The sequence below is a fragment of the Ochotona curzoniae genome, unplaced genomic scaffold, assembly GCF_017591425.1.
Source record: "Ochotona curzoniae isolate NIBS_2020 unplaced genomic scaffold, NIBS_Ocur_1.0 scaffold_3208, whole genome shotgun sequence".
NCBI lineage: Eukaryota > Metazoa > Chordata > Mammalia > Lagomorpha > Ochotonidae > Ochotona > Ochotona curzoniae.
This window is the reverse complement of record NW_024467106.1, coordinates 23,171,631-23,238,620: the sequence shown is the minus strand read 5'-3', so window position 1 is coordinate 23,238,620 and position 66,990 is coordinate 23,171,631. Positions and strand designations below refer to the sequence as shown.

The 66,990-nt window shown below is 40.0% G+C and overlaps 2 protein-coding genes across 4 annotated transcripts in view; both read left to right on the top strand.

Annotated features, from left to right (window-relative positions):
• The first annotated feature begins 8,270 nt into the window (after nucleotides 1-8,270).
• On the top strand, nucleotides 8,271-44,868 carry FKTN (fukutin). 3 transcript variants are annotated; one of them, XM_041004690.1, is made up of 11 exons: nucleotides 8,271-8,303; nucleotides 11,542-11,639; nucleotides 13,127-13,313; nucleotides 18,766-18,825; nucleotides 19,957-20,160; nucleotides 22,009-22,286; nucleotides 24,067-24,199; nucleotides 28,467-28,596; nucleotides 30,726-30,859; nucleotides 32,750-32,877; nucleotides 43,232-44,868. In XM_041004690.1, the coding sequence occupies exons 3-11, from the start codon at nucleotides 13,209-13,211 to the stop codon at nucleotides 43,443-43,445; spliced, it is 1,386 nt and encodes a 461-aa protein (XP_040860624.1). In that variant the 5' UTR covers nucleotides 8,271-8,303; nucleotides 11,542-11,639; nucleotides 13,127-13,208; the 3' UTR covers nucleotides 43,446-44,868. The 3 variants fall into 3 exon arrangements, with proteins under 3 accessions (XP_040860624.1, XP_040860623.1, XP_040860625.1); XM_041004689.1 differs by lacking the exon at nucleotides 8,271-8,303 and adding an exon at nucleotides 10,733-11,446; XM_041004691.1 differs by lacking the exons at nucleotides 8,271-8,303; nucleotides 43,232-44,868 and adding exons at nucleotides 10,734-11,446; nucleotides 35,406-35,663.
• A 21,929-nt stretch (nucleotides 44,869-66,797) lies between these two features.
• The window catches only part of TAL2 (TAL bHLH transcription factor 2), a 459-nt gene continuing 266 nt past the window's right edge, over nucleotides 66,798-66,990 (top strand). Inside the window, exon 1 of the mRNA XM_040963732.1 lies at nucleotides 66,798-66,990. This exon is cut by the window's right edge and continues 266 nt beyond it. Within this exon, the coding sequence (XP_040819666.1) occupies nucleotides 66,833-66,990 (158 nt within the window). The 5' untranslated portion in view covers nucleotides 66,798-66,832.

Sequence of the window (66,990 nt, the reverse complement as noted above, 5' to 3'; positions counted from 1 at the left end):
ATATATTTTTAGTAAGATATGTAACACCCTAAAATTGCTTTGAAAACAATTACATATCTTTGACTTTATTGGCACATGAGTTTTTCAAACAACTCTTCAGAATTTTTTTTTCTTGTATTATTACATTCATTTGCTTTTTAAATTGACACAGACATCTTTCTCAAACTTGAGGAAAATGTGTTAAACAAGAGTCAAACCTGAGGTTACTGAGCAGAACATATCTATTCTTGAAAAGTTGGCTGCAGTTTGTAACTCTAGTGCTTTGAGCCAAACTGGAAGTTGCAGTTACAGTATTTAAGAATTCCTTAATAATTTGTAAGAGGTTTGTAACTTCCTAAATTTTTAAAGCTTCTCTCTTTTTTTTTTTTTTACTTTCTTTCACTCTCATTTATATTTTTATGCTATGACATCGTTCTCCTAAGAAATGATCATTGCTGCTTGAGTTGCTTTCTACCTAAAGGCCTATGTAATGGTGGTTAGTTTCTTTTCTATTGAAATTTACTGCTTTCTGATAGGATATTTTGTTCTACTGATAAAACAAACCTGAATGAGGAGGTTTTTTTTGAAGTGTTTTTTTTTTTTTCAAAGTGGAGGAGACGCATATCTGCATTGCTGCCTACTGATGCACTAATGATTTTAAAGGTTTAGAACTTAAACTTTAGAGAATGAGTGTGTCAGTAAATAATCTTTTGATTGCCTTGACAAATAAATTTTTGGTTTTGTTTCTCATATGTTTTGGAAGATATTTTTGGATATTCTTTCTCTATTTAGAGGGGCTACTCCAGGAACTGAGAAAACAGGAATTTGTAATTCCTTTTTATAGACTGACACCTGAAAGCAGTAATTTAGTACTCAAGTTGCTTTTATGTGATTAGCTACGCAGTATATTTTAGCAACAATGACCCAGGAAAAGCCAAATGTTCTTGTATACAGTTTTTTACTGTTGTGTCTTATATAATTATCTCTTCTCATTAATTCAGTGCCTTTTTCCTCTAAGCATAATCTTGCTCCATGCTCCACGCAGTGTCAGCTAGGAAGTAGAGAGCATTCTGTTGTAGTGGTCAGGGCCTTCTTTTGCAGGAGCATGGGGGAAAAAGAAACATTGATCAGGGGCTAGAGGACTGTACATGATTCCTTCCTGTGCTCATGCCATCATTTGAGACTCAGCAAATAATTTTTCCTAATGTTCACTTGGAAAATATATTAAATTTCTCTTGGAGAGGTTTCATTTCTCAAACGTTTTGTGATAAAATATACAGCAAATCAAAATCCATGTAATACCTGTTATTAAATTGTACCATTATCTCTTTAAAATAAGAACCTGAGAGTTTCCTATTACTATATTTCTTAAAGTTCTCTAACATCAAAAACTTGACTTTTTTTAAATGTTTAAGTTTATTAAGTTGAACTGGAGAAGGTTTGTCATCCTCATTGTCAAACTAAAACATAATCAAATGTGGTGCCTATTTAGAGTCAGAATAAGGTAACTATTTTTTGATCATAATTAAGTCTCATTGACATTTGAATTAAGAATTGAGCATTCATGCTCAATTTAGTACATTCTGAAGAGCTACTACACACATTTAAACCTTCTTTATTGCTTTATAAAGTTTTTGTTTTGACAGGTCACACATGATTGCTTTCCATAAAGGAAATGCATGAGAGGTTGACTGGATGGATGTAAACATAGGTGTAAAAATTGTTCCACAAAAGCATTATTACATTTCTCTTTTAGCAGTTGAATTTCAGACCAGTTTTATTAAACTGGATATAGAAATGGAAGAACTGCCTTAAGCACTTTAGAAAAAAGATTTTTTTTTACAATTCATTTTGACTCTTTCAGCAGGCCATATCATTAACTTTCGGTAAATATGTACAACCAAGAATTTATTAACTATTCCACATAGAAATTTAATATTCAGCAGTTTGAATGTTCCAGGTATACCTAAACAAATTTAAAGTATCAACACTTGCTTTTTTGTACATGGTTTTAGTTGGTAAGATCTGTACCACATTCACCAGCTGAATGGCTACTGTATCACTAGACTTTAGTCTGCTCCATACAAGTAATTTTCAAACACAAAGAAATGAAAACAATAATCAACCCTCCATGGCATGTAATAGACATACTGGCTTTGTTTTACTCAATTATGAGGCATATGTATAATTTGGATTCTTTGTGACTTATTGCAGGTGGTCTAAATAATAAAAGTAACTAAATCATTTAATTAGACTAATCTGGTCTATTTCATGACTTACTTAGGATTATTAATTTTTATCCCTGTACTTTTTCCATAAAATTCATTTTTAATATATTTTTGTTTCTTTTAGAAATATTGGGAACAAATTAGGAAAGGTAAGATTTTTTAAATGATCACTTTAAAAAGTATTACTCTTTAAAGGAATCAGTATTGACTTGTTGCTGTAAAATGCAGTTCCAAGGTAAAAATATAAATCATATTTCCAGAGTATCACAATTCTCTTTAAAACTTTGATTTCCTAGATCAATGTCCATTCATTGGCTAATTGATACAACAAACACATAGTGTGGGATAGCAGTCAAAATTTGGGTATTTTGTATTAGCATATCCAAAAATTACAAAGTTTGATTTAACATATGTGTAGATTTGCTGCTTTTGAATGGTGAGACATTTTACACCTTAAAATGTTTTCCAAAGTAGACATGTAGAAGGGCCATTTATCAAATCATCTGCATTAATATGGTTCACTTTTGTGTCACCACAGTAATATATCTAGAAAATTTTCTTCCTTAGTTTTTCTTTATACTTTGGATATATCTTTTAGGGAAGTATTTGATCAGTCTAAATTTATTCAGTAGCCAAGCAACCCTAAAGTTATTAGTTATTTTTAACCAAAATAAAATTCCACAATGCTTGCACTAGAGTATTACACAAGATCATGAATGTTTTCTTAACGATCACAGCAAGATTACCTCATGTTCAGTATAATTTCACTTTACTTTTCTGTAAGTGCAGTTTTCTGTAATTGTATGATCGTAGTACGTCACATATGATAGCTTTGCTACCTGCCATATTTGAACAACCTAAGTACTTTAAGTATTCTGATTAATTGGAATGTAAGTGGGTTACATTTGGTATATCTTGTGTTCACGGAAGATACTGTTGGACATGCCCTATAAGCGTTAATTATAAACAAACACCAGAAATTGCCATAGTCTTTTCTCTTCAGCCTCCCAGTCTATTAAAATTGAGTGTTCATTATTTCTGGGTCAATGTAAGATAGACATTCATTTCACAGTTATTTAGCCTGTGTTAGTTCACTATGTTTCTTTGATGGATACCCATGCACTGTGAGTTGGTCCTTGGGGAAGAAGTGCAAGATTTTAGTGTGTAAGGGAAGAAGGCAAGGGAATGTTTTTATGTTGGCTTAATAAGTTTCATTTAAAAGAGGTAAAAGCGTAAGAAAAAGGCATTTTAATCAACATTAAAACTTTTTTTTGAGAGCATAAGAAAAATGCATAATTTTTTACCTTTCAAATATCTTGAGGTACCAAAGCAGTGAGTCCAATTTACCTTTCAAGGGAGACTCTTTAAAATCAAATTTATTACTATTCATACTATAAAATATGTATTAGCTAAAGTTTTGGATTAATTTATAATAAAAGCCACGTGTTAAAATCTGGATGTGACATAAAAATATTTGGGCTTCATTTCTTTTGAAGTAGTTAGAATTATTCACCATCTAATGCATCCATATATATCATATATCATCTTTGGGACTCTGTTGCCTTACTTCTCAAAAAATTGTATCTTGCTCAGCCCTACCTCACAGGGGTGTTGTGAGGAGTAAAATGGAGTACATAAAATTGCTTTAATGACAATGTTATATAAGGTGTTTTGTTTAGATAATAATGGATTTAAGTGTTTGGATACTTGTGTATGTCATTTACTTCAAGAAAGCATGTCCTTAAAGTAATATCACCAGTGATTTTGAAAAATAAAACCTCCAATTTTAAAAATCCTTTTAGTATATACATTTAGTTTGTACATAAGTTGTAGCCATTTTGTATTTTTCTCATCAAGCCTGTCACCGTTTCAAGACTTTCTAGAACTTTAAAAATTCTCCTACCACATTAATGTGTCAATGTGAAATAGGAACATACATATTTAGATGATGTAGGCTACATTTCCACCCAGGAATTCACACTTACTTGTTTAGGGCCGCTCAGTACCACATAATAAAAATGAATTTAGTTTAAATGAGTCTTTCCAAACAACCAAATGATACAGCAGTATGTTGTCAATTCATAAACAAAATAAGGTACCCAGTGAAGATTGGACAACTTTGTTTCAGTCATTTAAAGACATAAAATGAAGCATTTGAAAACTTGGCTATCTCTCCTGATACGTTTTTAAATGAGTTTATTGAATGGTTTACATGTTAATCTAAGATTGAGTATGTCTATTAGCTAGACATGGTTTTGCTATGCAGTTATGATAATAAAAATTCTAAGTCCTCAGGTTTAACCTTTAAGTATAGATGAAAACCATTAATGAACAATGTATAATGTACTAAGTGCTACAGAAAAGTGTTTTTATAAGCACACTGCCTCATTTTCACTGGAAACAAGGTAAAAAGCCTTTTAAATGGCTTGTATGTTTAGGGTATTCGTAGTGAGTAAACTGTATGTTGAAAAGATTGTTTGTTCTGCATGGAATATATCAGTTTTTGCAAAATGTCCCAGCTTTTGCAAAAATACCTGGAAAATATCATCTGAAAATTAAACTTTTCCTGCTGTCTTTTGCTTCAGTGCTTGCTTTTGTCAACTTTTATGTAGACATCTATAATATTTGTTGGAGATGCAAAAAAAAAGCCCCTTTGTTCTGAAAGCTTACATTATAGAGCAGTACAATGGAATTTAAAAATATATATTTCATTGTATTGGAAAGGCAGATTTACAGAGAAAGAGATACAGAGAGATCTTCCACCCACTGGTTCACTCCCCAGGTGGCTGCAGCCAATCTAAAGTAATAGACTCAAGTAGTTTAGCAAAAGAATGAGCCCCAGAATTTTCAAGACTGAAAGCTATTATTTCTATGTGGTGGCCTAGATAGATTAGGTGCACATGCACTGTCCCATACATGTTACAAATATGTAAACGGTTACTGGAGTTAGCTTTCTCAGTGAGAGCCTTTTATGTGGTATACCTGGATAAAATCTGACATCTGACCATAGGAAGTCACAGGCACTCTGCTTTTCCTGTCCAAGAATTACCTATTAAACTTAATTTTGCATGCATGGTATTAATAGTATGTTTATGTCTCCTTTACACAAAGTCACCATAATGGGATGCTTGGACTATGGTCTGTCCATATGTCTGCATAGATGTTAAGGTCTGATGTAAATGCAGGAGTATTCATGATATAATATAGAAGGAAAAGTCCTCAATATATATAGCATATTATAGGATGTGTCCATATACTTATCCCTAAAGGGGGACTGGGATTTGATTCCCAGAACTTGCTGTCCCTCCCCATGGGAGAAGAAATTAAAGGAGCTAAAAGATCATGCCTGCTTGAAGGCCACATTCTGCTACTGATTTCTACGCCACATGGCTAGATAACCAGGATTCCAGAATTCCCTACCCAGTTAGCTGAAGCTTGCCTCCAGGACACAGCAGGCCTCTCCCAGGTTCGTTATGGAAGAAGCCTGTATCCTAGGTGTACACACTCCTGTGGACGGCAGCCTGTACATCTGTGGATGTAGCCTGGATGTGCACACTGAAGCCAGAAGTAAAAGGAGAGCCAGAGGCTATTGGAAGGACCGGCAATCTGATTTCTAAGAATTATATATTCCTAGGTTTCTTTGTTGCTTGAGATATTTGTTGAGGTAGAAAATTTTATATTTGCTGGTTAACTCTTAAGTGTTTTTAGACACTGAAAACATTTCAAGGTTGGCTTCCATTGTGTTCTTGCATAAATTCCATTAATACATTAGTGGGCCAGAATCTCTGTCTGTGTGCCTTTTTAAAACACTGTTTTAAAGTTTGTAAGGTTAAGAGAGGGATACATCTGCTGATTCACTTTCTGAGCACATGGAGAAGCTGCAGCTGCCGCAGGCCAATGCCAGGAGCCACAGGACTCAGTCTGGATCTCCATCTAGGATGGCAGGGATTCAGATATTTGAGCCATCACCTGCAGTTGCTTGGGGTGTGAATTAACAGGAAGCTGGAATCAGGAACATATCCAGCACTTGAATTCGGATGCTCAAAAAAAGGGGAAAAAATGGCTGTGTGTGTCCAAGAAGCATCTTAACCATGGTGCCAAACACCCTGACACTTGATTTTTTTTTTTTTTTTAGAAGATTTTAACAGAAGATGGAAAGGTCTTCCTTCTGCTGATTCACTCCCCTAATGACTGCAATGGCTGGAGCTGAGCCAATCCAAAGCCAGGAGACTCTTCCCAGCTCTCCCACATGGGTATAGGGACCCATCAGGGCCATCCTCTGCTGCTCTCCCAGGTAGTAGGCAGGCAGCTGGATTGGAAGTGGAGCAGCCAGGACACAAACTGTTGCCCACATGGGATGTCAGCACCACAAATGGAGAGTTAGTTTCATGTGTCACTGTGCCAGATCCTGACACTTGATTTTCAAAAAAGGGATGTTTATTTTGCAATAGCAACCTTTTACCCATTCTTATACTCCACTGAAGGAATTTCAACTAGGGAGGTTAAAGTATGCTAAAGGCTCATGGCTGACCAGTTACACCTGAAAAATGGCCCTGTCACCCTCTGAGAAGAATGTGAACCTCAAGTGGGCTGTTTAGTGTGACCCTTGTCTATACCAGTGGCAGTCGCTGTCACAGAATTTATTAGATAAGCCAATGAAATGAGTATGCAACATTGTCAAGAAATTTCAGAGATGAAGAGTTGCAACAAGTTTTGACCATAGAGTTGTGTGTAAGATAGTTGTGTGTAAATGACAGGAGGAAAGTGCCATCCCACTAATCACACTCAAAGCTCCAGGCCTCTGAATTCAGAATTCTTTTATTGTCAAGTTCTTGGTCCATTTCACAAGCAAAGAAACTAGAAATTAAAGATGATACATTGTATTTTGATTATATAAGAAAAGTGCTATGACTTTATGAATCAGTTAATTCATATTTTAAAAGAATTTAAATCAAGAGATTGACCAGTGTTACCTGCTTTGCCCCCTTTTAGATTTATGCAGAGCTTTTATTGTGTACCTGGATTGTTACTTCAAGCAACCTTATGTTGTGCCCTTTCTGTGCAATTTGCAAACAGAAAAACAGAGCACTATTATAATAAACACTCCCTGCTTATTAGCTAGAGTGTTTGGTTGAAAATCCTGCCATTTGGGGCCACCTCGTTTCAGAACTTTTAAATTCAACCTACATGTTCTGCAATATGCCTGAGTTTTTAAAAATCCACTAATATCCTTAACATTATTAACATTACCATGCTACCAGCTTGTAATGACAATTCACACTAAGACCACAATGAAGTAAGCTTGGAAGTATACAGAAAAATTTCTGGGAGGGAAAACTAGAATATATTAAGAACGACAAGCTCTAAAAATTTACTCCTTTCCTTGCATTTTTAAAAAAGAAGCTTAGGAAACAAACAGAAGGGGGGGCTGTCTTCAGTCCCTTCCTTCACCTCCAATTTGTCACTTAAACTTTGTTGTTACAGAATAACATTCTTTATAGAAATAACTTGGAAATGCAGTTATTTCTGTGGCGCTTTGGTATTTAAAAGTCTGTCAAAGCTGATCACCGTCTTAATTCCTTGGATACACTGCTCAAGAACAGGGCCGGAACTGCACCTGTCTTAAACCCAGGCAGCCCATCCACTGGACGGCGTTAAGCGCCCCTCCACTTAAGTTTCTGTGTTTGCAGCAATGTCCTCCATCCGCACCAAAATTGTTTGGAATCTCTCTATGCATACCACATGCACCAAAAAGTTACTGGGTGTTTACACCAAGGTCACATTTAACTGGCTTTCTATGTATCTGGCAAACTCGCACTGCAATCGGTGTTCCGTGAGTTCATGTTCATTCCGGGTTTTCCTAAACTCTCACATTGGCCCGGTGCTCTGCGGCATCAACTACGTGAGGTAGGGCGGCTTCTAAGCGGCTGGATCCCACGGGGAGAGAAGCGGCAGCACCCAAACCGCGCAGCGAGGGCTCCCCAGGAACCCGGGACCAGAACTTCGCGACACCGCGCCTCCGCGCTTGACGGCTCCTTTTGCAGCGGTTGCTGTGAGTGCCGGAAAGCAGCACTGAGGCCGCCGCTGTTGAGTAAGGTAGGTGTGGAGCTTGGGCTCGGTCCCCGGGCTTGATCTCCGGTTTGGTGCCCGGGCACTGTCCCTGGGCTCGGTCCCCGGCTTGGTCCCTGGGCTCGGTTCCGGGCTCGGCCCCCAGGGGACAGGTGCCTGCTTCAGACCCGCTGCGTTGGTGGTGCGGGCGTCCGGAGGTTCCGAGGCTGGCCACGAGCTGAGCGTCCGGGGGCGATACTCCTTACTGAGTCAGTCCAAGAGCATCTGGTGGCCAGTCCTTCCCACTCTCCCGCTAGGTCCAGTCCGCCTGCTGGGACAGGTTCCGTTCTGGAGGACAGTCGAGACGCTGTGGGAGCCGACTTGGCGCAGTGACATGGGGACGGACCCGTGCCAGCCGTGTCGAAATTAGCCAGCGAAGTCGTGGGACCAGCGTATGCCAGAGTAGAGAAAACTGCCAGGCTCTGGTGCGTGCGTGGCTGGAGGAGAGGCCAGGAAGACCTGGACATGGCGGGGGGCTAACACTGGGCTTCAGCCCAGGTGGCGCTGGGAAGGAGGGTGGAATTCTTCCCTGGGCAGTGGGAACTCCCAAAGTCATGATGGAGGAGTAATTAAGCAGCTCTCTGCGCTCTTCTGATGCCTCCTTCTCTACCAGTTTCAGCTTTCAGTTCATCTGGAGTATACACAGGAGGACGCACCTTGTATGTGCAGTGAGAGGTTGGTCATTGCCACCCATCATGGCTTTGGTGTCTACCCTTTGCCTGCGTTAGTAACAGAGACGTTGAGAAAGGCTGCGAGCCCGCAGACTTGAATAGCTCCAACATCTTCGCTATCATCCCCTGTGGCACACGATTCTGGCTCTCGGCTTTCTCGGATGCGAAGAAGATCTAGATGTTGTCTCACAATACTTTCTGCTTTTGAGCGCAGCAGGTTTTCCAATACCTAAAAATCAACCTCTGGGCTAATAGAGAGTGAGTGACAGGGCAATGCATTCAGCACTGAGGGAAGAAGGGAGCACCTGTAGGAGAGGACCCGCCTGTGCTGAAGTCTGAGGATGCGTACAAAACAAATCTATACTGTCCTCAGTGTGGGTGAATATTGCTGGTTTTCATGGTTTTAGGAGATAAGAATCATGACTTCTTCGTTTATCTTTGTTTAATATGCTTTATTTGTAAATCACATCACTGTTGCCATCATTTCTGTCTGGTTTGTTGACCTTATGAAATGTATCCTAGTAGTCGCGTTATGTAGATTTTGCCTCTAAGATTTCATTTGGATTGCTTTGAAATGTCAAGACTTTTGGGGGCAGCAGTATAGCATAGCAGGTAAAGCTGCTGCCTAATTGTGGCATCCCATATGGGTGCCATTTGGTGTGCCCGCTTCTCCACTGCTGATTGGCTCCTTGCACATGGTTTGGAAAAAGCAACAGAGGGTGGCCCAGGTGTTTGGGTCTCAGCCACCTACTTGGGAAGCCAAGATGACGATCCTGGCGCCTGGCTCCACCTGACCCAGCCTGGAAGTTGCAGTCTATTCGGTGCAAAATAATGAATGAAAACCTCTTTCTCTTTGTCTCTCCCTCTTTTTCAGTAACTCTCAAAATAAACATAATTTTTTTTAAAAGAAATTGAGACTTTTGATTTTAAGATGTCAGAGTAAAAGTGTTTTTGCCTTTTTATGTAATACTGAAGCAGCAAAGAAATGAGAGCCAGATATAATTACATCTTTGCTGAGGCTGGAAGACTTTTAAGCCTTAAATGAAATATTTGAGAAATGGTTGCCAGCTGTAACCTGGAAGAGGCTGGAGCAGGATTTTGAGAGAGATCTCAGAGTTGGCAAAGCAAAGAGAGGTGGGCTTATTTCTGGTGGGCTCAGGTTGCATGGGAAAGCAGAGGGTTCTTTCTTGGATTGTTAGGCACCGTGAACTAGCAAGAAAGGAAGAAGGAATGAGGAAGCGCATGAATGCAGCACCTCTGTCGGAAGTTCCCTGAGGCCCAGAGGAGGAAAGATTGTGAGTGGCTCTTTGCTATCTAACTCTGAGATCTGGGAGAAATGATGGTTTTTCTTGCTGATGCTCTTACTCTCAAACTTTCTCGCACTTGAATGTCACAGAGTACCTGCTGCTGCTTTTTCTTTGTCTATTTCTTTTTGAAGATTGATTTATTTTTACTGAAAAGACATATCAGAGAGGAAAGACACAGAGAAAGATCCTCCAGCCACAGGTTCGATCCCAAATGGCTGCAGCAGCCAGAGCTGAGCCAATCTGAAGCCAGGAGGCTCCTTTAGGTCTCCCATGTGGGTGCAGGATCCGAAGGACTTGGGCTGTCCTCTGCTGCCTTCCAGGCCACAAACGGAGCTGAATGGGAAGTGGAACAGCTGGGACTAAAACCAGTGCCCTTATGGGACGGCAGTGCTTGCAGGTGAAGCATTAGCCTGTTGAGCCATAGTGCCAGACCCCATAGCCTTGCTTTTTTTTCCACAGTCTTCCTGCAAGTAACTGATCCCTGGAGGAGCTCAAATCATGAAAGATAAATAGTAATGAAAAGGAAAATGAAAGCATTTACACACAAATCTCCAAGAAGAAGGAAAAGCAACAGGGAAAACAAAGAAACAGAGAAAGAACCCATGAGAAAATTAATGAGCTAACGATTATAGTGAAAATTATTTCCCTAAAATTAAAAAGGTGGATGGTCAAGATCTAGGTGGAAGTAGTAATTATTTTTCCCATTTTTATTATTATTTTGTGATATAGTTAGATATGCTCTGGGATTTCCCATACCCCCTTCTCACATGCCCTCCCCCCACTGATTTCGCTGTATTATTACAATACTATAGTTCTTCACAAAGAGTATATGCTGAGTCATAACCTGGAAGAGCTCAGGAGAGAACAGAAAGTGAAGGATATGATGACAGGTTTTTGAAAGTTGAACAGAGTGAATTGGGAATGAAAGGAGATAATTGTGTTTTTGGAAATCAAGAATTCAGTGTTGCAACAAAAAAAATTCAAATATGTGATTTTAAGAAAACATTCCTCAAAAAAGAAAACTTTTCACAAAGAAAAAAAATCTTTATTCTACAGATTAACAGGACATGCAAAGATCAAAGAGAACCTGATACAGCAGTATATCTGTCACCATCCTTACATAACCTGGTTTAACAAAAACTGAATTTCAAAGGTCAGGAGTATGTCCATCCTTTGCTTATTCTAAAAAGATCAAGTTATATATAGGTTGTTACAATTGAGGAATTCTGTATTATTTGTCATTTCTAGACAATGGTGTAAATCCTGTATGTCATCATGGGAGATAAAATGTGACCTCAAAACCCACTTGTCAACTAGCAACTAACTGAATGGTGCCAGAACTCAAGGTAGGTGATAACTTACAGGTTTTTTTTGATAAGCAGGAAGGTGATGAGTATCCAGGAGAGGAAGAGAAATGATACAATAAAAAAATTGACAGTGAATCTTATATGACTAAACTCAAAATAACAGATTTGTAGTTAGAATAGAATAGAACCATAACAAAGTGGAAATAGTAAAAATTAATAGCGAAAGGGGGCATACGTTTGCCGAGTGGTATATGACTGGAAGATAAAAGACATAAAGCTTAATTGTCAAGTAAAGAAGAATTATTATATTTGAATGAATACAAGATTTGAATGAAGTTCCAAGTGTAATTAATAAAAATACTTTGGAAAGCAGTTATGTAGAACTAGATTAAATTTCTTATGCTAAAGAAGTAATAGAGAGAAGAACTCAGATAAAAGAATAAAAAGTTTCATCATGACATTATTTACACGTATAAAACACTGAAAATGTATATGGGGTATTTATAAAAACTGATCACATCCTAGATCATATATATATAAAATCTCAAAAATAGCATGAGCCATAATTGTTTTTAAATTTTTGTTTGTCTCTTTGCTTATTACTGAAAGGCAGAGTGATGGAGAGATCCTCCATTTATTGATACATCCCTCAAAATGCCAGGGCTGGACCAGGCAGAACACAGGAATCCAGAACTCAGTCTGAATTTCTCATGTGAGCGGCGGGGACCCCATTGCTATAACCGTTACTGCTGCCTCCCCAGCTTAGGAATCCACAAGGAGTCGCAGGCAAAAATGGAGCCTGGACTTGAACTTGGTGCTCTGATGTGGGGCATAGGCTTCCAGCTGACAGCTTCATCCCTGCACCGTCCACCTGGGTTAGACCATGTCTTCTGATCATGTTTTCAGTGTTTAGAAGTGAGTCTCTGGGCCTGCATAATGGCTCAAATGGCTAGTCCTCTGCCTGCAAGTACCAGGGTTGCATCTGGGTGCTGGTTTGTTTCCTGGCTACTCCGCTTCCAGTCCAGCTCCTTGCTTGTAGCCTGGGAGATTAACAGAGGATGGCCCAAGACCTTTGACCCTGCACCTGCGTGGGAGATCTGGAAGAGGCTCCTGATTCGAACTGCCTCATCTCAGGGCTTAGCAGCTATCTGGGGAGTGAACCAGTACATGGAAGATTTTTCTATTTCTCTTTCTGTCTAAATATACCTTTCTAATGAAAATACATAAGAAAAATAAATAAATATGAAAGAAGAAGAAATTATTCTTAGTATGGTCGGCACCTTGATTTATTGTCAGAAGTATGAATTCAGAGGTCATTCAGGTTTTCAGTTGCTTGTAACGAATGTCATGATGATCATTTTTGTTCTTTCTTCTTTGGTCTCTTACCTGATTATCCAAATTTATGAGATCAGACAATGGTCTGTAGAACCTTAGGTAGCTTTTTTTTTGTTCTATTGCTGTTACTAGAGGTAAAACACTTAAAATAGGAGGTTGGCTTTTTTTTAGAAATACCTTCTCATTCACAGAGAACAGGAATATCTTCCCCTCCACAAAGATGAAAACAACTGGATTGCTTTCGAAATTCAACCAAGTGCACCACACACACTGATGAGTAGAATCAATAAGAACGTGATCTTGGCCCTTTTGACTTTGGCAAGTTCTGCCTTCCTGCTGTTTCAGTTGTACTACTACAAACACTATTTGTCGACAAAGGTAATTTCCAGCCCTCGTGTCATTCAAGACTTCATCTTAGATGTATACATTATTAACTCATTCCTTTGCAGTGCTTAAAATTAACTAACTTTTCGAATCTTTGGAAAGGTTTCTAAGTGATCTGTTTGAGAAACGAGAGTAATTTAAAATAGCAGCTTGTTCTTGATGATTTAAAGAGACCCTTGAGATTACATATTGGAGCAAAGGATGAAAAAAAAAATGGTTTTCTCTCTTATTCCAACCCATTGCTAGTAGCCGGAGGACTACAGAGATTTCCAGGCTCTTCCGGGGAGAGGGCTCTGCTGTCTATCATTGATAGGGATGGTTGCTATCCTGCAGTTAAGGGACATACTTCTGCCTGTTTTTAGGGCTTTACTACAAGAATTCCTTTGGCTGTAGCTGGTCAGACAAGCTCAGAAGATCTGTGATGCCTTTAATGAGGTCTGAAAAATCCCGTTCTCCAATAGCAGCGAAATGAAGAGCAAAAACATTGTATCTATTGGATTTGCTGAATTTTCATAGATGTGTCAAGTTTTCACATTCCAGAACAGTCCTCTAGATCTTTGAAATACAAACTCATGTATTTGGTGCTTTGTGGGCCTTATAAGCTCCAGCTTTAAGGACAGGTGCTCCTGGAGTTAATGATGAACTTGTGCTCTGAAAAACACGTTGCAAGTTGAAAATGCTTTTAATATACCTGACTGACTGAACATCTTACCTTAGCAACACAGACAGCTGTTGAATATCAGTTTTTACCTTCATGATAGCATGGCTCATCAGGAGCTACCCATCATCTCAAGAGAGTATCCATATTACATATCGTTAGCCCAGGCAACAGTTCAAAATGGTGTTTCTTCTGAAAGCATATCATTATTGCACCATCACGAAGTCAAAAAATTGTAAATTCAGCCTTTGGGGGCTTTTTGTAATTGGCTTGCAACTCATACTACAAAGGGAAGATCAAGTCTCTAGGACCCTGTAGGGAATTTTAATTGTTTCTTTTTTCCCTTAACCTAACTGAATATTGTGATAATAATTTCAGTTACTCATTTCATGTGTATTTATTGATCACTCTTTTGGTGCTGTGTGCTTAGTAGCAATTCAGAGGCAAATGGAAGAAAAGTGTTCACAGTTTGATAGACAGGCAATTGCAACAACTTTTGAGTTTTGCAGCTAGATAATCCTGACTTCAAATCTTCATTCAGTTATTTGGTTTTCAGCAAGTCATGTAATGTTTTTAAGCCTTTATTCAGGGCCTGGTGCGATAGCATAATGGTTAAAGTCCTTGCCTTGAACACGCCAGAATCCCACATGGGCACCGGTTCTAATCCCAGTGGCCCTGCTTCCCATCAAGCTCCCTGCTTGTGGCCTGGGAAAGCAGTTGAGAACAGCCCAAAGCCTTGGGACCTATACCTGTGTGGGACATCTGGAAGAAGCTCCTGGCTCCTGGCTTCGGATTGGCTCAGCCATTGTGGTCACTTGGGGAGTGAACCATCAGACGAAAGATCTTCCTCTCTCTCTCTCTCCTCCTTTCTGTATTTCTGCCTTTCCAATTAAATAAATAAATAAATAAAGTGGCACATTTATTTTTTAAAAAGCCTTTATTTAAACATGGCTGGTAGCAGTTTTACCCTTTGGGATGTTTGTGAAGCATCTAATACTGACCGGTACATGGTACATGCTCAGCATATGATAGCTATCAATAGGTTGTGTTTTTTTGGGTTTTTTTTTTTTTTTTTTTTTGGTAAGATATTGGAGCAATTACATTTTTTAAAGGATTTATTTATTTTCATTGGAAAGTCAGATTTACAGAGAGAAGAAAATACAGAGAGAAAGATCTTCCATCCACTGGTTCACTCCCCAAATGGCTGCAATGGCTGGAGCAGAGACAATCTGAAGCCAGGAGCCAGGAGCTTCTTCTGAATCTCCCACATAGGTACAGGGTCCATGGCTTTGGCCCACCCCCTACTACTTTGCCAGGCTATAAGCAGGGAGCTTGATGGGAAGTGGAGCAACTGGGACACAAACCAGTGCCCATAAGGGAACACGGTGCTTGCAAAGTGAGGCTTTAGCTGTTGAGCCATCATGCTGGGCCCACCATCAGACCTACCAGTCTTTTTGCCATCTGATTTTGTCCATCTTCTCATATATTCATATCCTTTAGTTTTCATTTCAGATTTCCCATAGAGAATATTTAAGAATAGCCATGAGCAATTATCAATCACTGACACTTTAAATATATAGCCTTTCTTTTAACTATGTTCAGTAACTCATCGGTCAAATGTTTGTTGAAAGTTCAAATACCACGCACAATATTAAATCATGAAACACAGTAAGGAATAAAGTTCAATTCTTGCTGTCTAGGAAATCACACATTGGTGAAGTTCAGGATCACAAGGGGTGATAGGTTAAGAAACAGAGATGATATACAGGTAACATGTTACATCTTATAAACGCATGGTAAAACTATGCTGCCTCCTGTGCTACTTAAACCTTAACAGCACTTCTGCCCCCTAGTGTTCAGCCTTTGTATTCCTGTTCTTTTTCTTCGGAGCCGATCAGATTATTATCTATATAGCATAACTATGCTGTAAATGCACACTTGCTAGGATCTTAGAATACCTAGTTCTGGGTATTCTCTGATTGCTTTTCCAGATCCTCTCTACTATTCTGCACCCAGGAGGCTGACCCGTATGGACTGCATTCACTGAACTCCCTTATACTTTGGTTTCCAGTTGGGTTCTGTCAGTGGAAAGTATTAGCTAAATATTGGACAGGAGGAAAAAAGAGAAGTCAGATTATGTATTCTCTTGGTTCTCTGTGAATAGGCTCATCGGCTGATCATGACTGCATTGCTCCTGCTCCCCTGCATCTCCGGAATGGATTAGCCATTACAAAAAAAAAAAAAAATGCCTTGTATTTCATTAAAAAAAAAAAAAAAAAAAAAGACCACTAAGATTGTGTGATCTTTAGGCCCTGTAAAATTGAGTCTTCCAATGTCTGTTTCTCTGACCCTTCAAGCTTGTGTAGATGCAAAGTCTTCAGGAAATATAAACTGCTGAATGATATACTTAAGAAGGTTATTATTGAATATTTCATAGCTAGAATAAGAGTTTGAGGTTCTCTTGTGCGCTGAGAAGGAGTTCTTCAGGTGAACTGGAAAGATGAGAAGTCCATTACTGATCAAATAGATAGCCACTTCAGATGCAAATGAGCTCTTGGGATGTCTAAGAGAGCAGAACAGTATGTAGAAACCAAAGGAAGCACAGATGTCTAGGCAGGAATGCACCCGGGGGTTTCGGGCTCATTGTAAAGATGTGTGTAGCTGTAGGAGGAGCGAGGCAGGCAGAAAAAGACCAGTTCCATGTTGCTGAGGTCCTTAAAAGCCATAATAAAGATTGCTTTGATTCTAAGTGAAATTGGGAACCATAGGAAAGTATTGAATTGATACATAACATGACCTGAATTTTTAAAATAAGTATTCTGGATGCTTTATTAAGAACAGATAATGGAGGGGTTGGCATATGGCACTGCGGATTAAGCTGCAGCACTGGCACCCCATTAAGATGCTGGTTTAAGGCCTGGCTGCTCTGTTTCTGATCCAGCTCACTGCTAATAAGCAGCGGACCCAAGTGTGTGGACTCCTGCACCGACAGGGGGGGCTTGAAAGAAGCTCCTCCTCCTGACCCAGCTCTGGCTGTTGTGGCCATTTAGGAAGTGAAACAGCACATGGAAAATCCTCACTTTTTCTGCCTTCCTTCTCTATCTCTTACTCTACCTTTCAAATTAAAAAAAAAAAAAAGACCATAGTGTTATGATCAGGACAGAGAGGATGAAGAATCAGGAGTTAATGCCAGTAGGAATGTGATTTCTTTTGGGAAGAGTGAGATTATTCTGAATTTAAGTAATGGTGGTAGTTGTATAGCTCTGTTAGTGTACTGAAGTTATGGAATTGCTGTGTCAATCAGTGGATTCTTCAACGACCTCATCGTCCTTGGAGTGGCGAGATTGGCAGCAATTCATAACTGGTGAACTATCAAAACCACTTGAGCAAGACCCTCGGAGCATGCCCCACATCAGGGACCAGGGGTGGGGGAGAGACTGGGGGGGGCTTGTCCCTTAATATTCCCCTTTACCCCAGATGCATGAAAAAAACAATATGGAAATAATATTCTTACCCACTTTCCTGTAGCCCTTGAACCTTTTTAACTATGTAATGATTATCAAAACTATAATAAAAAAGGGAAAAAATATGAAATTCTAGACTTTAGAAGGGTAACTTCTGTGATCTGTTAAATATATCCAGTGTAGGTATACAGATCATCTGCTATGTCCATTGGAAGTTTACATGTCCCATACTCAGCAAGTTTAACAACTCAGAAGCTTATTCTTATATAGCAATGTGAAGATGTTGTGAGTAAATGGCTGCATGATACTTTGTAGCATCTTCTCAGGCTTGTAGGGTTACGGAGCTACCTTTCTGAGGTTTGTTTTTTTGTTTTGTTTTTTTCCTTCCCAGCTGTCTTTCTTACTTAAATGTTACACAGTGCTTATGAGGAAAGCCCAATTCTGGCGGTGCCTTAATTGCTCCTTCCTTTCCTAATTCTTCTTTCCCCCATTCCTTCTCCTTTCAGTCTTAAGCATTTACTGATGGTCAAGCACTCTGCTGGCCTGGGTGATACAAAAATGGATTGGACTTTGTCCCTTCCCTTGAGTATACAGTTTAGTTGGAAGGTGATCTCATTTTCAGGAGGTTGAAGGCTAATTCAGTGCTGCTCTGTTGCTCTTCCACGTCCTCCCATCTGTGGTCTGAAGATAAGGAATGCTTCAAAGCTAGAAAAACAAAAGTATTTTCTGAGTGTCAGTCTTGTTATCTCTGGGCCATCAGACACATTCTCCTATTTGTTTCAGAATGTCTTTGGGTATTTCAATGAAAACTGCCATTTTTCTTTATTCTGATTCTCTAGAACTTAATTTAAAAAAAATTTAAGAAAATAGCTCAACATTTGCAATTACTGTGTATAACACGGTAAGTAGAGCCACTGGAGCAGTCAGTAAAGCAGAAATAATGGCATGTCAGATTGTATCTGACACTTTGGAGCTGTTCAATAGATGTTATATTTTTCTCATCACTCGGCCAACGATAAGTAATAATTCTGTGTGTGGAGTAAGTTAGGAATAGAGAAGTGAACGCATGAACCCTAGCTCAGAGAAATGGCAAGGAGTTTGCTGTTTGTTGATGGAGATTAATTGACTCAGAGATGTTGGCCATAAATGCGGTTCTATTTAATAGCCTGAATAACTTAGTGAAGGCTGTGAATGCTTTCCTTTTTTGGGTTGTTGCATTAATAAGATTGTTGAATTATTACTTTATAATTTTATGGTAATTTGAATAATTTTTGATGGTTATGAGCTAATTATTTCCTAAAATAAGTCTTTACCATTTTCCTAGAATGGAGCTGGTTTATCAAAGTCCAAAGGAAGCAAAACTGGATTTGATAGCTCCCAATGGGTATGTATAATAAGTAAGAAATCAAATTATAGTTTTCTCTTAGTTTGTTGTTTGTATTCCATAATGAATGTTTGAAAAGGCAACAGGAGCAGTGTCTGCCTTGAGGGGAAGGAAAAGTACATAGTGGCAGGGAAGAGAAAGGTTCTGTGTCAAATGTTTATGGATTTTGTTTTATCTGTATTATTGTTACTTATTTTTTTAAAAAAATTATTTATTTTTATTGGAAATTTTTATTAAAATTGAGTTGATAGCCTAATGGCTAAATCCTTGCCTTGCATGCACCGGGATCCTGAATGGACACCAGTTCATATCCTAGCTGCTCCACTTGCCATCCAGCTCCTTGTTTGTGGCCTGGGAAAGTAGTCGAGGATGTCCCAAAGCCTTGGGACCCTGCACCCACATGGGAAATCTAGAAGAGGCTCCTGGTTCCTGGCTTCGGATCAGCTCAGCTCCAGCTGTTGCAGCCACTTGGGGAGTGAACTAGCGGACAGAAGATCTTTCTGTCTCTCCTCTCTGAATTTGCCTTTCCAATAAATACACTTTTTAAAAAATGAATTGTTAATGGAAAAGACAAAATAGCGTATTTTGGTCCAAATCTTTTGCTGAGAAAGGCCATTAGGAAGCATTACAGACATGAAGGAAAGGAGCACACAGCATGTATTTTTTTGGCTTTGAGAGACTGACGTTACAGTTTTTAAGGCTGGCAGATCAGATACTTCCTCTTTCTTTACTTGAAAAGTTGTAGGTAATACCAAGAGGGTAACTAGTAAGCCCAGAATTTTATCTCAGATGCTACTTGCTTTATAAAGATTTCTTTTTCTTTTAATGTTCAATTGATTGGTATCTTACTGATAATAGATTGTATATGTTTATGTTATGGTTTTTGTATTCTATAATACATTTATATCTATATAATAAACTGGTACTTTCTGTTTGGTATCATAGATATTAATCTTTCATGTATACTTCTTGAAAGCAGGGACTTCACATGTTATTGTTTGATTTAGTGCAATAACCTTGACATCTATTGGGTACATGCTGTATATTCTTGTAAAACTTATGAATAGAAATTTAACAAAAATAGATTTTTGTATTTAGTGGAATTAAGAGAATTCTTTCTCTCTCAAACAGCGTGCTGTTAAAAAATTTGTTAAGTTAACATCCAGTCAAAATGTCCCGGTTTTCCTTATTGACCCTTTCATTCTGGAATTGATTACTAAAAACATTGAACATGTGAAAAATTCCTCCCACGGCTCCACTTCAGAATGCAAGTTTTTCTGTGTTCCCAGAGACTTCACTGCGTTTGCACTGCAGTATCACCTATGGAAGAATGAGGTAAGGTCTTTTCCCCTCGGTAATGGGTATATGTCTTACCACAAATAGTATGAGATTAAAGCATCAGAATTATGTTCAAAGCAGAAACATGAGAGAAGGGAATGGTAACATTTATCTAGAACTTCTCAGCATCTTCTGGTAAGCTGCTGTACAGAACCATACTCACATGTTTCCTAGTTGTAAAGCAGGCTAACAAGTGGGTGGTTGTTTACGGTCTTGCACTGTTGTATACAGACAGGCAGAGATTTGGTGACACATCTTCAGCGTGTGCCATACAAGGTATTCAGGCGCACAGTATCTCCAGTTTGTAGTGCCATTTTTCCCGTTTTCTAGATGTGTAGAGTATTGCCTTGCTCCTTGGATAGATTGCTTGTTTTCACTTGTATTTCCATCCTGCTTAATGATTGTTAGAAAGCCAATCACGAATCCAAAACAAAATGAAGCACAAACTAAAACCTCTTCTACACATGGCAAAAATGTGCTTTATTCACTATTTTTATTACCTGTAACGTCTTCATTTCACTCTTGTTCATTCCTAGAAATTGTACAAGTAGGAAGACTAGCATAAGATTGAAAGAAATGTCAGAGTTGTGGAAATTATACATTCCCATTCATGTTGTAAGATGTTTTTGATACCATTTAACCATCTTTAACACTGGTTGTTGAGACTAAGACCAACATTTGTATAATAGCTAATTTTATTACATGAGATTTCTACTACAAGGAATGATGTTGGAGATTATGTCGTATAGTATGTTTCAGCCTGTTTTCTGATTATTTGCATTATGATAAGGTTTTTAGATATAGCTATGAGCTGAAAGGACTGCTTTTTAGAACAGAAGAAGATTTGTTCATTTTTGTTGGAAAGATAGATCAGATTTATGGAGAGGAAAGACTGAGAGAGAGCGATCTTCCATCCAGTGGTGACTCCCCAGATGGCTACAACAGCTAGAGCTGAGCCAAACTGAAGCCAGGAGCCAGGAGCTTCTTCCAGGTCTCCCATGTAAGTACAGGGTCCCAAGACTCTGGACTATCCTCTACTGTCTTCCCAAGCCACATGCAAGGAGCTGGTTGGGAAGTGGAGCAGCTAGGATATGAACTGGTGGCTATGTGGGTCCCAGCAATGTGAGGACTTAGCCATTGAGCCAAGATGCTGGGCCTGAAAGGACTGCTTTTAAAGGTGTTTTTGAGATGAGGTTAGAAGGTAAGATAAGTTTAGGGCTTAGCACAGTGGCTCAACAAGCTAATCCTCCTCACATAGGGCAAGAATTCCATATAGCTGCCAATTCTGCCAATTCCCAGCTACTCTGCTTGCAGTCCAGCTCTCTGCTTTTGGCCCAGGGAAGCAGTGGAGGATAGCTGACGTCCTTGGAACCCTGTGCAAACATGGAAGACCTGGAGGAAACTATTGCCTCCTGACTTCAGTATGGCTCAGCCCTGGCTAATGTAGCCATCTGGGGAGTGAACCAGCAGATGGAAGATCTTTCCGTAGGTGTTTTCTCCTCTCTGTTAGTCTGTCTTTCCAATACAAATAAATCAATCTTTATCTCAAAAAATAATTGTGTTTAATTTTAAATGCTGTATTTATATAACTGTTTACTTTATAGAAACCAGAGATGATTAAAACAAGCGTTCTCATTCCTAAGCAGCATTTTGTATCAGTTTTCATAAGTGCTCTGAACATTTCTTCCATTGCTGCTTGTCTCTCTGCTTCCTTTATTCTCTCAACACTTCTGCATATCACCCTCATTTTAGTGCGAGAACATGCTTAATGCATTGTTGGGATCACTTTAGTCTTGCTGCTAGTATTTGGCTTCGAGTCCAAGCTTGATGTGTCTTCGGTTCCAGGAAGGCTGGTTCCAGGTAGCTGAGAGTATGGGCTTCCAGTGCCTTAAGATTGAGAGCAAAGATCCTCGGCTAGATGGAATTGACTCACTCTCTGGAACCGAAATCCCCCTGCACTACATCTGCAAATGGGCCGCACATGCCATCCAGCTGGTGGTCCTTCACGAGAGAAGTGGCAACTACCTCTGGCATGGCCATCTGCGACTGAAAGGACACGTTGACAGGAAATTTGTTCCTTTTCGAAAGTTACAGTTTGGTCGTTATCCTGGAGCTTTTGACAGGTAAGTTATGACGCAAAGGGGGAAATATGGGATCGTAGTTGTAAAGTCATGAATTTATGTACTTTCTGATGTACTTTCACATAAATGCTCACAGTGACTTTGACTTACTTGTTTTTTTGTTGTTGTTTTTTGAAAGAAGGAGAGAGTACTGTCATCTCTGGTTCGCTCTCTAAATCGCCTCTATGATGGCTGGCTAGGACAGGAGGTAGCCCAGCCCAAAGCCAGCGGCGAGCAAGGACAGGAGTTAGAGGACCCAAAGCCAGCAGCCAGGAACTCAGGCCAGCTCTCTCCGATGGTGGCAGGAACCCTTTCACTTAAGCCATTAACAGTAAACATTTGTCTCTCCCTTTGAAGTTTGCTAGAAAGAATTTTCACATTCAGATCTTTCTTTAAAGATATATTTTTACTTGAAAAAGTAACACAGAGGAGAGGCAAAAAGAGAAAGTGATATCTTTAATCCACTGAATTGCTCCCCAAAGGTTCACAGCAGCTAGAGCTGGGCTGATCTGAAGCTTGGATCCAGGAGCTTCTTCAGGTCTCCCGTGGGGGTGCAGGAGCTAAGGCTTTCCCAGGCCACAGCAGGCACTGGAAGTGACACAGCCAGGACTTGAACCAGCGCTCATATAGAATGCTGGTGCTGCAGGCAGGGGACTAGCATGTTGCATCACCACACCAGCCCTCAAATCTTTTGGAAATGTATAGTGAAAGTCTCCTCATTTGCTAAACTTGAGGAGTGTGAAAGTGTATGTATTTTTTTCCTGGAATGACAAGGCTCATCTTTCTCATTTTTTATTATGCAGCTGTTAACATAAAAATAACCTTTTAAAATCGCTTATTGGAGAAGCAGCTGAATAAGGCATTGGAGAATTCTACATTTTTAAAATTTACTTTTATTGGACAGTCAGATATACAGAGGAGGAAAGAGAGGAAGATCTTCCATCTACTGATTCACTCCCTAAGTGGCTGCAATGGCTGAAGCTGAGCTAGTCCAAAGCCAGGAGCCAGGAACTTCTTCCAGGTCTCCCAAGTGGGTGCAGGGTCCCAAGGCCTTGGGCCATCCTCAACTGCTTTCTCAGGCCACAGGCAGGGAGCTGGATGGGAAGTGGGACCACTGGGATTAGAGCCAGCGCCTGTATGGGATTCTGATGTGTGCAAGGTGAGGATTTTAGCCACTACACTATTGTGTTGGGGCCTTGTTTGATTTGTTTTAAAACATGCACTCAAATAAATCTTAAAAAAAAAAAAAAAACCCTGAATTCTCTAGAAGTGTAAGTTGGTAGTTTTAATTTATAAGTCACTTCTTTTCTTTTAAAATGCCAAAGTAGAAAATAACAAGTATAAAAATGTTTTAGGAATTGGCATTTAACTTGCACTGAATTTGATCTCCAGCTCTGTCTCCTGACTCCAGTTTTGTGGCAAGGCAGACCCCGGGAGGCTGTAATGATGGTTCAAGTAACTGGGTTCTTGATAACCACATGGAAGACTTTGGTTGAATTTTCAGCTCCGTTTTCTGCACCCAGCCCTGCCCAGCCCCTGCCATGGCAAGCGTCTGTGGAATGAATGAATTGATGGGAGCATTCTCTTTCTCCCCTCTCTCCCCCTCTCAAATAAATCTTTAAAAACATTTGTAATATCTTGATTACACTATGTAAAACTTAGTTGGTGTTGGATGCCAGATTTTCCAGTTCTTGCTGAAGCTGCTGATTGATACTGATAAATTTTGCCGATGTTTAGTATTTTGAAGAGGCTTCCAATTATTCTGGTGTATATTTCTTTTCAGACCAGAGTTACAGCAAGTTACTGTTGATGGACTGGAAGTTCTCATTCCAAAAGATCCAGTGCGCTTTCTAGAAGAAATACCACACTCTCGGTTCATCGAGTGTAGGTATCAGGAAGCTCGAGCTTTCTTTCAGGTTGGAGACATTCAGCTAATGCGCTTTTGAGCTAAAAGGGAGTGTGTTTATGTGCAATGATTTGTTGGGGAAAATTGAGGGACTTGCGGAAAATAGATAAGAAAGCATCGTCTCAGTTAATTTGTTTTCTTCTAGCTTCTTTTTTGTTTTTTTAATTTTCAAAACTTCCACTATTTCTCTCCAAAATGAATAGATCAATATTTATTTATTTGGAGAGAGTGAAGCCTCTGTTCGAGGTGGACTGTGTAGATTTAGAGGACACTTCATTGAAAATGCAGTTTTTCCTCAGAGTTGGCAGTGAATTTGAGTTTTTTGTGTTTATGAAGGTTTTGAAGATAAATGCTATCCAAAGGCCAGGTGCGTTTTGAACTTTATTCTGCTGCTCTAGCCTTCAATACAAACCACATTTAATGGGTCTTGAATTGTTTCAGTGTTTCCTGTGCATCTGACCCTGGGGATATAAAGGTGATTTTGAAGGGTATGAAAGTTCACTTCGAAGAGATGACGTGAAATAGGAATACAGTAAGAAACAGGCAAACTTGCAGTGCGGTTTTGTACTTTAATCCACTTGCCCTTTAAGTTCTGGTGTCCTTGCCAAGAAAACTGCATATGCAAGGATGGGAATGAAACTGCCAGTTTTTCAAGACCCACAAAGGCAAACTTCTCTGGTGTGTTGTGCTACCTCTCAAGACGTTGGCCAGACAGCCAGACAAGCTTTCTCAACCAGATTCGTTAAATCTATCATTGTAGAGCTGTGAAATTTACCTGCCCAGCCTCATGAATGAAAAGCTGGGATAGATGGTTCTATCGCAGTGTGGAGGGAACTGTTCTAGCAGACAGGTTGCAGCCTGACACGTCCCCACCACACAGTAATGTGGAGTTTGATGCTTCAGTGTAACCACTGTCTTCTGGCAAGAAGGGAGCTTGCCAGGCTGCCACCTGTGTCATAGCGGTTATCACAGTGAGTGTGCCCCTACTGAAATTATGTGAACTTCTTACTAGAAGGCATCTCATTTAATTCACCTCTGAAGGCCCAGTGTCAACCACATTACTTGGCACAAAGAAAAGATCTTATAAATGCCTAGAGAATAAGGTGTTCATCTGAATTGAATGACTTTTTTTAATGATACTTTTTAGGGCTGCTTCATTAACTGGCATGCATTTTCCCATTTGTTTTCTTGGTCCTGGTGAGAACATAATATAAAACTTGAAATGTTTTCAGATACTGAGAAATCATGGAGTAATGTCCAATTGTTTTAACTCTGCATTTTTTTACTCTTGCCTCTGACATGTGGAAGGACAGGACTAAGCCAACATGTACAGGAGAATGTAGATGGCATGCAATCAGAGGGCTTAGCCGCTGAGCAAAGCCCCAGAGTTTCAATGTTTAATGTGCCATTAGATAGCAAGGCTGTCATGCTGGCTGCTGGCTCACAGTCACAAAATATGGTTAATGAACTTCACGTTCATTCTTCATCTTATTTTTCTACACCCTTCGTTTGTACCAGGCAGTGGTTCCTAATTTGTTTTTTTCTCCTTCTTGTGTATTGGCATTGCTGGTATAAAGTCTCTAATGAGATTGATAAATTTTTTTCATACTTAACCTTTTAAAATCTCATTCTTTATTTCTTACATCGGAGCCTTGTTTGTAAGTTTTCAAATTAAAGTGAACATACATATATTTGAACACTTGATGGCGCCAGTCATTCTTAAATACAATGACCACTGTAAAATAATCAATAAATTAATCTTTTTCTAGTGTAGCCTCCTAGCATTCTTCTTTCGTAACACTTTTTCAGATGATTTTGGAATTGTATAAATGTTGTATATAAGACACAAATAACTTTTTGTTTCTGAACTTCTTTGGAGTAAGCTATCATCCAAACAGCCTTGAATCTTTCACCACTTCCTATACACATAGAACATTCTCATATGTGTGCTGATAGAATATCTAGGAAACTAACACATATGTTATTGCCTCTTAATCCCCATTCAGGTTCTGCTGATTGTTCCAATAATAACCTTTATAATAAAGAAATCACATGTTGTGTTAATTTTCTTGCCTCTTTAGTCCCCTTCAGTTTGGGAGACTTTCTCAGTCCTTTTGTGACTTAACATAACTTTGGTACTTTTCAAGATTACAGAATCGACATTGGTGTCAAATATCCCTCCTATAGATTGTCTCATTTGGATTCAGATAGAATCTCAAAATGACCCCTTGTTCTTTTCCTCATTGCTGACTAGTTATTGCCTACTTTTGATTTGTCTCGTTACTGCTGATGTTCACCTCATTAACTTGATTCAAGTGCTGACACCTTCATTCCTCTGAGGTCCTATTTTGGATTTTGGATTTGTGTTCCTGTTCACTGGTTGAACAGGAAAAATCAAATGGACATTATTTTTAAGCCAGAGTAATTTTGTCTTTGTATAGAGACAAGGATGGTAATTCCAGGATTTATAAATGGGATTTTTAAATGAAAGAAAAAATAATTTTAATGCTATAATTTCAATGCCCATTTTATACATGTGTCTAGTTTAACACATGTTGAGTTAGTTTTAAGAAATGGAGCTTTTGAGAGTGTCTTATTAGCAAAGGTGTATTATGGAACTCATCTGAACATACGAGAGACAGCCCCAGTAGGCGGGACTGTCACAGCTGATGTCCTGTGGAGCACAGACTGATGGTGTCTGCCGTTGAATGTGTTCCTTTTAGTTGCCCTCTGCAATTCGGGAAGTGTTCTCCTCTAACTGATAAAGAAACCGATTCTTCAGGATCCCAGTGACACAGTCATTATTGGCTGAGAGTGGACTAACTCCTAGGCCTGGAAACTCCTAGCTTAATATTCCTATAAACCTTTTAGGAACTATAAACTTTCCTGCTGCGTTGTACAAAGATTGCAGGATTTGTCAAGATTTTATAGGCAGAGGAGGGACTTCATAAATTATTTGTTTACACATGCATCCATATGTTATGCTCACAGATGCACCATTCTGCATCCACAGGCACTGTGATGAACAAATGTTGTTCCTGCCCCAGAGCAACCATCTTTGCAGTCTAGTGAAGACAGTGAAAATAAAATCAATAAATAGAATTAAATGTAAGAAATACAGTAAACATTGTGTATGCAGTAACTGTAAGCTCACCGAGGAAACATTTCATTTGTGTGTCTAATACCAAACATGGTTCTTTGCTCTAAATGTACTGAATAAAACCAGTGGAGGTGTAAGTGCGCACGTCTTCGTGGGACAATCAGAAGGTTTTTCTCAGAGGCTGGATGTGAGAGCTGAAATGTTTGTTAGTCAAGGATAGAGCAGATCAATAGCGAGTGTGAAAGTACAGAGGGGAATATGAAAGTGCGAGTTTGAAAGCCAGGAGTTAGTGTTTATTGTTGAGATAAGTAGCATGGGAAAGATATGGAGAGGAGGCTGGGCCAGTATTCATGGAGCAGAACACTGAGTTCCGCGTTCGTGCCAGAGCCTCAAAGGCCAAGAAGTTTAGATCTTATCAACAGGTAGTGAAATATCATTATAGAATTTATGTGCTTTCTTCAGTTCCTGAACATTGTAATAATGAAGAAAGTTACAAAAGGAAAGACAGCAAAATAAATGCTAATGTTTGCTCGAAGTTTCATAATTCACAGAGTATTTTTTCACCTTCAATCTTCACAGCAATCCTACAAAGTATAATTATTATCTCTAAATTAGAAAAGTAGATCTAAAAGAGATTTATTTATTCTTTCTTTCATTCATTCAATAAATGTTAACCACTGTCCTGGGTACTGGAGGTAGAATGATAAATAAGATGAAGTGGCTTTTCTCATTAGAGCATATATTTTTCTAAAAGAATATGTCCAGGTTCATAACTAGAAAGGAATGAAGCTATTTTTGAATTCAGATAAGCTGGTTCGGAGTTCCAGGCCCTTCTGCTCTGCTGCAGCCTATGAGGACCAGTGTTTTCAGGGACTGATGAAGGCAGCATGGAGTTCGTTTTGCTTCTGCTATAATTACCCTCTTTTTCCCTGCTTGCCCAACTTGCTAAATTGTGCAGTTAAGGAGGAAGCTAATAAAGGTTTGTCCTTTTCAGCTTGTCTCTCCCAAAATCTACTCCTGTAATCTCATTTTAATGTATGATTGAAAGTTATTCAAACTTATTTTTATAATAGAAAAGAGTTATAATATGGGAATAATTTTCAAATTTAGGTGTCAGAGAAATATTTGTAGAACTGGCTATAGTAGATGACTTTTTTGTTGTTGTTGTTATCTATAGCAATACCTTGATGAGAACACTGTGGAAGCTATGACCTTTAGGAAGAATGCAAAAGACTTAATACAACTAGCAGCCAGGACACTGAAGAACTTAGGAGTACAGTTCTGGCTGAGCAGTGGAACTTGTCTAGGTAAAGTTCGGTTGCTTGACATTTCTCTTTTTGTCACTTCATTGTCTGACCTTGTGGAAGTGAGATGACATCAGTGATATTTGGTGTGTCGTATTTTTAGGCAGAATTAATAATACACTGAGGAAAGGTCTATAGATTTTTTTTTTTTGAAAAAAGAAACTAGTTGCAGAAAGATGAAATGGAATGTTAAGGCCATGCTTGTGTTTACTCAAAAAGAAAATAAGTGATGTGTACGATATTTATATCAGAACATTCAGGTTATAGCACAGTCTTCCGTAATTGTCAGTTTTGTTATTTCTGTTCCAAAGGTTAATATTGTTTAAAAAAGAAGCATATTTATTCTGTATTTATGCATTGTGCAGATTGCTTGCATTGGTAGCAAAGGTTTGTAAAGAGCCAAGATTGAAAACACTGTCCTACGATCTTCCGGTAACCTTTCTCTGATCTGAGCCCAGGCCATTTATACCTTACTGTTGGTCTGAGATGGGGAAATCCAGACGTATCTCTAATCTGTAGGAAGGTTGTCATTAGAATTTGAAAGTGTTCTGGCTCTCTGTCTACTATACACTGAATCAAACTTCTGTGGGACTCAGAATGATTAGAATCCTAAATTTGTCCTGTTTTTGTGTGTGTCACTAATTGATTATAACTATGCTCTTTCGTGATTGTAACAGTTTTTTGCACAATGCCCAATTCAGCTGCCATTTTTATAGGGTTTCTTACCATCAAACTTATTATCTACCTAATTCAATGGACTTTGGGGCATGAAAGGCAGGTTCCATTAATAACTATATTGGGGAGTAGATAGACTTAGCAGTTAAAACGACAGTGAGACTCCCTGGAGCTCACATTGAAATGCTCCGCCTGACTTGGGGTTCTAGCTTCAGAGTCCTGCCTTTGAGACCCTGGGAGGGGACAGTGACAGCTCAAGTATTTGCATTCCTGCCACCCATGGGCGAGAACTGGGTTGTGTTCATGGCTGCTGACTTCAGTCGGCCCCACCTAGGTCATAAGCACTTGGAAAGAGAACCAACAAATGAGAGCTCTCTGTCTCTCTCTTTCCCTCTCCCTCCCTGTCAAGTAAATAAATTAGTAAATACTTGAAATTAATATTGGTGTGCCAGGTCTAGAGTGGGGTTTGTAGCTGTCTTGTATGTTAGACTTTGTGGAAATTTTAGACGGTTCTTGTCAAGTAACTAACCATCGGAGCAATCCGAAAAATGAATACATCTTACATATTTCTGATATTTGCTTAAGGTTTAACTTTTTAGAAACAAGATTGTTTTTTAGTTGACATCATGAAAAATATTTCTTAATCATCTGTCATGAGTTGCTTCGAGATTTTAGCTCCATGGTTTTCTTGATTTAAGGAAGCTAAGTGATATCTAAGAACACTTCTGTTTTAATGATTTATAAATTTTTGATAGAAATCTTTTGAAATTCCAAATAATGTTGCCTGAAAATAACACCTGTAAGGATAATTACAGAGCATTGATAACTTTTGGCAGTGTATTGAAAACTGAAGCTGATGCTGCTTTTTTATGTGAGCCATAAGATATGAGCTGTTCAGATCTATCACAATGTATAAATTATTGGCCCCAGAAAGGCATAGTCCCTGAGCAAAATATTTTAACAATTTCAGTATGTCTTACAGTATACTAGTAGCCTAGTATACTGTAGTAGATTAGATGTAGTCTACATCACTAGAGACTTACGATGAAACAATCCAAAGAATGACTTAATTTTAAAATTTTTTTTGTCCCAGTTAACATTATTAAAACTAGTAGTCATTAAGTGGTTAAAAAATTTATCATAAAATCTTTTGAGGGAATTGAAGTGTTCACTCCAGTAAAGATAGCTAGATAGGTAATAGGAACAGATAGATAGGCTTGTTCAGTAAAGATTGGTAGTTCTGTCAGTTGATTGATAGGCAGGAAGGTAGATCAATAAATCTTCAATTAGTGACTCCTCTAACTACTTCTAAGTTAGGATTTCATTTTTTAAAAAATAATTTTGGTAAAGTGTGAAATAAAATCAACTTAAACAGAAATCATTCATTTTGTAATAAGTAGTTATTTTTTCCAAATCAACTGTTTTTTTAAGTTGTTTTCTTGTTTTTAAATTTTTAGGATGGTATCGGCAATGCGACATTATTCCTTATAGTAAAGATGTTGACCTAGGGATTTTTATACAAGATTATAAATCTGATATTATTTTAGCTTTCCGGGATGCAGGACTTCCACTCAAACACAAGTTTGGGAAGGTCAGTAGCAACTGCCTTTATTTCATAAATAATGTTTCATTTGCAAAGTTTGTATTAAGGAACTCAGACATGCCTGAGGGTGCTGTATACATAATTTTATCACTCATTATTGCCCAGAACGAGTTTAGCAGAAACTTACTAACACCTGTGATTTCTGTCCTATTTGAGGAAATGCCAGAAAATCTACTTCCTGTTGATGATGTAGGAAGGATCTAAGACACTTGGAGATTAATTTATTGCCATTATATTGGAAAGTATCATGATATTGAATTAATATAACATGTAACATCAATTAACATAACAAGAATCTCACCTGCCTCTCTGAAGTTATATTGAATCTGTGTGTACCCAAGCATAGAGGTGATTATCAATATGAAATATCCCGCTGATTGCTGCCCTCTTGATTATCTTACTGCAGATTATAACAAAAAACTTCCATCATGACCCAGATGGAAGGTCACAGCACACAATTAGATTTCTGTACCCAAAGCCAATGACCCTTTGCAGTCATCTTGGTCTTAATTTCCTTGTTTCCTACCAAGCAAATAGAAGTATGTTTAGCCATTGGAGAAGTATTTCTGATATGATAAATAATCACTGTTTTATTAAAACATTACTAAAATGTATTCCTGAGGACAGAGTTAAAGCAGTGGAGCTCTCGTCATTCAGCAAACACATGCTGAAGATTTCACTGTGTGTTTGGCACTGAGCACTGCACCTGAGACTCAACAATGCATAAATTATAGCTCTCACTGTTGAGGAACTACCTAATTGGAAAGAAAAAAAAAACACATGGTTATTATGCGATTAGTGCTGTAACAAACAGATGCACCATGCCCAGTGGGAGCATAAATATTTGAAAGATTAATTTCTTTAGGGAAATGTTCTCAAAATCATTTTTTCCATGAGTCTTAACTTTTTTTCTCATGTACAAGTGTGTGAAATGTTCATGGAAAACTGGAATTAAGCATAACTGTTTTGATGCAAAAGTTTTTTTGAAATCTATGTGTAGTTGACTCATAACATGCATTTTCTATGAATTTTTAGAAGGTCCCTGATATATATAGAATCAAAATTTTTGGCACCAAATTAAGCATATATTTAAAGATTTTGTTCATTTTTATGTACCTGACGGGCACAGTGAAAAACACACAGAGAGACAGTCACATACACATATAAGAGAGAAACAGATCTGTCAAACAGTTACTTCCTGTTTGCCCACAGAAGCCTGGGCTAGGCCAGGCCCGTCCCAGAAACTGAGAACTCTTGGCCTGTGGAAGTCAAGGACCAAAGTACCTGAGCCGTCACCTGCCACCTCCACAGGTGCCAAGTAGAAAGAAACTGACTCGGCTGCAGAGTCAGGAACTGAACCCCTGGCACTCAGAGTGCAGATGTGCCACCTGTTAGCCTAGCTCACTGTGCAGCAACACCCGCCCCTTGCTTTTTTATTCCACTTTTCATGAACTTGCTAAGTGTGTTTGTATATAATCTAATGACCCATGCTGTGCATATGATGATGTATAATACAGTGGAAAGACTTAATCGTTGTAATGAGAGGCTTATTTCCTAATATTTTGGCTTGTTTGTTAAAGGAGTCATTTTGATTTCTTTCCTGATTCAGCAGGAAAGAGGCTCTGGAATGCTGTTTCTACTTCCTCTGCAGAGTTAAAAACTACCACAGGTCCCTGACTGAGGTATCGGGAAGAGGCAGCATTGTTTTGTATGCATTTAAGAAACTAGATGATAGCGTGCTGCCCAATTTCAGAAGTGCTTCATCTTGAAAAATGTGCAGCTTTGAATTGACACTCTACCCATATAAAACAGGACCTTTTTCTCTGTAAAAAGAAGTTAAATGTGCTTCATTCTGTAAAGGTCTTGTCTTCCTCCTAGGTAGAAGACAGCTTGGAACTATCCTTCCAAGGAAAAGAGGATATAAAACTTGACATTTTTTTCTTCTATGAAGAGAACGATCATGTATGGAATGGAGGCACCCAGGCCAAAACGGGGAAAAAATTTAAGTACGTATTAGATAAGTACTTATAAAGGGGGTTGTAGCTATGATTTTAAAAGGTAGACATAAGAAAGTAACTGCAAGTGGGAAACAAACAGTAAACAAACTTTAAAGGCTCCATTATTATCTACTACTTTCTCAGCTCACCTGTAGAATCCATTTATGCTCCTGAAGTAAGAACTGCCTGTGACGAGGAAGTGTCCAAGTGTCCCTGGGTGTAGCAATCCAAGGAATCATGATTAAAGCCCCTGAGTCATCAGAAAGAGAATACTCAAACAAGAAACACAGAGATTAAGCCCAGCACCTAAATCACAAAACTCGTGGCCAGAGTAGTGGTAGCTTGATAATGCTGTATGAGTGGATTACCCCTATGGATAAGAAGATTGTCAAGGTGATTGATATGAAGACAGTCAAGGTGAAGTTTAAGTGAAGAAATGGGTCCGTTCAAATAGATCTGCAAGCTTTAATAAAGACTGGAGGCTAATCCACAGCGGTTAGCCAAGTATCAGATGATGTCACCTGTGACATGTGTCACTGTTTTATGTGCTACTGAGACAAGAAAAACACTGCCAGTTAAAATTGTAGGACGCATGATGCACGAATGAGAGAATTAGGGGAAAGGTGTCATAATTGATGAGATGCAGTGATTTAGATTTACGTGATTAAGTTGTTGTAGGTTTTTCTGCTTGCTTGATACGGTTCCTTGAATGTTGTCATAGTTAAATTCTTGGGTAGGAAAAGTTGAAATGATATCAAAGAAACTATACTTTCCTTTATGACATCATTGGCCTGCATTAGTTCTAACATTAATGGCATCGTTTTTAAAATATGGGCAAAACATTGGCACTTTCCTGAGTGATTTACATAGTAACCCATCAAATTCTCACATCAATCTTAGGGGATAGACGTCCTGTAAGACACTGAGAAGTCTTACTTGTCTTATTTGTTCAGTCACCTTGCAGCCAAGTGAAGGACTGAGACAGACAGCCTGCCTTGAGCTGTTACTTTTAACCATGATTCTACATTGTATCTCTGATACACCTTACTATATGAAGCATTAGTGCTACCAATTAGTAAGTTATCAGCACGGATGGGGTTATTACTTATCGATATTTTTATTGCTAATGTGATTACTGACCTTAGTGCCATTAATAGGAAAGTCATGTCAATAGTGACAAATTTACCTCTCCACCTAGCTGAGATTAGAGCTTCTATCAGTAGACAGATTAGACACCTTGTTCGCAAAGGAGAGTATTCTGTAAATACAAAAGGGATTCAAAGCTCAAACCGGTTTCCTTGAGGCACTCCAACAAAGGAGGATTCTGTCATCTTTACCTTAAAGCAGGGAATCTTTGTGTACAGTTGAACTTGTTCTGGAGGTTTGAAAATAATCCCCAATTTTTTTCTTAGGATCACATTATCCCCAAATTTATAGTGATCCTATAATATATTCCTGAAACTTTTAGTAATTGCAAAATGATTTTGCCTTATCACAGCAAACTCCTTTGTGCTGCCTAACCTCGTATTGTAAGACACTTAGAAATCAGTGAGGGGCCTGTGCTACAGGAAGTGGGTAGAACTTCCAGTACTGGCATCCCATACGGGGGCCAGTTCAGGTTCCAGCTGCTCTACTTCTAATCCAGCTCCCTGCCTGCGTGCCTGGGAGAACAGCAGAAAGGCTCAAGTCCTTGGGCTCCTGCACCCACATAGGAACCCTGGAGAAAGCTCCTGGCTCTGGCTCCTGGCTTCAGCCTGGCCCAGCACTCTGAAGAGTAAACCAGTCAATGAAAGATCTCTCTCTCTGCCTCTCCCTTTCTATAACTCTGACTTTCAAATAAATAAATAAATCTTAAAAAGAGAAACTGTCAAGCTAGTGAATATATAATTGATAGTTACTGAAACTAGGTTAAAGTATTTGACCTCAGTAAATACTCAGTAATGTACCCTCTGATGCAGTTCATTCAAAGTATGATAGAGAAACCAAATTTAATGTGTAATTTAGAGTGTTTCTAAAAGAAGATAAAGCATTGGGGAGGGGCAGGGGAAATCCCAGAGCTTATTGAACTGTATCATAAAATAATAATAATAATATGATTATAAAGCACTATAACAATTCAAGTATTGAGTCAGTGGGCTTGTTTCTTAATCCCAGCTCCACATTTTACCAGCTGTATTGCCTTGGACAAGTTAACCTCTAAGTGCCTAAGGTTCTTCACTTGTAACATTGTAATAGTAACAGAAATTACTGCGTGGAATAGTATTAAACATTGAGTTAATAATATAAAAAGAGCTTGGAAGAGTGCCAAGGTTTACCGAGCAATCACTAGGTACTGCTTTAACCCTTCTGCAGTGGTAGTAGTCGGAATAGTAAACGATTTCTCTTGTTAGTCTTTTGAGAAAGGCGTGTATTAGAAATCTGTATTTCGGTTGTATCAATGTTCATCTTAGCTTGTTTAAAAATATCACCTTATTTCTGAGAGAGAGAATTTCTAGAGCTAGTATTAGAATCCTTCTGTTCTTGGTTTTCTCTCTAAGGTGTAAATTTTTCTTCTCACTGACGTGAAACTTGGCAAACCTCAAAAGAACTGTTCATTTACAACTTCTCCATTTCTGGATGAAAAAAGCATTTTTCGTTCTGCTCTTTATAGTAGCAGCGTTTGCAAAGTGTGAAGTGTTCTGATGTTTTAACAAGAGGAATGAGCAGTGACAGGACTGCCTGGACAGATGGTGTGAGTCCCAGATTCTCTGTCATTTTATTGTGACCTTAAAAGGCAGAAGAAAGAGCAGGAGATGGCAGTTAGAGTCGCTTCTTTGGAAGATTCTCCCAGCCAAATGTCGTTTTCATCCTTTTCAAGCACTATTCTCCTTAAAGAAATTAATATTTTTAACAATACTTTCCAGAGGGGAAAAAGAACCCCAAAACCTTAAGAGTGAGTCTAAGAAACTTTTTATAATATTCAATTTTTTCATATGCAGCTTATTCTGAGAATGAATATAGAATGCTTATCATTTTTATGAAACTAAAGAAGAACGCAAGATTGAAGAAACGAGGCTTTCCTCTTCCCAAAGCTTTCTCCACATGCCTGTGGAACGATGTCTTTGATCCTAGTATTTAATAAGAATTTTAATATTAGCGACAACAATGAAAACAGATGTACCAGGGTAACTCTAGGTATGATGTGTTGTGATAAGTACCTTATGTATATGATCTCAGATAGTCCCCATAGCATCTCTGTGGGGTAGGTATTATCATCCCCGATTAAACATGAAGACATGTGAAGTATCTTACTCAAACTCAGTAGCTGGGGTTAAGATTTAACCCCACATTTGACTTTTAAGCCCTAGTGCTTTCTGCCTAGAACTAGCAGGTTAGGTGCATTAATATATGTAATGCCCTTGGCACATTCTAAGCTCTATAAACATTGGCTTCTGTTGCTGTTTCTTTATCCTTACTACTCGTGTGCTACTGTAGCAACACAAAGCTTAGCACCTTCAACACAGTGCTAACCTGAAACAATTCTCTGGACAAGAGTTTTTTAATTGCAGCCTTGGTCCTCAGTCTTTTTTTTTTTTTTAAGATTTATTTAATTTTATTGAAAAGGCAGATTTACAGAGAGAAGGAGAGACAGGGAGAAAGATCATCCATCCACTGGTTCACTCCCCAAGTGGCTGCAGTGGGTAGAGTTGAGCTGATCTGAAGCCATGATTCAGGAACTTCCCCCAGGTCTCCCACACGGGTGCACAGTCCCAAGGCTTTGGGCCATCCTCTACTGCTTTCCCAGGCCACAGCAGAGTACTGGATGGGAAGTGGAGCAGCCGGGACATGACCTGCACCCACATGGAATCCTGGGCCACACAAAGCGAGGATTTAACCACTAGGCCATCATGCCAGGCCCAGTCTTCAGTCTTTCACTCCTTCACCTAAAGCCTTTTACTGAGACCCAAATTACATTATTAATTTATTATCTGCATTTTATAGCTATTTTTCATCTCCAAAATTCAAACTAATTAACAAAGAGTAATTGCTTTTTCAATAAAATAAATAAATCTTTAAAAATAAATAAATAAAAAGTAATGAGTATATTAGTTTTTTAGGATGTAGACTTTATTCCATAGCTTCCTAGTTTCTAAAGATGTTGCCTCAATTTCTTTGGGAAATTTTTTCCTTCCTATTTGAATCAACTGATAAGATTTCAGGCCAAAAGTCTAGAAGTGGGCCTGGCGCAAAGGCCCAGTGGTTAAGGTCCTTGCCTTGCACGCCCGGGATCCCATATGAGCGCCGGTTCTAATCCTGGTGGCCCTGCTTCCCATCCAGCTCCCTGCTTGTGGCCTGGGAAAGCAGTTGAGGACGGCCCAAGGCCTTGGGACCCTGCACCCGTGTGGGAGACCTGGAGGAAGTTCCTGACTCCTGGCTCTGGATCAGCACAGCACTGGCGTTGTGCTCACTTGGGGAGTGACTCATTGGACAGAAAATCTTTCTTTCTGTCTCTCCTCCTCTCTGTATATCTGACTTTGTAATAAAAGTAAATAAATCTTTAAAAAAAAAAAAGAAAACATCTTCCCCCAGTTTGTATTTTCTTCTTTTTACTCTTCTAGCAGCAATTTTTTTTCAATAAAAATTCTTGATTTTAATATGGTTCAATTTATCAATCTTAGTATTGTTGGCCCTTTTTTTAGTCCTGTTTTAAGAATTTGTCCCCTGGCCCCGGAGTGTGTTCCGACTGTTCTGCTTCCCATCCACCTCCCTGCTTATGGCCTAGGAAAGCAGTAGAGGATGGCTCAAAACCTTGGGACCCTGCACCCATGTGGGAGACCCAGAGAAGCTGCTGGCTCTGATTCAAATCGGCTTATTTCCCACCCTTGTGGCTACCTGGGGAATGAACCAACGGGTGGAGGACCTGTCTGTCTCTCCTTCTCTCTGTCAATCTTTCCAACAAAAATAAGTAAGTGTTTATAAAAGAAAGAAAGAAAGAAAGAAAGAGAGAGAGAGAGAGAGAGGAAGGAAGGAAGGAAGGAAGGAAGAAAGAAAAGAAAGAAAGAAATTGTCCTCTCAAGGTAATGATGGTATTTTGTATATATATATATATATATTTTTTTTTTGCTTCTAGAAATGCTATTATTGTATAATATATAATTTGAAGTCTATATGAAGGTAAAACTCCAGACTTTATTTGAATTCATCAGGTTTTCCATTATTGTCCCTTTTCTGTTCTGAGATTTAATCCAGGTTATTACATTGCATTTGGAAACTTGATTTTTGTCCACGATTTTAAGCATGTCACTAGCAAAGCTTGCTTATTCTACAACCTTGCATCTTCAGCTTCTGCTCGCTCGCTCGAGGACACTGAGTTGCCTTCTCTGGAGACAATCCCCCTTTCTAATTAGTTTCCGTGTGTGTGTGTGTGTGTGTGTGTGTGTGTGTGTGTGTGTGTGTGTGTGTGTGTCTACCTCTCTCCTACTTTGTTGATTTATCTATTTTGTCCTAAGTGATAGGTTCAAGTAGGTTTGACTGAGTCCTACAAGTGGCACCAGGTTGATGACTTGATCCAGCCTGGCATGTTTGGAAAATTAAAACCATAAAGTGAAGTCACTCTGTTTTTAATTGCTCTGCTGCTTCACAGATGGTTACAGACTAGGGTTAGTTGTTGAGTCTCTGTCACTGTCAGCTGTGTAGATTAATAGTATGCTCCTTTGTTGTTATAGCTCTCAGCAAACACATTTATCTCCTCAGTTCTTACAGCTGTGAAGCAAAAAAGGCAAATTTGAACCATTTCTCTGAGTTCTAGTTTCTTAAAATAAAATATGATCTCATATTTCCTGCTCTTTGTGCTTTCGTATTTTGCATATATAAACATATAGTTTACATATATAAACATGTAGTTTATATCTAAGGTCTCCGTAATTATACCGCCAAAGTTCTGTGAGTAACAGGTGCAGGATTGAGGGAAGCGCTTTGAATACATGTTGTATGGTAATTATATACTTGGGCACTTAATTATGTGACATGCTTTTTAAAGAGAAGATTGCCTAAGACTACATTAGCAACTTTCTTGCAAGTGAATAAATTATATTTTTTAAAACTGCCATATATATTTGTTGTATGAACTTCATTCTACAAGAAATTACATAATTAGTATTGGAAGAGAAATAAAAATACATTTCCACTAAAAAAACTTGTGTACAGATTTTTTTTTCTGTACTTATTAATTCTTCATACTATAGACTTTTTAAAAGATATATTTTCTTTTTATTGGAAAGTCAGATATACAGAGAGGAAGAGAGACAAAGAGAAAGATCTTCTGTCCACTGGTTCAGTCCCCAAGTGACTGCAACAGCCGGAGCTGTGCCGATCCGAAGCCGGGAGCCAGGACCCTCTTCTGGGTCTCCCACACAGGTGCAGGGTTCCACGGCTTCAAACCATCCTCAACTGCTCTCCCAGGCCTTAAGCAGGGAGCTGGATGGGAAGTGGAGCTGCTGGGATTAGAACCAGCACCTGTATGGAATACTGGTGCGTGTAGATCAAGGATTAACCAGTAGATGCATCACACTGGCCACACCCCAAGGATTTTATTCTTTTCATGGCTGAGTAATATATCCCATAATATACCTGTTGTGTGTGTGTGTCTATACACACATATGTAGATATCATATTTTGTTTATCCAGTCATCGGTTGGTGGAAATCTGGGTTGATTACACCAGATTTTTGTAGTTGAGCTGCTGTAAACACCAGGGCTACAAGTAGCTTTTCACATGCTGATCAGTGTTGAAGGAATAATTATGCTCATTATTAAATTATTAATTAAATTATTAAGTTATAGTCCTAAACATTATACCTCATGTTTAGGAAGAGGGTAGAGACTCTACATAAATTTAATCTTTCATAGAAAATGTTACAGAGAAGTGTGTTCAAAAATAAACACTGATTGTAGCAAATAATACCTGAAACTTCCAAACAAGCAGGCAGAGAAACGGGGAACATATAAATCTTTATCAATTCAAAGGAAAGCAAGGAAATTGGAGGATGAGAGCCAAAGAAAAGGTATGGTCAGTTGAAAGCACGTGAAAATAATCACAAAAACTCTTGAGCCTTGTTACAGGTCAAGTGCCTCTGCTTGCAACCCAAGTTCCTGGTAACGCACACGCCGGGAACCAGCAAGCAGTGCCTCCAGGGTGTGTTCCTGACCCTGGGAGACCTGGATGAAGTTACACTGGTTCTTGTCTTCAGCCTGGCCCAGTCCCAGCTATTGCAGGAATGGGGGAATGAATAAGCAGATGGAAGCTCTCTCTTCTTTCCTTCCCCAGCCTTCAAGTAAATATAGAATTTATTTTTTTAAGAAAGTGGGAACAAGGTCAGTTAGTAGACTGGATTAAAAAAACAAAACCCATCTTTTTATTGTCTAGAAGAGACACACTTCACCAACAAAAATCAGCAGAAACTATATCACATGGGTTTTGTTGTTTTCTGTTAGTTTCATCTCTTCAAAACACTTTCTTCTGATTAAATCATTCAGTGACTCGTAGATCATACAGTAGCATCGTTTCCTTCAAGAAGGTTCTTGATTTTCATTTCTTCAGCTACACGTTAGTCATTTAGTAGCATATTATTTAACTTCATGGTGTTGTTAATTTCTTTTTTCTCCCTGATGTTGATTTTGTTTTGTGGCTCTTCATTTAAGGGGATGTATAGTAAGCTGTGTAATGGAGACTGTCATATCTAGTAACATGTCATTCAACTTTATGGCATTGCAAATTTCTGTTTTTATTGTTGATTTTGTATTATGATTTTCATTTAAGGGGATACACAGTAGCTGTGAAATGGAGACTAACATCCAGATGTGAGGATACAATGTAGTATACATTTCTAGGTAATGTAGTATACCATCTCCTAGACAAAGATGGACTTACAATGAAACTGTACACTATATCTTGACAATAGGATGCTGGACTCTCTGCCATTGTCCATGCCCGCAATGATGGACATAAGACTGTGTATGAAGAACTATGTTTTAGTAATGATATAGAGGAAATAGGTGGGGGGCAGGGGATAAGGGAAATGCCAAGAGCCTATGGAACTGTATCATAAAATGATAATAATAATAATAAAATGTAAAAAAAGGGGGGGAACAAAGTCAGTTATAATTGAAATATCTCAGATAACCTAGCTATTAATAATAAACAGTGTTTCTTAAGGTGAGTGAATGGGCTTCCTTTTCATTTAGGAATTATGTTCACTGTACGATTCAGTTGATGAAATTACTTAATTCTTCCACCACCAAGTAGATTTGTAGATTTTTAGATTATTTGTAAGAGGGAAAAACTGTACCTTTAGTTCCAACTACTTTAATTAACTCCTAGTTTGAAATGAACTAGAACTGGTTTGAAATGGATAAATAATGGAAGGAATATTGTGGTATTGAAAACCCTGAAATTTATATTCTGATTTAAATTTGCTTCTGTTTCAATGTAAATCTGTTCATGTTTTTGATCCTGTCCTGGGGCCTGGCAGCACAAACTGCTTAGCCACAGTTAATCATAGCTCTGAAAGCCAAAGTCACGTAGCTGACCCATGGTGCACTTTGGTCTATCATTATCTACTGGCAACCTGGACCGGCTACTTGGCCTGTGCTGCTGCTCATTCCAACCCCTTCCTTTCCAGAATCCTATTTTACATTCAGTTTTCACATTCTATGGTTTGTTTGTCTTTCTTGTTCTCCTTGGAAATTGCTATTTTTCTTTTCAGAAAGAATTGAGAAATAATTGGGGAGAGGGAACAAAAGAAAGCAATTCAGGAATATATTTAGGAAGAAAAACTAGCATTTGAGTTAAATTTTTTGTTATTTTCATGTTAATATTTTAAATGTTTTGATACGATCACAAAATCCTCCATGGTTCAACTTACTGCTTTGTAAAATGTGTGGTGTTCCTGTACCCTGGATCTGCTGTTTTTCTCTTTTAGCTCTTTTGATGAGATTATACGGGCTTTTGCTTAAGAGGCACTTGTTTCCTGACCTCTGTGACTAGTTTAGGGTTCCAATCTCAGTTTAACTTTCATGTGTCCCCTTGATGGAGTAGAACAGGTGGACATAGTGTTGACCAGCATCTCATTGGGGAAGGTAGGGGCTGGTAAAGCATGAGAATGTCTGATGACAAATAAATAGTTCCATGAATATGAGTGTGCAGAATAAAATTGGAACCAGCAGATGGTAGGGCTAATCTGTATCTTATTTCTTTCTCAGCCATGGGATTTGCTGTTGCTATGTTTTCACAGAAGCCAGCTAGGATTGTCTGTTAACTGCCAGCACCCATTGGTTTGAGTCAAAAACACTTGTTGCTTTCTTTAGAATTTGTTCAGCCTCTCATTTTCTGTTCATTTGGTCATCAAACATGCTATTGGCAGGCAGAATACTTAATGTGAGAACTGACCTTGCCTTGGAGAACATCACAATTAGTTCCTTTTTCTACAATAGGATTGCATTTTTGAAATGTGACTTTCAGTGCTTCCTCAGTTCCCTGGTACTTTAAGTTCCTGTAATATCTTCTATTTCCACTTCAGACTTTGCTACTGAAAATTCTTCCATGTTGTGACCAAAAAAAAAAAAAAAAAAAAAAAATTCTCAAAGGGGAAAAAAAAGCACTTTAGAAAAGGATTGAAATATGAATTTAAACAAACTTGTTAATTTTAGTCATTTTTGTAATATGTAAAATTTAATTCACTTGATCCAAAGTACCTTCAAGACATGTTTTTTTATTTCATTTTTGAAATCCATTAATTAACACAGTTCTCCAATACATATATTAAATTAACTGTAACCAGAAATACTTGGACTGGTTTAAGGATATTCTTTAGCATTTGTTTGAGATGAGAGGCAAAAAGTTAGGATTCTGTAAGCTGAAGAATCAAGAGAAAGCCTAGCAATGTAGTAAACAGTCATTCTGTATTGTATCCTTGGGAAATTTCAGGTTGTCAGTAAAATAATGATAGTTTTCCTCCATCTTTTGGCAGTGTTTTGCTGTGACAGTATTTCTTCCAGAAGTTCGAAGGCTGAGTTTTCATTTCCTAACTTGTATCTGTTCCATCCGTGAACCAGTCACTATAAATGACTCAACACAGACTGTGTGTTTTTGAACTGTCTCTGGAGCCTAGAAGTGATATTAACCTCTCCTCAATCTGTGGCCTGGGACTAGGGGAGGGAAATTAGGATGCTGTTAACATTCGAAGATGAGAAGAATGCTGGACTTTAGCTAGCCTCAAAGTTGAGTAGTAGAAAAAGTCTGCCCTTAGCCAAGAATTGACCTGCTCTGAATTCAAAATTCATTGGGATAGCCTGACCTCTCCACATTGCCACCGTTCTGCTTGCAGGTACCTGTTTCCCAAGTTCACACTCTGCTGGACTGAGTTTGCAGATATGAAAGTTCGCGTGCCCTGTGAAACCATTGAATACATCGAAGCCAACTATGGTAAGACCTGGAAGATTCCGGTAAAGACTTGGGATTGGAAGAACTCTCCACCCAATGTACAGCCTAATGGAATCTGGCCTATTTCCGAGTGGGATGAGGTCATCCAGTTATACTGAGATACTAAGAATTCCCATCTTGAAATACAGGTGTATAACTGTTTAGAAATATTTGTCAAACATAAGTTGGAGCCAAAGCAAAAATTACATTTGAAGACACAGAGAATCCTCACTCCCGAGCCATTTGATTTAATGCTTGCATTCAGTGGTTGGTCAGGAGGTGCCTGGCAAGATAATGCTAGGTTACGGTTGAGAAGCCAGTGTGAGAAAACAAATGCCTGCCTCTTTTTCCCTCTTTGTGATAAGACTTGCAGTTTTCCTTTGAGGGAAATATCCCTGCCCTTTGAAGTACTCGAGTAGAACATGCTGTGTTCCTTCCAGAGTTTTACACGTGTTAAGTCATGCTTGTGCTGAAGATGGGCTCAACCAGGCTAAATGTCAAAAAGAAGAGCTTGTTCCTGTTTGGAGCAGGCGCACTTGTATGTTAGTGCTACTTTTAAGATTTTTAGAGACTGGATTAATATTCAGATGATTGGGTATTTGGCAATGTTCAGAAAAGTTGGTAACAGGTTCATTATACAAGCAATTGCAGGTGGAAGTTGATTTAGAATCCAGAGCATTATTCTGCAATGGAAGATGAGCGCTTATTTCTGGCCTGGTCAAGATAAGTAAAATTCCATATTCTTACTCCTTTCATATTCAGAGTCAGAGAAAAGTTTTGTTTGTGTGATGTGGAAGTTTCCAGCTGCATGAGAAAGTATTTCCTCTGACTTCTGATAGCACTTCCTAAAAAAGTATTCAAATGGAACCACTAGGTATGATTTGGAAAGAGTGATGACTTCATAAAACGTGTATTCTTTATTTTATTCTTGCTACTCTGAATTTTATAAACCATGTACTCATAATTTTGATTTTAACACTAATAGAAATACCCCTCGTTTATCTGAGTGTCTTCTTCATTGTGTTTATCAGTCACAACTCTGAATCTTTAATTTATGACCCATATGGTATGTATACTGCCTGTTCCTTGTTTTTTTCAAGTACTACAACAAGGTCCCCAGAATGAAGGTCAATGCTTACCTGGTTTTTACTCCCCATCCTAAATCATGATGTATGTGTCCCTCTCTGGTTGTTTAATCTGTTGACTATTTTCCACGTTATCAAGCACTAACAGTGGAACCCTGCAGTTGTCCGTACATTTCTGAGTGGTTGGAGGTGGCCCTCTTCTCCCTGCTCTTCACTACTTCCTTGAATGAAGGAGGAAAGGGGAAAGGCAAGCACAGTAAGCCCTGCTTCATCTGGGAAAGGAATTTGGGTCTTACATCTTAGCTCTTCTACTTAGGACTACTCTAAAATCAGAGAATGGCAGCAGTCTCAGAAACGGAAATTAAAATGTCTTAGGAAAAAGGCTGACAGAGTTTCTTGCAAACAAAGTTAGGGAAAGTAATTTACAACCACCTTTCCCTCATAATGTTAAAAATAAGATCAGTGCCACAGCATAGTAGGCTAAGTCTCCACTTCCAGCCCCAGCATCTTCTCATGTTCACTGGTTTGAGTCCCAGCTGTTCCACTTCCCATCCATCGCCCTGTTTATGGCCTGTGAAAGCAGCAATGGATGCTTCGATTCCTTGGACCCCTGCACCCATGTGGGAGACCCAGAAGAAGTTCCTTTCTCCTGGCTTTGGATTGGGTCAGCCATCGCAGCCATCTGGGGAGTGAACTAGCAGATAGAAGACCTGTATCTCCCCTCTGTCTTTGTCTTTCAAATTAAAAAAAAAAAGTAAAAATAAAAAAAACAGCATGAAAGCTTTCTTTGATGTGATAGCTAACAGCACTCTCTTAGGATCTGTTCTCTTTGCAGAATCATAGGATGTTTTCACAATGACATATGCAGATTTTTCAAAGACCTTAATAGCTTTTGCAGCAAGCTTTTTGCAGAGTGATAAGTCATCAAAGTGAGCTTTTTTCCCCAGAAAAACATCTCACAAAATATATACCCATATTCTAAATAGGTGGCCCTATTTAAAAAAAAGAAGCGTACAATTTTTTTTTTTTAATTCAAAAACACTATAATAGATTATTTCTTGGGCAAAGTTTTCCCTATTTGGCAAGAACCATAATTTCTGCCCTTTATAAATTAGGAATTCCATTCTGTTGCAGGAGATCTTATTCACCCTTTTGGTTATTTTTTCTTCAGTTTGTCCCTACAGTACAAAGGTCTTAGAGTGTACAAAATTCAAAATAGTAGAACGTTCATATTCTTTCCTACATAAACCACTGGCTACTAAAATGCCCTTCTTGTTCTCCTGGTTTCACAGGCTTTAGCTCTTGGTTTCATCCCAATTTGGGTGAATGAAAGCCTTTCTCCAGATTCTGAAGACCCAGATTGGCAGAGGTCATCATCATTCAGCCGTACTTAGCGGTACTGCCTCATCTGTCCTTAGCTGTTGTACTCTGCAGAGTAACCTGGGACCTTCGGTTAGGTTTATCCACTTTGATATATCTTCATAGGACTTTTTTTTCTCTGAGTGCTTTGACAGTCATTCTATTCAGCTAACCACTGAAGTCTAGTTTGCCTGGCTTACCTGGAGAAGACATCTTGAGGATAGGTGGGTACCATGGACATGTGCAGAGAAAGCCTACGAAGCAAGGTCTTTTCTTAATTGTTCCCAGGTAGCCACTCGGTCCTGTTTGCAGTGGGCACCTGGCCTTCTCTCTTCTGTTGCAGCTACTGACATTTGGTCCCTGGAGTGAAACCACAGTCCCTCAAATTGAGCATCTCAGAACAAGTGGGCTTAGTGATGCCTGACTGCAAAGCCTGAAGTACAACCACTAGGTGGCAGAATGTCTGCCAGCATCCCCTAAAACAAGTTAACACTTCTGAACCCTCTCATTGAATAACTAAACATATCAGTCTAGAAATGAGTAATCTGAAAAAAAAAAGAACTCTGAACCTAAGCCCCAAGCATGGCAAGACTCCACTGCAGTGTCCATTTCCTTGCTTCCCAGCACAGCATCTTTAACTTTGATGAGTTGCTTGACAAAGAAGCCATCCAGTGCCTTAAGGAGACTTGGTTATAGAAGGTCTCAGCCATTCTGCTCTTACTATCTTTTTCCGTACAAGCTAAGAACTCAAGATAAACAAAGGGTCAAGGAAGAATGCTTCCATCTTGGCCAAAATGTGTAGGCTACTTTCGTATCTCTGTCTCCATAAGATAAAACAGCTTCCACAGAGACACACCACCGTTGATGCTCCAGTTGTCTGTTTTTACTACTTTCCCCTTGTATTTACCCAGGGAACCATCTGCACAGATTTGCTAAACAGCTGTTTCTGAAGAGCCCCCACACCATAGTAAAGCAAGATTTCACGAGGCTCCTTAAAGCCCATTCCTTCCTGGGGATCGTTATCTCTTAGTAAAGGTCCTATTTTTAAAAAAAAAAATTTACAGTTTATTTTCATTGATTGGAAAGGCAGAGTTGCAGAGGGAGTTCTTTCATCCGCTGGTTCACTCCTCGATGGCCACAATAGCTGGGGCTGGGCCAGTCCCCAGCCAGGAGCCAGGAGCTTTTTTCTGATCTCCCACGTGGGTACAGGGGCCCCAGCACTTGGGCCATCCTGTGCTACTCTCCCAGGTACATTAGAAGGGAGCTGGAGTGGAAGTGGAGTGGTCCACCCACTACAGCACAGCCCTGCCTTTGTTTATTCACAGAGAATGTCGGTCAAGTAAACTAATGTGCCTTGCAATTTCTTGGACTTTATTTTTTTTTAATTTGCTTAACTAGGAAGGTAACTGGAATATCTACTTTGAATTATTTAAGCTGCTTTCAGTTTACTTATATTGATAACTCTTGAAGTTACAGGTAAGAATAGATTATGCTTGTTCCTTTTGAAATCTGTAGCCCCAAACCATTGTTTCTACACTTAACTGGCTACAGTGCTTCAAACGGCTAGAAGCATGGGTGGATATTAGGCAACCTAAGGGTTAAGGGCTTGGATACCAGAGCTAGATCTGGAAGACAGACTTGTAATGAACTCCCACACTGCAGCCAAAAATCTTACCCAACATCTGAAGCCTAAGACTCACATTTCCCTGAGTCCCCTCCAGTTTTGCCTTCTGGAAAATGAATAATTCTGTTATCCTATGGGTTATAAACCCATTGGGAAATATATCCCCTGAAGACCTGGTCAAAGACAGTGCCACATTCCCAATTTGTACACGTAATCATCAGCTGTAACAGCTTCCAGGTATGGAAAAATCACACTTAAAGAAGTTCTCTGAAGAAGTGTCCCACAACTGCTTTTCTTTCTTGCTTGGCACCCTCTGCACTTGCCTTGGCTACCCTTGACCTCTTCTCTAGGGAAAGCAGCATATTGGCACAAGCACACAGGCTTCCGAGTGGGGTCGGAGTTTGAATCCCAGCGTCATCGTATTGAGTTCATAGTGGAGAGGCCTCTCAGCTTCAGTTTCAAGTTGGATGAATTGGGGGAATGATAACATACTTTTAAAAATTTGGGGAGGCTTAAATGAGATGCAAAATTTGTGGTTTCTGACCTGGGATTAAGTATGTACTCAAAAGTGTCATTTCCTACTTCCATGTTTCTTTTCTTTCTTCTTCTCTCTGTTTTTAATATGTTTGTTTATTTGAAAGATTGATAGGTAAAGAGAAAAAAAGTAAATTCCCCATTTACTGTTTGCTCCCCAAGTAGCCCCAACAGCTAGAACTAAGCCAGGCCAAAGCCAGGGGCCAGGAACGCCTTCTGGTCTCCCCGGTGAGTGATGGAGTCTTAGTACTTGCACTGTCCTCCTCTGCTCTTCTAGATAAACCAGCAAGAAGCTGGATCAGAGCAGAACAATTAGAATTAAAACCAGAACTCCAGTATGGGAGGTCAGCGTCATAAGCAGCAGCTTAATCCACTGCACCGCACTGCCAACTCCTGCATGTTTTCCTAGAAATTGTCTTCCGATGAAATTTATACAAACTGTGAACCAGGACAACCGCCTTACTCAGAAGTCTTCTTGACTGAGTTTGCTAGAGAAAAGAAAGCATTTTGTCAAGCACTAAAGTTAAGATCGTGGGATTTTTGAGTTGAGGAACATTAGAACTTGTATTTTCATTTTCATTGTCTTGGTCAAGTTCTCCTAGATGTGTAGAGGGAAATAATGTGGAATACTTATTTTCATTTGTTTATGCTAATGAAATGTCCGAGATAATAAGGAAAAATGAAAATTATTCATTTCTAGGGCAGGCGTTTAGCACAGTAGCGCAGATGACATGTGGGACTCCCACATCCGTATCAGAGTGCCTGCTGAACTCCTGATAGCTAATGTGCTTGCTGCTAACGTGTGGCCTGGGGGGAAACCAGGTGATGGCTCAAGTGGGTAAGTCCCTGCCACCCACATGGGAGACCCAGGTTGTGTTCAGCCTTGCCTACGTGATCGGCTGCAGGCATTTCAGAAGTGATGCAGGAAATGGGAGATCTTTTCTCTCTTTTTCATCACCTTTCAAGTAAATAACAATAAGAGCGTAATTTATAAAGAGTATAAATGAGTATTCACTCATTTCTGTTTTCACCCCATAAATTGATGTTTCTGTCTGGCTAGACTAGAAATCACAAGAACATGTTATACTACCGCAGTATTCTTATTCCACATCAGACTGATATCCAAATTATAATATGTAGCTTAGCCCAATTCGATAGTGATACCTTTTGTACAAGACTAATGCTTAAAATAGGCAAGTATAAATTTTGATGTGAAACCTCCTTTTCTGCCTTATCAAAATGGCTAACCTTGGATGTCCACCCCTTGTCCCACCTAACCAAGCCTAAAACAGATTCTGTAGGGACCCTTTAGCCAACCAACATGCTGTAAACTTAGAATACCTCTCACAGAAGAGTAGAAGAGAATATAAGAAGTACTGTATCTTGTATAAAATATACAGTGTTTTAAAAGATGTTATGGCCCTCTGATGAAGCATGTGTTGTTGATAGAAATGATATCTAGCTGTTTGTTCCTTTGACTTCATAGTTTAAAAACATGTGTCTGCGTTTTCTAAGGAGAACCACATTTTCGACATGCGTACATTTTAGTGTGTGCTGACCTGTTTATTATTTGATTTTTATCTTCATGTACAGATGGTTTACAGTACTACTGCCCATACTTTTACGATAATTTTGATCAGAATTTCTAATACATAATCAAATTTGGGGATAAATAAAGTTTTCTATTCTCTTGAGAGACTTTGTGTTTATTTTTAAAACTCAGAGTTCAAGTAACAACCACTGATTTAGATAACATTCAGTTATAGTCAGATGCAACAGTAAACTTAGTAGGAGTATATTACTGCTGAATTCAGGAACTGGAACTCTAGAAGACTGTCAGGGGACACTTGAACATGGGAAGGTTCTCAGTGGTAAAGCCTGGCAGCCAGAGACCAGCAGGAAAACATTTGCAATTAAACAAAATGAAATGTGTTAGCTTCTACCTGGACTTGTAATGTGTGTCAGGATGAAAGAACTAGAAAGGTCTTTAATAGATTTTGAGCTAATAGAATTCTGAAGAGTAACTGTATGTTGATGGAATTCCATAGGACATTAATTTAAAAATTTGATTCGTCAAAATCCAGTGTATCTGAAAAAAAAAAAATCACATCATGACCGGTGTGGCTTATTTCAGATATTCATGAGTTCAGCCTGAAATCTGTCATTGTTAGTGCACCATGTGAACAACTTAAAGAAGCAAATCACATGATCACCTCAGTAGACACACAAAAGAGTTGGCAAAATCTAGCTCCTATTAATGTTCTTTTTAAAAAACTGATTTAAAAATAGAAGAGAACTGCTTCAATTTGATAAAGAACATCTACCAAAACTATATGTATTAATAGTGCAAGAGTGAATGTGGGCCCAGCATTATGGCCTAGCAGCTAAGATCCTTGCCTTGAACGCGCCGGGATCCCATATGGGCACTGGTTCTAATCCCAGCAGCTCCACTTCCCATCCAGCTCCCTGCTTGTGGCCTGGGAAAACAGTTGACGACAGCCAAAGCTTTGGGACCTTGCACCTGTGTGGGAGACCCGGAAGAGGTTCCTGGTTCCCGGCTTCAGATCGGCGCAGTACCGGCCGTTGCGCTCACTTGGGGAGTGAATCATCGGATGGAAGATCTTCCTCTCTGTCTCTCCTCCTCTCTGTATATCTGATTTTTAATAAAAAATAAATCTTTAAAAAATGATAAAAAAAAAAAAAGATCTCTAGGTCTGGGAGCAAGGTAAGAGGCACTCATTCCTTTTATTCAACCTACTTGAAGTTTTAGACTCTGCAGTAAGGCCAAAAAATAAGTAAATAAATGAAGACAACTTGGATTACATGAAGGTTAAATGAAGCCCTATTTGGTGGGTCTCCCATCCACTGGTGACTGTTATTAGAGAAGAGAATAAGGACCATGTGATTATGTAGGAAAGACAGAGCCTCTCCCAGCACATTGAAGAGCTCAGAGAAACAAAGACCTGCCAACGTGTTGATCTTGGACTTTGAGCAGCTGAAACTGAGAAAATAGTCTTTATTGTTTAAATCACCCAGTTCATGATACTTTCTTATAGCAGCCCTAGCACTACAATGAAAAACCAAAACAGCATGATATTAATGAACTCATAAATCAATGAAGCAAAATAGAGACTTCAGAGGTTGACCCACTAGAATGTGTCCAATTGACTTTTGACAGAAGTGTGAAAGCAAATCAGTGGAGGAAGCATAACCTTTTCAACACACGGTGCTGGAGTTATTGGACACCATAGGCAAAACGAGTAAAGGGAAATTTCCGCTTCACACCTCATTATATTAAAATGAACTTAAAGTGAATCACATGCTTAATTTTAAAATATGAAAATATAAAACCTTTAGGAGAAAAAAAATAGAACAATTACAACATAACCCAGAATTATTTCTTAAAATTGACAGCAAAAGCATACTCCTCCGTAAGAGGAGAAATTGATAAGAGGAAAAATGGATATTTTCAGTTAAAATTTAAACACCTGCTGTACAAAAGCACACAAGATGGAGCATCAAGCTACAGACTAGAAGAGAACAGTCGCAAGCTACATATTAGATAAAGGACCTAGAATATGTGAGGAACCTACACATCTATTCAAATGAGCTGAAGACATGAAAAGACATTTTGTTGAAGAGGTATACAGATGAAAAGCACAAGAAAAAAAAGTTGTTCAACCTCATTAAATCAGGAAATATAAATTATAACCACAAAGAGATATTCCCTAACAGAATAACTAAAATTAAAAATTATATCAACTCCTGCTGATTGTTTTTGGTGAATTGTGTACTGCTCACCATTTTTTGTTTCGTTATGCTTTTACTGAAAAGTGTCCTTAGATGTTTTACAAGTACTCACAATAGTTAACACGCTTCATAATAAAAATGAAAGGCATAATCATGTCTCTCTGGTTTTTTGTAAAATAGGTTTTTCAATTTTTTGTTTTCACTTTTCTGTCCTCCAGTTCTTCATGTAGGAACTGTGTACATGTAGTGACCGTTAAATAGTCTTGTTGGGTCAGGTGGTGTGCACAGAGGGATTAAGGCACTGCCTGGGATGCCCGCTACCCCACACTGGAGTGCCACTTGGAGTCCCAACTATCCTGTTTCTATCCACCTTCCTGCTGATACATCCTGGCGGGCGGCAGTGATGACTCAAGCACTCGAGCCCCTGCCACTCATGTGAGAGACCCAGATGCAACTTTATGCTTCTGACCTCAACCTAGCTATTGTGGCATTTAGGGAATGGAACCAAGAGATGAAAAATCTCTCTCCATCTCTTGCTTTTGCTCTGCCTTCCAAGCAGTGAAAATAAGCAAATATTTTTTTCAAAGGAAATTTTATAAACTCAGGTTTAGTATTGGAAGTGAAATCCCCCCCCCAGCCTACACACAAGATAAAATTTTTCTTTGGTGTTTATAGTTGACATTCAAACAGATTTATGTGCAAAAGGCCTTTAGGAGCTGATGTCATTGTGCTTAGATCTTTACAATTTCAGTTAATATTTCATCACTTCATTAATCTAAAATTCCAAATTCAAAATTTATTCTGTAGTCTCAATAATGCACAGAGTATTTTCTAGGGAATTTTACAGGAAAGGTAATGGGGTGGTCAACTTTCTAAAAGAAATTCACACCATCCAATGTTTTTCATAAACAGATAGAAAAGTTACTTTTACAAGTGTGTAAGTTTGTTTTAGAACCTAAAATGCTCAACCTTTTAATCCACTGGATCCTCTAGAGCAGGAAAAGAAGACTGAATATCATCTTACAAATGAACAAGTTTCCTTTTAGCAGGATGTCTTCATCATTCCAGTTATTATTTGCTAGGAGCATCCTTCTCCCCATATCCTAGTGGGAAACCAACAGGTATCTAGAACATTCCATGATGGTGGAAATGATTTATATCTACAGCCAGTAGCCATCAGTGACTATTAAGTACCTCAAATGTTTGATAAAACTGAATAAATATGTAACTAACTGAGACTTAAATAACATGATGTAGCATGTCGAGCAATGCAAATCTGGAGGGTTTAGTGAGACTTTCAGGAGCTTTTGAAGATTATTGGAAGATTGGAGGAAATTTGCAATAACACTGCCTGGTACATAGTAGATGCTCAATAAAGGATACCTATCAATATTATTTTCATTTGCTTTTTTTTTTCTGCCTTTGGCATAAATCCTATCAACTTGTGATTGCTCGATAGTTTCATGTCACAATTTTTTCAGTAAGACTTCTGTTTCAGAGGCCTCCACCAACCCACCGAGGGAAGGACCATGTCCTAAGAACTTGCGATGTGAAGTGACCCCTGAACTCAGAGGCACGAGTACAGGACTCATCCCTAGGAAAGAAGGTAATGGAGTTAAAAGAAAACACTTAATACAATTAGGTCTCAACGAACCTGCTGAGGTGAGGGAACCAGATTTTGCAAATGACAGACTGAGCAACAAGGCTCAGTCAACAAAAAGCTCTGGAAAGAAGAGCAGGAAGAGGGTCAGTGAGATTGATGTGTTCTTAGTGAACTGCAAAAAAAAAAAAAAAAAAAAAAAAAAAGGAAGGAAGGAAAACAAATCAGAAAAGTCACAGTAGGTTTCAGGGAACATCAAGATGATCTGCCCACAAATGGGTAATTAGAAATAAGCATCTAGAAAAATGAGCAAGGAACAGACTTGGTTGGGGGGTGGGTACTAAATATCTTATAAATTTGGATAAGAGAAAATGGAGAAAGATTTTAACTGGAGCACATTGCCTTTCATAAGCACTCTTGGCCTGATCGCTGCTTGTTGGCAATGTAGTAAAGGCCGAGGTCCAATAAACATTTGTGAATGTGTCGAGGCCAGAGTAGGAATGTGGGTTTGGGGCTCAGTGAGACTGGTCCCAAAGACCCTGGAATCCCAATAGTTGGAAGGGCTGGGACAGGAGCTTAGGCAAGATAATGACTAAGTGGGTCAGGTAAGAGAACTTTTAGGAATTCCTCGCCATACCATCTCTAAGTGCCAGAGTTCCAGAGTGAGGATGCTTGAGGTCAAATGAGTAGAGGAGACTGAGTGGTGGTCTGAGAAGTGGAGCTCAAAACAGTACTGAAAGTGACAGACCAGTGAGGTGACAAGGCAGGCTCTTATCTAGAGGGTTTTAGGGAACTAAGACAGCTCTGAATGCTAAGGAAAAAAAAAACGCTTTAAATGAAGTAGAGCAAGAGAGCCACTAGCGAGGTCTGGATGTGGCTAGAATGGCCAAAATATGAAGACAACCTTTGGAATATGGCAAGAAAGTAGAGTCGAGAGGAGTCCAATGATTAGTGCCACACTCAAGGCAATCAGAGAGAGAAACACACACGTATGCCACAGGGTGTAATGGTTGGAGCTGCAGAGAGCAGAACAAAAGGAAGAAGATGGGCCAAGTAGAGATCTTAAATCCTGGGTCTTTATAGGTGCTCATTTCCCAATTCTCTGTTCAACTCTGCAGAATATGGGGTCCAGAGGGTACAAAAGAGTTTCTCTAGTTGTTCATGAAGGTAGCCCACACTGACAAATGGCCTCACTTGCTAATCCCTACCTTCTGCCTCCATAAGAAGATGTGGAGCTCTGTGGATTTCCTGGGCTATACTAAAGCAGAACTTGCGTGTTCTACTGTTGCCTGGGTCAAGAGAGCTGAAGCAGGGCTCACTGACTCCCCGAGCCCGAGGCAGCCTGGACTCCCTGGCAGTAGGGACGAGCCAGCGAGTGGGATGGGAGCCAAGCATGGGTTGCAGCTGCTTCATCTACAGCATAAGTCTCAAAATGGAGCTAAAACTCCAGTTTGTAGCTACGGATTTCACACAGCATACAAAGAAATTGAATCCCATTTACCTAAAAAAAAAAAAAAAAAAAAAAAAAGTTTTGGGGTAGTGGAGAACTTTCTATGTTATGAAAAGCCAAAATGAGAACAGTCTTTCTCTGATTTTCTTAAGATGCCCCAGTGGGGCTGCCCAGAAACATCTGCAGGATTTGTGGTTTAAGGAGATTCCTCCTTCAGCCCCTGGTGTGTGTGTTTGGTTTGGCAATTGTCATTCTGTGGAGCTGAGGGCTCTGGGCTGCTTTAGCAAGGCGCCACCCCCTTACCCACGCCTGGCCTGCCTGAATTGCAGCCCAGGGGCACAGGGGTCCCTCCCCAGCCCAGTCCTGCACCTTTACTCTCAGACTTTGGAACTGTGGCCTTTATTTCAAGTCTGGTCCCCAAGGGGCTGAGTGAGGAATGAGGACAGCTGATAAGCCTGACTATATTGACTTTATGGGGGAGTATTCAATGAGTTTACCTCTCTGCAAGGAGGCTGCCGCCTTATCTGCTGCTCACAGAGAATCTAAATCCCCATCTCGGGGACCGCTGATGAATCATGTCCCTTACACAAAGACTGGAAAATAAAAGGGGCAAAAGGAATCCCAATCTCCCTTGTTCTGTCAGTACCTGGTCTTGGCCAATTCCTATCCACACTCTTCCCCTCCCCGCATCTTGCTTTCCCCCACTGCCCTTGCTTGGATTTATTGGCTGACAACACAAGCACGCCCTGCCCCAGGCCTACTGGGTTAAGGCCAAGGCAACCGGGTCTTGTCAGCAGCTGGGCACACCCAGGGCTGTGTGTCCCTCTGATTGGTAACTATGGGAAGAAATACCCACTCACTTGAAGCAGTTATGTGTCCTGATTTATGCTTCAATAGTCAACATTTGTTCTAGACAGAAACACCTGCCTGAGGATGTATGGGATAGGGATGGGAAGTGGTTGTTGATAACCAAGGGATCCTGGATCCGAAATGCTAGAGGGTAAAGATTTTAAAAGAAGGTCTGGCATTCAAGAGGGTTTTTTCCCCCCTGTGACATTTCCCTCATCCAGTTCTGACTCTGTTTGTTCCAAATTGTATAAGGAAATGAATGTGCCATAGCAGCTCGGGGTGTAAGTAGCTCAAAGGCAAACTGGGGGCCAGAACACTGAATTGGGTAGATGAGAGAACAACTGAAACTTCCCTTCAGAGAAAGAAGTTTAAGTTTAATTCCCCCCTGTGGTTTCACATTATATGGTATACATAGTACTCCTAGTAAATGCCTATTACTAGGAGATTTTAGTATTGCTACTCAAGCGAAGACATGAGACACGTCTGCATTTCTGCCATCCACATGCCCTGGTTCCCTGGGCCACTTGCTTTCATCGGCAGCTGCTTGCTTGATAATGCTCTGCTGCAGAGGTTGGGATATGAAAAGCAAATATGAGATGGAATAGGGGAGGCAAGAAACCCCTTGGAGGGTGTAAGCTAAGGAGCCTTTAGTCTCCCTGTGGGCCCTGAATAGCACTGATGTTCATGGGGATTTGCAGGCTGTGCTAGAACGATGTCCAAGAACCACTAACGAAACAGCTTTGCACTGAAGGCATGTTCTCGACGTTACATTTTATTACTTAACCTGTTTAGGAACCATATTTCATCCAGCATGCTAACTTGTCATATAACTTGATAATGAATGTATATGATTCCATGTCAACTGAGAAAATATGGGTGAAATATCTGGCACGATACCCAGTGCTTGTTTAAGTGAAGTGAGGAAAGAAGTTGAAGTTGGAGTCTGATGCTCTGTGACATCCCTTCAGTCTCAAACCATCATCCCTTCTCATGGCTTTCTTGCCATGGTTTCCTGACTAACCCTGTCTTGTCTTTTCTTGCCCCTTCCATATAGTAGACAGAATGTTCTGTTTCCATTTAGAACAAAACAAAACAAACAAAATCCCCAAAAGTCCCTGTTCATGGCCTTGAATCACTGACCTGAGGAAGCAGCCTCTGTGTTTGCTGTCAGGAAACACGGCAGGTTGGAGAAATAAGCAGAGCTTTCTTGAATTCTTTCAACAAATGATCAACAGCAGCTTTGGGCTGTGGTGGTCCAATTTCTGGGCTCTCGTGATTAATGACACTGAGTTCTTACCCTCTTGACATTTATAACGTAGTCAATAAAGAATGAGATTGATCCCCCCTGCCAAAAAGTCAACATGAAGATGGGGGCCCCTTTAAAAAAAGCAAAATAGTTGGACCCGGCGCAGTAGCCCAGTGGCTAAAATCCTTGCCTTGCATGATCCCATATGGGCACTAGTTCTAATCCCAGCAGCCCTGCTCCCCATCCAACTCCCTGCTTGTAGCCTGGGAAAGCAATCAAGGATGCCCCAAAGCCTTGGAACCCTGCACCCGTGTGGCAGATCCAGAGGAGGCTCCTGGTTCCTGACTTTGGATTGGCTCAGCTCCGGCCATTGTGGCCACTTGCGGAATGAACCAGCAGATGGAAAGTCTTTCTCTGTCTCTCCTCCTCTTTGTATATCTGACTTTCCAGTAAAAATAAATAAATATTTTTTATTTTAAAAAATGCACCAAAATAGTTACCTCCCCAAAAACAATAGTTGCATATGAGAAAGTAACTAGAGAAGAATGGGCACAGTATAATTTGAATAACCTGATTTTATAATGCAAATTTAAAAACAGGTACTGAAACACTAATATGAAACAATTAATTATGGAATTAATTAAAAATCAAGTATGGAATTAATTACAAAAAAAGCAAGACAAAGAGGATTGTTTTATTATGATAAAGGGTACAGTTTCCTAAATCAGTAAGACTTCCATGGGCCTTCATGCTTCAAAAGCAATGCCTCAAAAGATGCACATTTCTTCAACACACACGCGTGAGAACCGAAAAGCAAGGAGCAGACACAAACAGCCAAAGGAGATTTTCACACAGCTCGCCCTTGAATGAATCATAAAGATGCAAACTCCCAAGAACACAGATGAATGAACTTGTGGATTTGTACAAAAACATTTCACCTCTCAAGCGGAATATGGAGCATTGGTAAAAGCTGATTATATGTGTTACAGAAGAGAGGAATCTCAAATACACAGCCAAAAAACTCACAGGGTGTATCTCCGACTACACTGCACTACGCTGTACATTAATAGCACATGGCTATCAAAAATACAGCAAAATTTTAAAAACGCAGCAAATAAATTGAAAACACTTTCAAAATGATAAACGGACTTTAGAAACTTAATAGTGATACAACAACTGGAAACAAAATATCAGCAAAGGTCTATTGTAAAACAGTTCATTATTTGGAATATTTTTACAAGGAATAAAAATGAATGAGCATTCAATTCGAGAAGGCAGTGGTGATGGTAATGGAGATTCGATAAAGGGAGAGTACAAGTTACAGTAGGAATCATAACAACAAATCCCAAAGATAGGGGACTTTTTTCTCTTTCCCAGTTAATCTGGGGTGAGTATTTTGAGCAGCAGTTAACATATCACTTCCTAATATTATTATGTGAGATGATACAATGATTCTTCAAAAACTTCATGAAAAATATATGTCAAAATGCTATGGATGGGTTTGATTTTTTTTTTTTTTGCACCAAGATAAACATATCTTTTAATTCTATTTGCCCGAAGTCACCTTGAAGCCCCCCACCCCGTGATAAGCGATGTCCTGTGAACTCCATTATTCAAAGTGACACTTGTCCTAAGGCTGTCCATTATAACTAACATGAGTATTAAAACACCTGTGATTGCTGAATTTTGGGTTTTCAACTCGGACATTTCAGCAACTGCATGTTAAAGATGTTGGTCATGCATTCTCTCCTGTGTCCTTGGCATTACCAGTGACCTCAGAACTCCCTCTTTCACTATTTGGATAGTTGTTTTGCTGGAGGTATGTATGTTGCCATCTGTCTCTTCCTTGTGAAATTTCATTCTTTGAAAACAAAGAAATAACAGTGTTGCTGACAGACGTGCATTTTTTTTTGTAAAATAAATGAATAAACCTTCAAAAAAAAAAAATGACACCGCTGAGATTGCCTGCATCCTATATCAAAGTTTTTAAATTTGAATCCTGAATTTGAATTTTGACTTCCTGTCAACACTTACCCTGGCAGGCAACAGGTAATGCTCAAGGATGGGGTCCCTGTCACCCCCATGCAAGACTCAGATGGAGTTCAAGGTTTGTGGTTTCGGCCTGGCCCAGTCCTAGTTGTTACGGGGATTGCTGGGAGTGAACTAGCAGCTGGAAGCTGTCTCTCTTCCTCCCTTCCACCATTCCATCCATTCTCCCTCCCTTCTTCTTTTCCTTTCAAAGAAAATGAAAATAATATAAAATGTTTTAGAAGATAACAAATTGCACACACTTCTACAAAGTTAATGACGATAGGACAGAGAAATCATAGACACATGAGGCATAACAGTTTTTTTTAAAGAAAATTGAATAAGTCTATGTAAATCTAATGAATCTAAAAATGTCAAAACTCACATGTCAAAATACCAAAATTGATTTAAGAAGAAATAGAACACACAAAGGAACAAAACCTACCTAGGAGGATTTGCTAGTAAATTCTATTAAATATCAAGAGCCAGTGAATTCAGGTGCTGCGTGACTAGTGGATGCATATGCAATGTGAGAAAGGATGACTGGATGGCCAGATCCATGGAGAGATGGATGGATGCATTACCCCTTAGTACACAGAGTCATGGGTTGGGACAGGGATTAAAAATGAAGCAGGAAGGAAGGGAATTTTAAAATGACGTAAAACGGACCTCTAGCTTGACCTCTAGCCGAGATGACCTTGGCCTTATACCAGCCTAGCCTGACAGAAATCCCTTCTGAGAAAACCTCAGCTTTGGTCTTTCCTGAAGCTGACAACTCATGCAATGAGCCAGCAGAGCCAGTGTCCATAGGCTAATCCAGATAGATCAATTAAACCAGAAGAGCCAGAGAGCCCGACAGTGGCCAAGCTCTCCTAGTGACCTGACCTCTCCTCCCAGCCTCTGGTTGCCTTCCCAGCACTCGCAGGTGCATTCTCTCCAGGGGGTGTTGAGAGCCATGAATAGTAAGGGTTTTAGCTCAAGCACACACAGACATTTAGCTGCCCAAGCCTAATCCTCCAGTAATCGGATTATGTAAATTCCTACTCCAACCCCTTCTTCTGCAACACTTAGTCCCTAAACGTACACTGGGGGAGTGACCTGGGAGAAGCGCTGTCAATCTGAATGATTAAGCTAAGTAGAACGGTGTATTAAAATGCTTTCCTTGTTTCTAAACGTTTCAAACAACAACAATAACAAATATGATGTATTTTGATACAGTTGGGCTCCTTTCTTCATCCTTGGTGTCCTTTCTGTCTGTCCTTGTCCCCTTGCCCACAGCTGGCTGTTGTTTCATTTAGCATCACACATTTTCAGTCTTGCAGCTGACTCACCACAGTTCCTTTTCATAACTGTAAAATATGCCATTGGGAAAACAAATCTGAAATGAAGGGGAGTGTTACAGATTCTTGCTTGAAAATCTTAACAAGCATCAAAACAGAGTTGTGACATAATGGGGTGTGTGGGCAGGAGCAAGAGCACTGGGAGGCATCTCTCCTTCCAAGTGCACAGAAGCCAGAGGCAGAAGGGGAGCGCGTCAGGGGAAGGCATTGTAGTTTATGCTTTTAGAGCTTCTTTTTGTACCTGTGCACAAGTGGAATAATGATTTCAGTCCAATTTGTCCTCTGTGCTTTATCAGATTGGGCTTGACACTGACTCAACAGGCTAGTCCTCGTTTGTTAGAGGCAGTTGCCTTTACCTGATCTGCCCTCTCTCCCCCACTCCTGTTTTGTAATTCCAGCCTTCATTATCACCCTATTATCACACTTCTACCCAGGCACTCAGGGCCTCCTCCAGTGTGCACCCTGTGCCTGATGCCTCACCTTCCAAGCAGCCCTTAGGTATCTGAGTCCCTGGAATTTCTGTCCAGATGGACCTGAGGCTATTTTCAGGACCTGCACAGGGCTCTTGCTTAGATCTATACCTGCTGCAAGTCCAAATCGTGTGCAGGAGACCCATCACACAACAGAACAGAGGACCGGAGAATTCATTACAAATATCAGAGCAAGCCTAGCTTCAAGGTCTAGGTTTTGTTTGTTTGTCTCTTCAGATTTATTTTATTTATAAGAAAAGCAACATAACAAGGAGAGAGAGCTTCCCTCTGCTGGTTCACTCCCCAAAAGGCCACAATGGCTAAGGCTGGACCAGGCTGAAACCAGCAGCCAGGAACTCCATTGTGATCCTCCGCATGAATGGCAGAGGCCCAAGGACTTGGTCCATCCACCACTGCTTTCCAGGTGCATTAGCAGAGAATTGGGTAGGAAGTGGGGCAGCCAAATTTTAACTGTGTTCTCATAGTTAAAATGTGTTTAACTATGTGCTAGTTACAGTGCTAAATATCTTGCCTGTTGTTTTTTTCTATTTAATTTTAATAAATCCTATCATTATCTCATTACATAGATGAGGAAACCGAGGCAGAGAGAAGTTGTATAACTTGCCTAGGATCCTCCAAGTGAACAACAGAGGAAGAATTTCAAGCTGGGTAAGAGCTCTTTAAGAGCCCTTTGCGCTTAGCCACAAAGTTGTCATGTATTTGTGAGTTTATGGGGCCAAATTCTATCTTGTACTAAATCTTTCAAAGTCAGTGTTGCCGCAGATTTCATCCCATATTCATTCATTAAACCAGCTGACACTGGGAGTGGGGTGCCATGGGGAAGAGAGAGACAGAATTAAGTCAAACCTGCTAAGAGGGACAGAACGCTGACAAAACGAGCACAGCACACAGGTGGATGAAGAGTCTTTGTGTGGGGGAGGGTACAAGTTCGATATATAGTCCGAGGTTCTACCAAGAGGATAGCATTTGGATCAAGGATAAAGAATGGCAACCACTCGAGGGCAGGTATTTCTGTTTTGTCTGAAGTTGTGTCCTCCACCTAAAACAGGGCCTGGCTGTGGAAGACCCTCAAGCACAGTTTGTTGAGTGAATAGGTTAGTGTGGGAACTGGGTTGGGGGTTGTATGTGTGTGTGTGTGTGTCTTCAGCAGAGGAAACAAGAGGGCTTCTAGAACATTCCGAGACAACAGAAAGGCCAGAGGACTGGAGCTGGGGAACCTTGGGCAGGGAAGGGCAGGTGGGTCAGAATGACTGGCCACTTAAACTGAACTTTGAGTGGAGAGTCACCAAAAGATTTTGAAAATGTGACTCACGGGAGGGTTTCACAGGGTTCATCCATGCTGATGTTGATGGACAGGGGGGAGGCAAGCACAGAGCAAGGAAGACTGGTGAGGAGGCTCCTCCATCACTACTAGTGCCAAGTCCTGCTGTGCTGGGCACTGGAAACAGGTGAGTCTACATGGGGGCCTGTACAGAACAGAGGCCGTTAACTTTGTTGTGCATCTTAATCTGCTGGGGTATTTGCAAAAGTGCTCACTTCAGATCCCATATCCCCAAATGCCTGATGTGGTGCACCTGGGTCGTGGTGTTGGGATCTTGGTCTGAACAAATGGTTCTTGCACTACAGTTGAAGCCTCACTGGGGCTTACATGCCTGCTGGATTCGTGGCAGCACAGCATTGGTGTTCTCCTGTGTTGGGGAAGGAGGCTGCTCAGTGGCACCCCCAATCCAGGTGGCTGAAAGGGGACAGAGCCCCATCCTTCCCCCAAGCCTTACATAAAGGACGGTCTTCTTCCTCCCTTGTCTCCCCTCCTTGACACACAGGAGGGCTGGTCCCAGGAAGCCAGCTCGCAAAGAGTGGGGCAGGAGCTGACAGCAGGCTCCGGTGGGGACCGGGGCCCCAAGAGACAAAGGGTAGTGTCCTATAAATGCGGCAGTCCAGACGCAGCATCCAGGCGAGGGCGTGCACAGCCGGCGGCGCAGAAATCCCCGCGCGGACTCCCAATTCCAGGCAGAGGTGCGTCAATTTCAGGGGACGGGGACGCCACCCAGGAGGTCCTACGCTCAGTCCACACTCACCGGGGAGGGCTAGGTGGAAAAACCTTTCCTCGGGGTAGGGACTGGATGGGACACTGCTTTCGCAGAGCCACAGCACCGGGTAGCGCTTGCTGGTCGGGCCGCTTCGCCTGCATCCGTGGTGCTAGGAATTCCCAGCCATGCATCTCCCAGACCTTTTCGCGAGCTCGTGCCTCTCTGTAAGTCACTCCTGGCAGATGGCAACACTTGGAGCTGAGAGATGCTTTTCTAATTCCCGAAACACTTGTTCACCAGGAAGAGCAATGCTTTGCAAGGCACTGCAAGGAAGGATTGTGGGGTAGAGAGAAAAGGAAAAAGGGAAAGAAAACCCGAGAAGTGAAGCGAGCAAGGGCAGCGGGCTGCGCGGCAGGGGCAGGATATTGGCGGGGCTGAGGAATCGGAGGGTCGGGTATTGAGGTCACCTCCCAACAGGTGCTCTGCAGAGAGCGCAGCAGGTACCGCGCACCCTGATGGCGTCTTCCCAAAGAACCGTATCCGTGCTCTGTACTGACTTAATGCATCCATATGCAGAGTTCTTGACGTGAGAAAAAAGTAACTTGAACCGCAAAGGATGTGTGTGCAGCGGTTTTTAAAGGTTGATTGGATGTGTGTACAAGTGTGCACTGGGGAATGGTGATGAGTGTAGACAAGTTACTGCAAGTTAAACACTTATGTACTGCTTGATGTCTTTTTCTTAAGTGAGCGTTAAGTGCTACTTTATAATAATTTCAAAATGCAGAACTGTGGCTTGTCAGGGAGTGAGGCACCTACTCCTGGTTTAACTTATAGATCCTCCTTTGGTTCTCTGATTCTGACAAGTGTTTGCATTTCACTTTCGAGAGAAAGATGAGAGACCAAGAGCTGAGGCTAGTCGACGCATTTCCAGCCAGAGCCTTGTGTGATGCGGATGTTCGGGAAGGCGGGATAAGAATGTGAGCAGTGAGCCTTTTCCTCATCCTCCGCAGCTGGCCCTGGTTTTGTGTCCAGGGACCACAGGCACGAAAGAGCAGCAACTCCTGTTTGGGGCACCCCACCTTCTCTAGGGGCATCATTCCACTCTTTTCCCAGATCAGGAATGACTTTCAGTGATGACAATACAGAGCAGACTGCGGACACTTTTCCCGCGGGATTTGCCCTGCTTTTCTGGCAGCACAGGTTTTCTTAACCCAGTCCATAACCTCCACCCACCCAGGTTTACGCAGATAGGATTCAGGAGTTCTAGGAAGATTCTAACTTTTAACCTGAATATAGTGTTTTCTTTACCTGTGAACACTGGCAATAAGGGATAACAGTATAATAAGCAAGAGTGTGAATTTATCACCAATAGCAATTATTGGTTCTTGCATCTCACATTGCAGGTGCTATAGATCTTTGGAGAAATCATTTACAAGTCACATATTGGAAATTGTGATAATAAGTCTGGCTATTTATTTCATTTATTAAAATGAAGCACATTTACTACTGTGCTGAATTTCCAATTATCTTAATAACTAATTAGCATAACTAGTTATTTTCTGTTGGTTTTTTTAACTTACACATTTAAAATCATTACTCTGAAAAGAGAATCAAAGTGTATTTTTGTTTTAATGTTCTGGGAAGGAATCTGTCACCAGGCTTCAGTAGAACTGCTAGAAGAATCCAAGGCACAAAACAGGTTAGCGATCCTGACCCAGGAATGCTCAGTAGCCACCGAAACCCAGCATGGGACAAGGGCCCTGCCAGTGACTCCTTGTGTGACATAAATGCTTCAATCTCATTTCTATACCCATAAATATAGTTCTCTGTTTCTGTGGTATTGTGTGTGTGTGTGTGTGTGTGTGTGTGTGTGTGTGTGTGTGTGTGTGTTTAGCTCTTACATAATTCCAAAATGGAGATTAGCAGCAATCAATTCTTGCAAGTGGAAGAACACTAAATGTAATTTTCTTTTGATTGAATACATACTACAGTATTTTCCAGTGACCTTTGCTTTGAGTTTTTCCAGCTTGTTAAATCACTGATTTCTATTTCTCCCCGTGGAGAAGGAGAGTAACACACTTGATAATAAATCAACAAGTAATTACTAAGCACCTGCTAGGATGGCGGGCTCCATTTTAGAAGCCAAGCTTTGCTTCTTTCTGCTCCTTCTGTCTGCTTCTAGTACAATAGGATTGAGCCCTCTTAGAGCACCATGGTTGGTTTAGCCTGCCTAATCTTTTTTCCTCCCAGCTTGAAAAAGACCCCCCACAGGACTGGAGTTGACTTAGTGAATGAGCTAAACCCTCTTTTTGACGAGAGAAGCTTGAAAGTAACTTTGCTCCCACTGTCCTGGCCAGTCTCAGTGTGAATAAGACTTGACAGTTTTCTTTCCATCTTAAGATTCCCTTGATTCAGTTCCAAACCTTCGTATTTTAAGTATAGTTAAGGCACAGTTCTGCAAGCACTCATTTCATTATGGAAGCAAAGACCAGGGTATTCAGAAATGAGTTAAGGAAAAGGCAAGGGACAGGCATTGTGGCATTTCAGAGAAGACAAAAGAAATTGGGATGCCTAATCCACCCTCTTAAGTTTTGTAAGCAGACATGGTCTGCCTGGAAGTCCCTTAAAATACCTGGTTGCTGCTCTTGCATATCCTGTTTCCCTCTTGAATGTCAATTACATGCCTGTGGCCAGCACAACACATGTGCTCTTGTTCTTGTGATTTGATTACATCCCATTAACTCTACTGTAAACTGGAAATACTGTAATGCATCTAATAGCTAGTCTACTTATCTTTAACATGTTCAGAATATGTACATTAGGCCTATAGTTGGGCAAAAATGTCTAACACAGAACCTGTGTCACGATGGAGTATTGAGTATTCCATATAATTTATTAAATGTATGCTGACAATATACTTCTGAACTCTGCAGAGTATCGGTTCTTTACATTCCAGGTTGGAACTGGTGTGGTTGAAGGGGCATTCCAGCTCGCTGCCCAGCGCTGTAGGAGTAATGTACTCTGCTGCACAGCTGCCTGTAGAGTCAGGGCTCAGTGAACAGAGAGGATGTGAACTGCTCTTTGAAGAATGTGTAAAATAATAGGCAAGGGGGAAGGGGAGAGGGAATGCCATGGGCAAAAGTGTAAAGTTAGGAATGTTTATATTCCTCTTTGCAGGAACTAGAAGGTGCCCAGCGCCCTGGGGAGCTGAGCCTGGAGCAGGCAGCAGTCTGATAGCAATAAGGGTCGGAGCCTTGGTTCATTTGCTAATGCATCATAAATGTTCCCACTGATGCATATTCACCCAGAGCACCTGAGTAAAGGGACTTAAACCTCTGAGAGTTCAAAATGGCTATCCATGATTTGGCCACATGTGATTCACAGCTCTCCTATGTGTGAAAGGTCATGTACTAGGACCTTCAAAAAGCCCAAAGTATTTTAGACAGCATCTTCAGCAAGTGATCATACGCCAATCACAACCTCTTTATATTGCACAAGCTAAATCTACTTGTGTTATTCACAGCAGGGTTTCAAGACCTTTCATCACCCTGAACTGTGGAGTCCCCAGCACCAGATCCTTGAAATGTGGTCCAGTCTCAGCATTTTAGCTTTGGTGGAGTGGAGTCAAATTTTCCAGATGAATTTTCCAGCTAAGAGGAAAGCTGTACCACTTTCTGCATTCAAATCTTGTTTGGTGAACAAAACCTAGGATCATAACTTTTTATTAAGAATATATGATGTGCTGTGGATTTGTGTTCAGTTCCACATTGATTAAATGTATATTTCATTCACACATACACTTGATCCTGTTCTGTACTTGATCTTGAGTAGTTACAAACATGTCTATGAAAGAAGTAATGCAAGTGTTGGAATAAATAATCTTGTAACTGGAGGCCAGAGAAAACAAGGTTGAAAAGCATTATTTTTATTCTGTTCTTTTTCCTGCCACTATTAGAAAGATGTTTTAGAGAACCTAAGAATGAAGAAATAAATGCCCTAAATTCTAGGTTGACAAGCGCTAACACTACAGAGTTGTGGCAGACCTTGCAAGGCCAGTGAGGTCTCTTATAAGGTGTTGACCCTCAGAGTACTTTCTCTTTCCCATCTCAGGGACTCAGACATGACCAGGAAGATCTTCACAAACACCCGGGAGCGGTGGCGGCAGCAGAACGTCAACAGTGCCTTTGCCAAGCTGAGGAAGCTCATCCCTACCCACCCTCCAGACAAAAAGCTGAGCAAAAATGAAACACTCCGCCTGGCAATGAGATATATTAACTT

Bases quoted from the DNA above. Each gene is read 5' to 3' on its own strand.
- FKTN (XM_041004690.1), top strand. From the start codon at position 13,209: ATGAGTAGAATCAATAAGAACGTGATCTTGGCCCTTTTGACTTTGGCA. The intron at 20,161-22,008 runs GTAAGGTCTTTT...CTTCGGTTCCAG, and splicing joins ATCACCTATGGAAGAATGAG to GAAGGCTGGTTCCAGGTAGC. The intron at 30,860-32,749 runs GTCAGTAGCAAC...TCTTCCTCCTAG, and splicing joins TCAAACACAAGTTTGGGAAG to GTAGAAGACAGCTTGGAACT.